Source organism: Taudactylus pleione, unplaced genomic scaffold (assembly GCF_031769625.1).
Source record: "Taudactylus pleione unplaced genomic scaffold, aTauple2 ptg000152l, whole genome shotgun sequence".
In the NCBI taxonomy this organism is placed as follows: domain Eukaryota; kingdom Metazoa; phylum Chordata; class Amphibia; order Anura; family Myobatrachidae; genus Taudactylus; species Taudactylus pleione.
In genome coordinates, this window is record NW_028284554.1 from 2,888,726 (window position 1) to 2,960,814 (window position 72,089).

Genomic DNA, 72,089 nt, shown 5'->3' on the forward strand with positions numbered 1-72,089 from the left:
GTGAGGATGTCATTTGGTGTGGTTCCCCTATTTGTCAGTGGTATTCCTGCTTCTGACAGTGGTGTTGTGTACTGTGGCATCCGCATTCATCGTGTCTGACTGTTACGTACTGATATGAACCTTTATTGACTCCATTATATCTGGACAATAAATACACATTGTTCAGCTGTGTACTAGTTCATATTCGCACTTAACACACAGTTACGAGGTGGGGCTTTGACAAATTTCACTAAATTACGTCAATTACTTTAAAAGCTATTGGCCCCAGTCACTTGCTGGGGCCAATAGCAAGTGAAACACCCTGTATTAGGTAGAAGAAATTCTCTACAAATATGCTACCTCCAGGATTGCCCCAGATCCACTATATGGCACTGGAGAGGCTTCGGTCAGTGGCGCAGGCAACATGTAGTAAGGAAACTCCAATACAAAGCCCAGGGATCAGTTGGTAAAGGAGGGAGAGAGAGATACCATTGGGTGCAACAGCTAAGCTCAATCACTGGGTGGCCTGACAGGCAGCATGGAGCAGGAGCCTTCAGGCAATGTAGGCTCAATGGGTCCGGTGCTGAGTGATGCAGCTGACACACAAGGTGAGGGGTTAGAGTGACATCTCCAGCTGGTCCTGAGACACCACTGTTGTGATCATCTAAATAAGACATCCACCCCTGAAACTCCAGCACCTAGACCAGTGGCAGTGAGCTTCAAGATGGTGGCGGGCATACAGAATTAAAGCCGCTGCCAGGGGGCAGCACTACTGGGGTCAGTAGCACACCTGGAGCATTGTTGCTGTACTCAACAGGTAACCCACAGGCTCAGCAGAGCCCAAATGCCCAGTCAGGGAAGGCTTGGTCACGGTAGTGGGCAGGGAGCCACAGGGTAGAAGATGCAGGTGTGGAGCTCTGAATAAAAACGTCCTCTATCTTAGGCTTGCAAATAACACCCACCCCAGGCTTTCTTTTTCATTAACTTAGATGTTAATACAGTTTGGTTGAAGATAAGGGTAAAAGACTCTACACTATCTTAAAAGCATGAGTTGGCTCAGTTGGTTTGTATCCAGGTACTATCCGGACAGGGTTGTGGAGGCCCTGACTAAAATCCTAGGTCTTAACTCCCTTTTTAATATTTTGTGCTAGTAGAAGCTATTGAGTGAAGACCATTTATAGTATGAGTCCTCTCAGATGGCTAGAATCCAGGTAATCTGTGGACTATGATAGTGATGTCAAATCCCTCATCTGGCTTCTTTTATAGTACCTTGTATGTTACAATACAGTATGTTGACTAAAGACGCAAAGGAAAGAAAATCATGTATAAATTGGCTCTGTTTCTTTGTAACCTCTTTCTCATTTGGTAGTGTTTGTGGAAATTCTGGTTTAAATTCCCTTGTGAACCTCCCTCTTAGAACATTTGGGGGTATATTTATTAAAGCTCTATTTTAATCAATTTTGATTGATTTAAAATCGCTGAAAATGTATAAACATTGATGTTGTGTTTCTGGGACTATATCACACATTTACTTTCTGACAATTTTTTATTCATTTTTTTTTAATGTGTGATTCATGTGTGATTCAGACCCAGAAACACAACATCAACGTTGATTGATTTTCAGCAATTTGAAGACATGAATGATAGACTAGCTGATGAATTAAAGCATGAACAGGTTATGTGTGTCAGTACCCAGGTGCAAAATGGGCACTGATAGTGGAGGCCTTGGAGTTCCCCTTCTGTTTTTCCCTTGCATGTTGCAGCAAGTTGGTTGAAGATACAGTGAAAAGACCTTCCATTTGCTTAAAGGATTAGTGATCTGCTGCACTGTGGGTGGTGATAGAGGAGGACATAATACAAGTCTCCTGTCTAACCTCCTTTTTCAGTACCTTGGATGTTTACAGCAGCTTAGTTAAATACATGGAGGAAAGCCACATCACATGCTTAAATCATGGGATGGTTCAATGGCAGTGGTGGAACTACTATTGATGCAGAAGGTGCACTGCACTGGGGTCCCTGGGGACAAAGGGGCCTTTCCGCTGCCCAGACCAGCATTGAGTTTTTAACTGGCCCCCCTCTCGATCATTTTAATCAATGTTGGATCGCTGACCCTGTACTGTGAACAGAGCGGGCCCCACGCCTGATGAACCCGCCCTTTATCTTAGGGAAACGAGACTGAACCTGTGTGTGTGCAGCCACATTAGTCTGTCATCTGAACTGGACTAATAGGGGAGTCCTGCCTATCAGCACCAATGATTACTGCTGGGTACTGGCTCTAATTAGCACAAACAGTCCCCCTCTTACAGAATAGAGCCCTCTGTGTTCCCGCCCACACAAAGGTACATCCACCCTTTCTCTGCACTCTTTCTTTGCTTGTATCCTGTCACCCATTGCCTCTACCTGTCACTCTGGATTTCTATTTCTAGTTCCCTGTCTAGCCTTCTTAAGGTGGGTACACACCTGACAGATATATCTGCAGATCAAGTGATCTGTAGCTATATCTGCAGATGATGGTCGTTCATACACACTGAACGGCCATCATCTGCTTGTGAGCTCGGGTGCCGGCGGCCGGTAGGCAGGACCTGGCAGCCGGTGGGCGGGGGTGTGTCCCGCCCCCCTCCTCACGGCTGCCGCAGTGTGTATACGGGCAGTCTGTCGACCTCCCGTACACACCTGCCGATGGACAGATATATCTGCAGACATATCTGTCCATCAGCTGTGCAGCACAGCCAATGCGATATGTCGGTGAACGACGACGTTCACCGACATATCGCGGGTTCACACTTGCCGACATGCAGCAGATATAATGGCCGATCAATTGATCGGCCAGTGTATCTGTCAATGTGTGCCCAGCATTAGTTTTATTGTTACACATTATAAAATAGCATTCTTATTGTATATATTTTTATGATACTAGGGTTCAAACTCATCTGTAGTTGCATGAACATGCCTTTAATGTACACTGCCTATACTTACCTGCCCAATTCCTGTCCCTCCTCTCTAAGTAAAAGGAGTAGCAAGTGTAAGTTGAATCCAAGTGTAAGTTGCGTAAGTTGCATCCAGATTTTGCACATGGACATAGGTGCATGCACTTTTTGGTACACATACTTGGTAAAAATGTTCTATTTTTGTAAGTTTTGTATTTCAAATATTCCAATTTTTTGTAGTGTTTTAGTTCTCATTAAGAAGAATTAGATTTTTTCTGGTTTGGAAATGTGCTTCATTATCTTGTTTTGGGAATACATAAATGACAATACTGTAATTGTTGTATGTAGTGTCTATGCAACTACAGTAATTATTCCAGAAGGACTTCTCCCTACTCCACAAATAACATAAATACTGAGAGTGATGATGAAGAGCCAGCACTTTGTGATCACTTACAGTTTGCTGATATTTTTCACAGAAAATGAAGGTAGTAAAAATTGTGTATACTGTTAATATTCTATACTATACTAATACTATACTATACTAAACTGTAAAAAGAATGTACAAGACTCTACATTTTGTTACATATTTAACTCCAGCTGTGTGCCTGATTCAAAGTTGGACGCAATGGCGATATTTTCTCCGATCGAGCATTGTTTGCCGGTGCACATGCGCATAAGTTGCAATGCATACGTGCGACGATTGCTCTGCGATTACGTATGCACATGGTATCCACTCGCATAAAATAGCCAGTGAGATTGCATTTGCAGCATGAGGTCTCTCAGTGTGCGAGGAGAACTGCAGTATCTGCGGCTGTTCAGACCTGCCGCAAGGGCAAGATGGCTGCTCTATGTGCGTTCGATGTTACTGATATTTACACAGGTATGCGACGTTGTATGCAGGTAAGAAGGCAGCAGTGGGAAATTATGTACCTAGATGGCGAGTGGTGTTGGGGGCATTATAGGTGCATGGAATCCCTCTCTAAGTCAAGCATATTAAAATATTAATTAAAAAAAAAGTGTTGCACTGCCATTTATAGCATTAGCAAGCACAATACACTAACTTCTATTTGCAAGGTAGTGTGACTGGTAGACTCTTCGAGACTAGGACATATACTGTATATATATTATGTTGGCAATATATACTGTATGCAGCATTTAAAGAACACAATGAAAGACAAACCTGAAATCCCTGCGGTTGCCATTCCCATGAGTTTGAACCATGACATTAAACTGTACATTTTAAAAGCTGTAATTACACACAGACCTGGCCAAATTGTGGCTCTCCAGCTGTTGTGAAACTACAAGACCCAGCATGCTTTACCAGCTGATGGCTGGGAGGACGTAGAGAGCCACAGGTTGGTCAGACCTGAATTATAGTATTTAAGTATTTATATTTTTAAGGTAACTTTAGATACAGCAATGTACTGCAATTCTCACATTTCATACCTCTTAACAGAGTACTTATGTCTTTATTTCATTATTATAATTAAAGTACAATTTAAAGTTATAATACAGGAAAACAGCAATTACTAAAAAGAGTCCTGAACACATCTATCTGAAGCTAAAACTGAATGGCTGATCATAGGGCATTGAGCAAAATATGTTTTCTCTGCCAAATGCACTTTATATTACGTTTGCATAAATGTTTTCAGAATTTGTAGTTGAGTGAATCTACTGTAGGCCTCTGCATTTGCTTATAGTATTTGCAGCATTTTCTCATGACAAAAGCATGTGACAGGGTACACTATTAGGGATATTAGTAAAATCCAGGTAGTAAATATTGTTTGAGAAGTTGGAGACTGAAGAAAAAACGCACACTTCTGTAGTATTTGTGCCCAATAAAGAGCAAACCACTTTAATTATTTTGAGATCCTCCATTTCTTTTTAACTTGCAGTGAGGTGTGAACCATATTAAGGCAAAGGGAAATTGACAATGGTATTTTTTTCTTGTTTCTGTCTATATTATATGTATTTTAGACATATATAAAAGAGTAACTTGATATGATTTATTTAGACAACTTTTAAAATGATATATCACTCACTTGAACTTACTTCTTCAATTAAACTAGTGCAACATCAGAATGGGTAGATAAGGAAAACAATGCAGCTACAATACTTGCTTTTTTTTTTGGATTTATTATTTTATTGTTTTAATTTCAAAAGTTACAAAGACAAAAGGAAAAAAGAAAGAAAGAAGAAAAAAACAAAGACAATGAATGCAGATAATTCCAGGTCTCATAATATCAAATATTTCAGTGTAGTTCATATAACTTATGCATAGGTACAGACACTTCTTAATATTACTCATTGAGTATTTTAATACATTAATGTATTGTCATATGTATTATCCTTTACATAACTCTTCAGATAATGTCCCTCCCTTTCTCTGCATATATCTGCCAGGTGTGCCACTTCCTTATAGATGTATTTACATTTTCATTGCCATTATGCATTGTTTCCATCCAATAACTATAATTTATCTTGCTTACTACCAGTGAGATTGGGGGGGAATTTTTTTGCTTCCAATATTGGGCTTTTGCAGATTTGGTAGCTATAAATATATGGGCAAGAATGTATCTATAGGATACCTGGATCTCTGATGGATATACTGTATATGCAGAAGGGCCATCTGAGGTGTTATGTTTACATCCAGTTCAAAGACTTGAAATATTAGGTTTTGTATTTCCAACTATAAAGGGCGAATTTTAGCACAGCTCCAGAAGATATGTCAAATATCTCCGGTTTCGGTTAGGCATCTCCAGCAAACATCGATCTGGGATGGCCAGATTCTATGTATCCTATCTGGAGTTAGATATGTACAATAAAACAAATGAGATATACATCTTGACATCTTATATATTGATTGAAATAATTGAGATTATTCCGTTTCATCTAGTGCTATTTTTAACTATCTTTCCCAATTCATTTGAGGTTTTGTTTTATCTATTGGTTTGATCTTTAATAATATTGAATACCAATATGAATACCTCCTTTTCGCATAGCTAATAAAAGATTTTAGTTAACATTTTATCGGGGATAGTTCTAAGGGCTCCTGTATAAGAAGGAAAAGAATACAACCAATGCCTGATCTGCATATTTTTATAGAATTCAGCCATAGGTATTGCAAACTTTGTCTGTATTTGAGTGAACGACATCAGGATATTATCCTGATATAGATCTTTCATTGTACGGATTCCCCTAGATACCCACATATCCAAATTTAGATCTGGGATATAATCTGTCAAAGCTTGTACTGATAAATAAATAAAAGGTACTATAGTTTGATCTTGATGGCTCCTTAATTTATCCCATGCTTCCAAAGTTGCTTTTGTTGCTTTTAATGTATTTTTTTGACAATTGTCTATATTTAGGTGGAATCCATATTAAGGACCGTATTCAATTAGGAGCGAAAAGTCTGTTATCGGTGATAGTTTATCGCCGATGACATCATTTTCGCCATTTTCACTTATCCCCATATTCAATTTCAAAGACTTTTTGCAGGTATGAAAAGTTTTTTTAAATAAATGGGGATATGTTTTCACCACTGAATAGGTGGTGAAAAAAAGTGCAGAGTTGGGGCTTTGGGGTGCAGACTTTAAAAAAGTACCCTACACCCCTTGGAATGTCCCTTAAAAGGTATCTGTGTAAAAATAAAAAAAAAAATAGCATAGGACACCCCAAAAAAAGTGGTTTTCGTTTTGGGGACAAAAAAAATTGAGGGCAAACTTAAAAACTAGCAAAATAGCCTCAGGGGGGTCCCCATGTATGCTGCAGGTGCTTTCTAGAATGCGGCTGGCTGCGGCAGGTGGATTTTTGAAGAATTTTTAAAAATCACTTTATGGACTTAAAAATATGATTGCACCCATTTTCATGTATCCCAAATTTGATGGGACTAGTTATTTTTTCCAAAAAATAAAGCTAAGTGCTATTCTTCACCACTTCTTTATAGCCGCATTAATGCACCTGTCATGGACGTTTAAAAAACCCAAATACCTATAGCAGGCCAAATCGGGGGTACCTATAGTGTTCCCCCATGTCAGACCATCTTTTGTGGGGTGACAGGCTGATTTCCCCAAAAGTGACAGGACTTTTCAATACTTACCTTTCCTCCGGGTTCCGTTTTTGCCGATTCCTAATTGAATATGGGGATAAGTGGGCACGTGCCCGATACTTTATCCCCTGAAAAAACGGCGATGATGGCGAAAAGTCCTACCTATGACGTCTTGTCTCGAATTGAATATGGCCCTATATCCTTTATAGAAAGCCTACCTATAATCACATCTTTTATCTGGACCCAAAGTTTAGAGGTGTCTCTTAAACACCAGTCACTTATCTGATTTATCAGTGTTGAGATTTGATATAATTCTAGATTAGGAAATTGAAGTCCTCAGTGTGATTTTGGTACGGTTAGAGATTTTTTATTTCCCCAAATATATCTATTCAATATAGAGTTAAACCTATATAGCCAACATTTTGTGAGGAGTCTTGGTATAGAACGGAATAGATATACAATTTTTGGGAGGAAGAACATTTTGACCGCTTCTATTATTCCGAACCATGATACCTCATAAATTATCCAATCCTTTATAGATTTATTAAATTGCCTTAGTAAATGGCCATGATTATAATCTAGGATATTCTCTTTTTTTGTTAGTAAGTATATTTTAATGCCTGATTTTCCAGTTAAATCTAAATTTTGCTTTAAGATTTGCCAGATCTAATGGGTTGATATTCATAGAGAGAGGTTCCATTTTATTTCTATTTAGTTTATAATAAGAGACGTGTGCGTACTGGTCTAATGCCTCAAAAACCATTAGTAGAGATACTTTGGATTGGTAAGAAATAATAAAACATTATCAGCAAATAATAGGGTCTTGTGTTGTATATTGTTTGTCATCAGACCTGTTACGAATTGTGACTGACGTATAGTCTCTGCAAGAGGCTCGATAGAACAAAAATAAGTGGTGACAGGGGACACACTTGTCTTGTCCCATTAGTAATTGGAAATTTAGATGAGATAAAACCATTACAATATATGTGGGCTTCAGGTGCTGAGTATAGGGCAGTAATTACATCTAAGAAGCTACTGACAATACCAACATTTTCAAGCACTCCTTTAATATACTCCCAATTTAGCCTATCAAAGGCTTTTGCTGTGTCTAAAGTTAGTACTACTAATGGTTCTTCTTTATGGGAAAATATTTCTAATATATTAATTGTTCTACATATATTGTCAGGGGCATGTCTGTTTTTAAGAAACCTTACCTGATCTGGACTGATCAGTTCAGGCAATACTGGGTTTAATCGATTTACTATCATCTTAGCGTATATTTTAATATCAGTGTTTAGTAGTGCAATAGGTCTATAGTTTTGAGGTCTTGTTGGATCTTTACCTGATTTTTAATATTGTCAAAAGGTGAGCCTCTAACATCTCTGATGGGAAACTTCCCAAAGTATTGTCATATTCAAACACCTTGTAGAAGTATTGGGGCCATCTCATCTTGAAAATGAATAATAAAATTATTAATAAACCCATCCGGTCTTGGTGCTTTATCTCATTTTAGAGTCCTAATGGTCTCTTTTACTTCTTGTACTGACCATTCATCATTAAGTATATCTAGTTGTTGTTCATTTAATTTTGGTAACTTTATTTTGGATAGAAACTTTACTATATCTTCCTTAACAGATTGGACAACCTCTGAGTCATTTCTTAAATTATACAGATGTTCAAAATATTCAGCGAATGCATTGGATATCCAGGGGATTTGCTAATATGGCTCCTAGTGTATTATAAAGAGCCTGGACTGAATTTCTCTCTCTTTCCCCTAAGTTTTCTTGCTAAGAGACATGAGGCTTTATTTCCCTCTAAATAATACCTCTGTTTAATTTTAGCAATATTATTATTAATATGTTTTAAAGTATATTTTTTCTAAATCTTCTCTTATTTTATTTAATCTTCTAGTTAGAGTACCATCCGTGGGGTTCATTTTATGTTGCTTTTCTAACTCTTCCAACTGACTAGTTCTTTCTGAAGTCTTGTTTCCTGTCTTTTAATTCTTGATACAATTTGTATTAGAGACCCTCTTAAAACTGCCTTAAATGCGCATCAAAAATTATTGGGATTTGTTTCACTAAGAGAACTATGTCTTAAAAAATCCATTAATGAGTCTCTAACTAACTGCTTGGTTTCTGTTGTATTAAGAAGAAAGCTCGGAAATCTCCAGGCTCTAGATATAGGAACCAAATAGCCAGTCTCCCACCAATCACTAGTGGAGAATGGTATGACCCGGTTATTGATAAAATCTCTGAATTCTTTATCTGTTGAAGGGTCATTTTATCTGTAAATGCTAGATCTATTCGTGAGTTCCATGTACATGTGAATAAAAAGTATAATCTCTTAGTGTTGGGTGCCCTGCCCTCCATATGTCATATATTTCATATTCACCCAAATGTTTGCCTACAGTATTTGAAAGATTAATAGTTGTGTTAGGAACTTTTCTATTTATAGCTCCTGATTTATCCATGTAGGGTTCTAGCACACCGTTAAAATCTCCCAAGACAAACAATGCTCCATTACTTACTTTCTGAATCTCTCTAAGGAACTTTTCCATTAACAAAATCTGAAAAGTATGTGAAGCATAATTGGAAGCCCGCATAATCTCTTTTCCATTTAATGTTCCAACCAAAATTATAATACAGTATCTACCTTTTTTATCAGAGATTTGTATTTTAAGCTCAAAGTTGGAATTCCGATTAAATAACAATGCTACTTCCGCTTTCTTATTATAACCATTAGCAAAATATGCTTAATGGGAAATTATAATCCAAAAGTCAAGGTGGGTATATCTTAGCAAAATGACTTTCTTGAATGGCAACAATATCTATTTTCTTAGAATGAAAATATCTTAATGCCTTATTGCACTTTTGTGGATAATTCAACCCTTTAACATTAATTGTCAAAAGGTTAATTCTCATATTCGACCTATTTGATTTTTGGCTGAGATAAGTACCTATTCAGAAAACATTTATTGATATTAGGACCTGGAAAAATAAAAAAGAATAGAAAAAGAGAAAAAAACAGTCTGAAGAAAATACAACACAAAAAAACAGGTATAGCCCTGCTTTGAGAGCTAATGTGGCTTCTATACCTTGAGGCAACCAATTAGTACTTATGGGGGTAGTGGGTACCTTTTCCATCACCTATATTCTCTTTCTTTCTTTTTTTTATATTAATATTATTCCTTACCACATCTATATATAAAAGATTAACTAATTTCATTATAGTGCTGTGCTATCTTAACTGTATTAACAGATTTACCAATAGTGCATTTCAGGGAAGAAAAAAAGGCATAAGAAAAGAAGTTGTCCTTAAAAAAATTGTTTTGGGTTATAATATACAATTTTCATAAAGTATTCCTACCCCTCCCCCCCATTTCCCCCCCCCCTCCCTTCCCTGCCCAACTCTCTCCCCACTCTTCCTCTCTTTTATAGTGTCTTTTTTCTCAAAGGTAAGACGGAGACAAACAAACACAAAAAAGGAAAAACCCTTCAAGAAAACAAAACACACACATTTTTAAGAGTACGCCTAGATAGTACCTCTATTATCTAAATGTGTTAACTACAGTAAGTGTAACTAGAATTCATAATAAACTTTATTGTGTCTAACATATACTCACTTCCAATCCCTATTACTGTACTATTATTATTTTACTGATAAATACTCCAACTCTAGATTTTAGAAAAGTGTTATTAGTGCAGAATATATTTTAGGGAGGAGAGAGAGGGAGCAGAAGAAAAAAAAAGAGGGAGGGGGATTATCTATCATCTGTTAAGTCATTTAACTAGTGTTACATTTTACTATAATACATTTTGTCCATTTGTTTAAATCTGTTTATTTCCAGGCCACTCGTGTCCACTCTTGCTGTATTGATTGTGGTTATTGACAGTTATTTTAGGGGGATATGTTATTTTCCAATAAACTAAAGCCATTAGTCCTTCTTCTTCTGTACTCAATATCTTTCTGGTTCCTTCATTCGTGATGATTAACTTTACTGGAAAGCCCCATCTATATGGAATGTTTGCTTGTCTCAATGATTTAGTAATTCAGGCAAATGTTTGTCTCTTTATTAATGTTTCTGAAAAGAGATCTCCAAATATTTGAATTGAACCTAAGATTGCTGATGCTTTGATTACATCTCGCGCTGCTCTCAGAATAATGGAGCTTCATAATTGTATCTCTTGAGGAACCCTCAGGGTCTTTCCTAGCTTTAGGTATTCGATGTATCCTATCTACTAATAATTGTGGCTTGGGGGGTGGCTGGTAAAAGCTTTTGGAATATATCAGTCACAAAATCATTAAGTTCGCCAGCTTGCACAGACTCTGATATTCCCAGAATTTTGACATTGTTCCTGAGCGCTCTATCCTCCAAATCAACTACCTTGTTTTGCAGCAATGACAGTTCAGTCTGTGTAGTTTGTAGTCAGTTCAATATGTGATTTGATCAACTCTTTCATCTTATTCTCTAAATGTTCAGTTCTTTTCCCCAAACCAAAAAATTCTCTTGTTAAGTCCTGAATTGTTAAGGCAACTTCAGCTGTTATATCTCATTTTAAATCTCCAAGGAGATTAAACCTCCACAGCGCAATATTGGCAGGGCCAACTTTGCCGCCTGGCTATCTCCATCATGGGAGTTCCAGGTGAGGGGGGGAGGCGTCCCTTCAGTGCAGCCTTGCATCTCCTGTTTCGTATGGCAACCACCAAGAAGCCCGTTACGTCAGACCCGACAACACCCGACATGGCACTGCCTCACTCTGTTCCCCAGGAAACGCAGAGACAGCGTGTCAAAGCTGGCCCGGCAGCTTCCGCCATGCAGCTGTCCCGCTCAACTCAGGGACTCTCCTCAGCTCTCCCTCATCCTGGCTTGTCCGCAGGCCACCCTCTCCTCCAACACCGGCACAGAAAAAAGCCGTAACACAGGCTAGCCCAGGCTCCAGCAGCAGCAACTCCAGCAGCAGGTGAGCAGCCAGCAAAGGTTGTGTCGGCAATGACACAGGAGTGCGACTTGTGACGCCGAGATGACACAAGCAGCAGTGTAGTTGGTGAAGTACACTGGAGATGCTGGGTAATGGCCTGTGCCACTGGGATGACACAAGCAGCAGGAGACACTTAGATGAGACCTGTGCCGCCGAGTTGACACAAGCAGTGGATGTCGCTGGAGTGCGACCTGTGCCGCCGAGGTGACACAAGTGGCAGTATGCTGGAGTGCGACTTGTGTTGCCGAGTTGACACAAACGGTGAATGTCGCTGGAGTGCATTTTGTCCCGCCGAGATGACACACAAGCGGCAGGATGTTGGAGTGCGATTTGTGCCTCCGGGATGACACAAGCTGTGGATGTCGCTGGAGTGCGACCTGTGCTGCCGAGATGACACAAGTGGCAGGATGCTGGAGACTAACAGGCTGATTTCAGGACACTCGACCAACACGATGCCGACACTGGAACCGGAAACACGTGGAACGCTATCACCGGCACCCGGGCAACGCTCCAGCAGGACAGAAAAAGGAGGAAACTCCAATCCCACTCCAGCAGGGATGATGTACCGCCTAAAGGTAGGACTTCATAAACCGACAGCATGGCATCCCTGTCTCCCAGCAATCGGCCTGAGAGAACCACCATCCAACGGAACGCAGCTGCAGTTTGTGATACAATTTCAGTCTCTTTTTTTTGTTTTGTTTTACTCAAGATTTAGTCAGTGCACCTCAGTTTTAATTTTAGTATAATTTTAGCCAGTGTTTTAGTCATCATTTTTGCAAACAGTTTCATGATACTGTAATGGATTTTACTGAAGAACTTTTCTCTAAAATTCCCTTTAAAGTCAGCATACCTCATATTTATTTTCTGTAAATAACTAGAACACATACTTGTTATTTAAAAATTAAGAATAACCCTACTTCAAAAATAGAAAGTAGTGTATGAAGTATCAGTGTTAATTTTGACAAGGATTTTAAATGTATTTTTAGTCTTATGCTGGCCATACACGGTAAGATTTTCTGTCCAACCATCCAACTAGTTGGTTGGTTGGAATGAAAATCTGGTAAGGTATGAAAGCAAATGACAAACAGCAATTTGCTCCCAAACGTAGGAAAATGGACAAAAACTGTTGTTTGAACAAATTGTTTAGAGCAAACATTTAACAAACTTGTCTGAACGACCATTTTAATCTATTTTATGGCATTTAGGAGCAAATTGCTGATCATCATTTACTCCCATACATTACCAGATTTTCATTCCAACCAACCAACTAGTTGGATGGTTGGACAGAAAATCTTACCGTGTATGGCCAGCATTAGTCTCTTATTTAAAATAGAACACAGATTTTGTCATAATTTTTATTATAAAAATGTTTATATTATCGTTATTGTTACAATTTATTCCTCAAAAAAAAAGTTGTAGATGATTACTTGCAGTTAAAATTTTCGTCAACGTAATGAACACTGGGGCTGATTCAGACCCGCTCACAAGCAGGTCGATGTTTGCCCGTTGCGCATGTTCTGCCTCCGGCATATGCATGCGCGAGACCTGGCCAGCAACGTGCGCTCCGTCGCTACGGGTTTCGCACAAAAACGGGGCGGCTGTCAATTGTGATTGACGGCTCACCCCGTTTTGGAGGCGGGCAGGGGGGTGGCTACACAAACGGAGGCGTTCCCGAAGGAAAGCCTGCCGTTTGTGGGAAGCACCACTGACATTACCAGGGATGTCAGTGGTGAGCTTCTTGCTCTATTTAGAGCAGGAAGCTCACTGGGGCTTGCGGGAATGAGACCCTACCACGAGGGTGTCGTCACAAGCCCTGATGGTCGCGACCATCGCGACCATCACCTGGCCGATCGCAAAAGCTGTGGGTGGTCATCCACACCTTAGCGAGCGGCCAGCAGGCTGGCTCCATTAAAGAAAAAAAACACCCTGATTCAGAGCGAGCGCTCTGAAAAAGCGCCCGGCTCTGAATCAGGACCACTGTCTACCAGGAAAGAAAAACAACTGTACGGTCTGTAACATGCGTAGGACACCGACTTCGATGCACTGTGCATGTCCAACACACAAGAAGAGCATGCGCAGTTCACTTTTCTTTATCGGAATTGTAAAACTGAAATGCAATGTTATTAATACATTTCAGAGAGCTTTTCAATTTATTATTCCCACTGAAATATACAGTACTTGATACATATGGCGATAAATTTACACAATGTTTGATGAAAAGCCTCTGGGATTTACCTCATTTTTTGATACATATAACCCTAAATGTTTTTATGGTATCCAATGTTTACAGATTATGCCCTTGAGATGATCTCTTGGTCCACTAGGTGTGCACCCACATCTATTGTAGGTATAGGTTGAATATCTGTTAAGACTGTTATAGGTGTATAGGGGAGTTCAGGCATACACAATGGATGCAGAGTCAAATATTAGTAAGGCATATAGTTTAATCTGTTGTTGGGACAGGGAATGATAACAGCTTGCTATTTCCTTCATATTCAAGTTTGTCATATTGCAAATAGGATTAATATATTTTTGGTTATCTAGGAAACTAATATTGGTATACATCTGTACTGATGACAAGGTTAGAGAGATGTGGAAGGACCTTAAAGATGAAGCTATTTTCTTAAGAAAGAAGCCTCCAACATAGCATTGCCAGAGTTACAGTAAGAGCTTAGGAAGGCTTATAAATGGCTATGAAATTGATATAGAACAGGGTTTGGGGTTTTTAGAATCAGGCAAGTTGCTTATCACTTACAGGCAGCATTACACCTGAATAGTGGGCATGGAGCTCTGCTGGGGGAGAAAACAATTAAAACAATTGAATGAATGAAAAATAATTTAAACTAGAAATTTATGAAAGAAAAATGTTGAAATCACAGACAAAATAGTGTAACCAGAGAATGGAACTTAGCAAAGTGAAATAGGTAAGAATGAGGATGTTTGTGGGTTAGAACAAGCAAAAAAGATGGGCTTAAAATGAAATAAAGTCAAAATAGATTTATTATATATTATTTAAATTAAATATTTCCAAATGAGACAAATAGCTGTGCCATATGCAAGGCTTCAAGGCAATAATAAGTATTGACTGCATTCTCCAGTAGCATTTAAATGTATACTACGTTAGTATCTTTTACCCTCTATTGGAACCACAGTTTCCATTTGCAAGCTGCTAAATGAATATGTCACATGATTCTCGTGTTTAGTTTGGTGCTCTTTGGCACCTGGCATTTGAAGTCAATACTAAATAGTACTTTAAGTGCTATTCCCATAATAAAATATGAATAAATGCATTACAGCTTTTAAGATGTGACAGCAAAAAATATACCTGAGCACCAGCTAGGTGGTACAGAAAGCATGAACTGTTAGGGTCCTGAGGACCGAGGGGGAGTTGTATTACCGGGAGACTAACGGGTGGTAAATGTCTGGCCTTGCTTCATCCATTACCGCGCTAAAGCAGGTCGAGACACTGTCGGCAGGTAATATCACCCGGATTGCCAGAGAGGGAGAGTGGTAATTCAACTCTCCGCCGAAATGCATTCTCCCTCTTTTGGCTTCTGTGAGTCTGCTCATGCGCTGTTCAGAAACTCTCAGCAGGACCTGCAGCTAATTGAAAAAACAAAACGTTATTGTTTTTTGTATGCACAATCCCTGGCTGTTAGGGACAGTGCTGTGTTGAGCGACAACAGTCAGTGGCATTGACCATTCCGACAACAGCAGCTATCTATTTCGACAGCTGCTGTTGTCGGAATGGTCAATGCCACTGACTGTTCATACATTGCCTCCCCACTTCAGTGCCCTATCTAGGGATAGCATTCTGATTATTTCTGTATATTACTACATTGTTACAAGTCCAGTCCAGGACTTGTCTCCTGCCAGTATTCCTCCTGCTCCTGACCATATTTCTAGGTTGCCGGTTGCTAGGAGATCCAGATGTCAGAGGACTTCACATGTTTCCTCCTAGTGCTGCCTGATTGGCAGCTGATCCTATTTGAACCTCCTGGACTGTCGCCGCCCTGTCAGCTATAGAGTTTTCATGTGGAACTTTTGGTTATTCTACTTGCTTTCTGTGCATCCAGACTTCCAACTATATCAGTACATGCTGCGTGTACTCTGCTAACCGGCATCCAAGTGACCCAAGTACCCCGGCGTCAGCCGCATCACTGTCTACTAGGCCCTCCAGGCCATAAAGCAATCCTGCTTCTACACCACATTTCAAGCATCACTGTCTACTAGGCCCTCCAGGCCATCCAGCAATCCTGCTTCTATACCACGTTTCAAGCATCACTGTCTATTAGGCCCTCCAGGCCATACAGCAATCCTGCTTCTACACTACGCTTCAAGCATCACTGTCAACTAGACCCTCTTGGCCATTCAGCAACTTTAGTTTTGGCTGTAAATCTATATTCTATTGACTGTCCTATTGTAACAGCTCCTTACTGCACCATTGACATGTTGTGTTTGCACTGGCCCTCCAGGTCCACCATATCACTTATTAAATAAACTGCCATGATTTTAATATCCTGTTTGTGACTGTTCTTCGATGTGCCTCGTATCTCCAATATCTCCATCTTGGTCCTAGCAATTGCTAGAGGATAGTAACATACGTGCACAGTTGCTGATTTTACCTCTAAGGCCCCTTCATACATATACTGTACCCATGAGTTTGAAAAACACTACCATAGAACAACAGGGTCAGATCAGTGTCAGATGCAATAATATAATATAGTCATCGAAACACTACCTGCACATAGCAAACTGTCTAAATACAGTAATCTGCACTATACTGCCTTTTGACATGGGAGTGATGGTTGATTAGCAATTAACACATAACTAGATCACCGCTATATCTACTCTCCAAGCAGATAATTTATATTAAAAATAATAAGTCAATTATTTCTAAAATTGACCATAAAAAATGATTAAAAGCTAAAGAAGCCATTGCTTAGATTGATACACTGAATAGCATGCTAGAATAGAATAGAAGCTTTTTGGTAGTTGAACGTGTAAATAGCTGTACTTTCTAAGAGTTTTAACAGCAGTTCTAAAGCAGCAAATAAGTTGTCAGCATCATAATATTGCACAATAATTTGCAGTGTAAGATAAATGAACATTAATAAGCATCAATTGTTAATGCACATTCAACGTATATATGGTATACAGTATATGTATAGGTACAACCAAGTATATGATATATATGTATACGTACAACCAAGTAACTCATGCACATGATAAATACTCTACTACAATGGAATTATAATTCAAATACTATCCAATTTGGTGGATATTAAAAGCTGGAGATGCCCATCACATTGGACATCAAAGAGACCACACCCCCTCAGACCACCATGGTCACGTAGATTGTAGATTCTAATATGAGACTTTGACATAATTAACATTAGTTTTATTGTTAACAGTGGTGAAAAGTGCAGGGCCCTTTCCAAAAATGTTCTACTTTGCAGTAATCCCTAGATAATGTCTTCCAAGAGCCATCACCACAATTACATATGAAATATGAGCAAGTTAGGAGAAGCTTCTATTGAAAGTCTCTTCCTAGCTGTGTCAGACAAAATGTTGGACAGCTGGGAGATCTAGCACATATTTACATGACTGTAAATATGATTGAACTTTAACTCTTATTTTTCAAGTGTTTATATTGGAATCTACTGACTTAAATTTTATTTTTTTATCTTTCTCCCACCAGGAAATGTTTATGAAGAACTCAACTATATCAGAATTTGTGATTATAGGATTTAAAAATCTCCACAGTTTTAAAACCTTGCTCTTCCTTCTATTACTCGCTATATACATTTTGACATTGGTAGGAAATCTGCTTATAATTGTATTGGTTTGCATATGTCACCAAGTTCAGTCACCTATGTATTTTTTCCTTATTCATTTATCTGTATCTGATATTTTGCTTACTACATATTCTGTCCCAAATATGTTGCGTGTTGTTTTGGAAGAAGGAAGCACCATGTCTGTCACTGGCTGCCTTACACAATTCTACCTCTTATGTGCTTCAACAATTGTGGAATGTTTCCTTCTCATGGTCATGTCTTATGATCGATATTTGGCCATTTGCAACCCATTACGTTATAACTCTATTATGAACCCTAGATTTTGCACCATCCTTGTATTCCTCTCTTGGCTGCTAGGCACAATGTTGCCATTAATGGCAGTTATTCCAGTATTTCAATTACAGTTTTGTGAATCCAATGTTATTGACCACTTCTACTATGACTTTGCTCCCATTATGGAGCTTTCATGTTCGGACACCTCACTTGTGGAAAGAGAAGTCTTCATGAGCTCCTTCCCAACTATTGTCTTTCCTTTCATTTTTATTATTCTCTCATATTGCTATATAGCACATACCATCATGGGGATACCATCAATCACCGGTAGAAAGAAAGCATTCTCCACCTGTAGCTCCCACTTGTCTGTTGTATCTACATATTATGGAACACTGATAGCTAAATACATTGTTCCATTTAGAGGACATTCAAATATTTTAAATAAGTCGGTATCTCTTCTATATACAGTATTTACTCCATTTTTTAACCCCATAATATACAGTCTAAGAAATAAAGACATGAAAAATGCCATAAAAACTTTTTCCTTTTTTAAAGGAAGGAGTAAAGTGTGTGAGTTTTCTTTGTTGTATACTTTGTAGAAATGTAAAATTTGATCATACGCAAAACATATTCCCAGTGGTATTTATACTCCTATGACATCAAATGGATGAGATACATAATTAAAATGTTATTCATAAAACAATAAAAATGTAAATATACTTCAACAATACATAGATATATAAATGTTTTTACAATAACCAAAACCCACATAAAAAATAATTATGGAACTTTATTAATTTTGATTTCTGAATTAAATTCTAGATACTATGGGTTCAATCCAATTAGGTGCAAGTTGGCTTGTGCAAGCCATTTTCAGGGCAAACTGGCACAATTCCAAATTCAGTTTTTTTTTCAGAGGTAGCTCATGTTTTTTTATGCGCACCTCCCTGAGGGTGTTAGATGGTAGTGAAAGTCTTCAGATAAAAATGTCAGGACACTATGAAAAATCCCTTAGACGGTCCCCCTAATGACTAATTAGGCATTTATAAGTTTTCAATTAGCTTAATTAGCCTAATAATTACATGTGTTTTTGGGTTGTTTAAAAAATATGGGCTCAAATTACCCCAAATTAATTGTTTTGCTAGTTTAGGCACCCCATAGTAGTTTTTTTAGCTAGTTTAGGCATTAATCACACTTTTTTTTAATTTAAAAATATTTGCTTGTTTTTAAAAAAAAATAATTTAAAATTACCTCAAATTAACACAATAATCACCTTTTTTTCTACTTTTTTGCATCTTTTGTTAAATTTATTTTAGATTAAACAAAAAAGTTAGCTTTTTATAATTTTTTTATTTTTATATTTTTTAAAATACAAATCAGCATTTTGACACCATTTAAAAACCTCCAGTACTTTCCTTATGCCCACTAACAGCCTTCTTTATGGCCCTGCTAATTAAATTATCATGGATGAACTCCCTACTTTTTCAAGCACTTCTCCCAAGTTGCATGCTATACGGAATTTGCACACCCTCACTTCGAGTAGTGCGAGTTGGCATTTGTAATTGGATTGCAGGAGCGAGCATTTGTGTGAAGTTTGTGAGGTTTATGACAGTTTCATGAGACACACTCAGACTCACAAACTCGCACCTAATGGGATTTCCCCCTTATGCGTTTATACAGTACTATACTGTAAGATTAGGGTTACACAAAGAAAACAGCATGTCAGTGAATGCTGCTAAGCATACTTTTTAAACTGATCTTTTGCATATACATTTTGACACAATATTTATCATCTATATGTAATTTCTTTATCTTGCTATAATATAGTTTTGATTGCTTTATAACAAGATTAGTTTTTTCTTACTTTTATACAGTATATTAACTATTGATGGAATTTGTAAATGCTTGTTTTTAATATTTTTTGGCAATTTGGTTATTGCAGTCTCTACTGTATGTTGCGAAATATATAGCTAACATTGGTTTGTTGCATCTTTATTTCTTCATAAAAATTCCTTGAAAATGATCACCATATTTATAATATCAAATGTTTCAAACAAACAGATACATATAGATCAATGGGAATAATTTAGTTTTTTATATTTACTATTAGAAATACATATGATTCCTTTCTTTTTGGATATAAAGCAATAGGACTAGCAGTGGAAGCAACCAAGTTTGGTCCCAAAACCTTTTCTGCCCAATAGCAATATCTCTATCCTGCACTGGCTCAGATCTGCATTTTTCTGTTTTCTCTTTGTGACCCAACATGGGCTGTTTTAGAGTTACAGAAAATGTTCTAAAAGGGAAGCTCCCTATAAGGTAGGCAACAGGATTGTAACTAGCAAAATTAGAAAGAGAACTCACATGGTGTGGATAAGGTTGGTAAACCTCAGTGTTAGTAACAAAGAAATCTACAGGGATGTTTAAAGGGGATGCAGTCAGGAAGCCAACGGTCGAAATGCCGACTGCCGACTTCCCGACTGGCTAATCCTGGCAAGGTACTAATGACAGGCGTCGAAATCCTTATGCCTGTCATTAGACCTACATCGGGAGCCCGACGCCAGGCATACGGGACGAAGGTAAGCCAGGTGCAGACAGCCACGGGGGGGGGGGGGTTAGGTTTTTACGGCTCCCGGGGGACTTACGGTTAGGCACCCCCCCTGGGAGGGTTAGGGTTAGACTAGGGAAAGGGGGGGTTAGGGTTAGGCACCTGCGGGGGGAGGTTATGGTTACGCACCCCCCCAGGAGTCTTAGGGTTAGACTGCAGGGAAGAGGTGGTTAGGTTTAGGCACTTAGAGTGGGGTTAGGGTTAGGCACTTGCGGGGGAGGTTAGGGTTAGGTACCCCTAAGGGAGGGTTAGAGTTAGGGGGGAGTAAGGTTAGCGATACTTACCTTAATTAACGATCGGGATCTTCACCCCTGATGGGCTTCCGCTGTCGGGATTACATACTGATTACGTTTAAAGAACACTCACATTAATCATTGCCCCACTAGAAAAGACTGTAAGCTATCATTAGCAGATTGTCTAAAACCATCCTCCTCTGTAATTTTGTAATGTTGCTGAATATTCCTCACCTTTGAACAGCCCTAAAGAACCTATGTGACATGAAAAAAAAGACAATAAAAATTAGACACCAATCCAGTTGATGCATGCTACAGTAGATAGAGATTGTACTTTGAAAGTTAATGTGTACCACACATGTAAAATACACATAGAGCTAACCTCTAGTTGCCAGCATTTTTAATCTCCATTCAAGCAAGGAGAACATTTTACTGAGGAGACGTCGCATTTCAGATAAATCTAAACTACAGTCATTAAAGAAAAAACAGTGACCCCCAACTGGCAACAGCATGCATTATTATATAAAAATCATTGCATTATGGACTACAAAGGGCCTAAGGTCCGCAAGTATGTTAAAATAGTTCTCTAGAGTCTATTTGATTGTTTTAAATAGGAAAAATTGTGAAAACATCTACTGTAAGAGTAGCATGATTAACTTTTTTTAAACTTGTTTAATTAATCAAAAGGATGTTAACATATTTGGTAACATTGGACCTGATTCAGACCCGATCACTAAGGCGTAAGCGCTCGCAGCTGCGGCGAGCGAGAAAATGAAAAAGCGAGTGATCGCTCGCAATGCACAGCGCAAGCGGGTAAACACCGACCACAATGAAAACACACCTACCGGACCAAGTAACAGAACGAGCGACGACTACACTCGTAGTAGTCTGACGGATGCAGCCGTCACCCTACGTGGCCATCGTGATTACCTGGCAGAGTCATGTTTTCTCATCTGCCCTTTCGATGTACCCTTTAATTGCTTCTGATGCGATTGCAATCAGCGTAAATTTGCACCTGTTGTTTGTTTTTGTTTTTTTTACTTCTGATTTATATAGGCTGGAGTTAGCAAATTGGACTTCCCCCAACTTTATTTGTCAAATTATATATTGTCGCTCTCTATATATATTAGGGATGTGCGCCGGACCATTTTTGCCGGATTTGGATTTGGTTCTAATTCGTCGTCCGGCTTTGGATTTGGATTTGGTTTTGCCAAACTGCGGTGATTGGCTTTGGCTTTGAATTTGCATTTGCATTTTTTGCCAAAATTCGCAAAAAAATCTAAAATGACATAAATTGGGCTTTTTTTTCTTCCTAGAGTGTTATTTACCTCAATAACATTAATTTACAGTCATTTACAGTCAATTTAGACCACCTCACAGGTTAAATTATTGTTTTCACCATTATTGGCCAAGGGTTGCAGTGAGCTGACTGATTACCAAGCGTCAGAGCAGCGGCGCAGTGGCACAGACACCACAGTTTAAAGAACATCTATGAAACTATGCCACACAGCAGTGGCAGAAATGAAAGGTAGTGGAAGATGGAATTGTCCTTGGGCCCACCCACCCAGTCAGTGGGGTATAGCCAGCAGAGTCACAGTACTTGTATACAGAGTGGGCTACATCCCAAGGAGACATAGTGCTTGTATACACACAGTGGGCTTATGCCCAGTCACGGAGCTTGTATAATACACACAGTGGGCCTATGCCCTGTCACGGAGCTTGTATAATACACACAGTGGGCTATGCCCCTTCACGGAGCTTGTATGCACTCACTGGGCTTATGCCCTGTCATGGAGCTTGTAGAATAGACACAGTGGGTTATGCCCTTTCACGGAGCTTGTATGCACTCACTGGGCTTATGCCCTTTCACGGAGCTTGTATAATACACACAGTGGGCTAAGTCCAGTCACGGAGCCTGTATAAGACACACAGTGGGCTGAGTCCAGTCACGGAGCTTGTATAATATTATAAATACACACAGTGGGCTTATGCCCTGTCACTTGTTTAATTAATCAAAAGGATGTTAACATATTTGGTAACATTGGACCTGATTCAGACCCGATCACTAAGGCGTAAGCGCTCGCAGCTGCGGCGAGCGAGAAAATGAAAAAGCCAGTGATCGCTCGCAATGCACAGCGCAAGCGGGTAAACACCGACCACAATGAAAACACACCTACCGGACCAAGTAACAGAACGAGCGACGACTACACTCGTAGTAGTCTGACGGATGCAGCCGTCACCCTACGTGGCCATCGTGATTACTTGGCAGAGTCATGTTTTCTCATCTGCCCTTTCGATGTACCCTTTAATTGCTTCTGATGCGATTGCAATCAGCGTAAATTTGCACCTGTTGTTTGTTTTTGTTTTTTTTACTTCTGATTTATATAGGCTGGAGTTATCAAATTGGAGTTAGCTAAGTCCAGTCACGGAGCCTGTATAAGACACACAGTGGGCTGAGTCCAGTCACGGAGCTTGTATAATATTATAAATACACACAGTGGGCTTATGCCCTGTCACGGAGCTTGTATAATACACTCAGTGGGCTTATGCCGTCACGGAGCTTGTATAATACACTCAGTGGGCTTATGCCCTGTCATGGAGCTTGTATAATACACTCAGTGGGTTTATGCCCCTTCACAGAGCTTGTATAATACTAAGTGGGCTTATGCCCTGTCACGGAGCTTGTATAATACTCAGTGGGCTTATGCCCTTTCACGGAGCTTGTATAATACACTCAGTGGGCTTATGCCCTTTCACAGAGCTTGTATAATACACTCAGTGGGCTTATGCCCTGTCATGGAGCTTGTATAATACTCAGTGGGCTTATGCCCTTTCCTGGAGCTTGTATAATACACTCAGTGGGCTTATGCCCTGTCACGGAGCTTGTATAATACACTCAGTGGGCTTATGCCCTGTCACGGAGCTTGTATAATACACTCAGTGGGCTTATGCCCTGTCACGGAGCTTGTATAATATAAATAATACACTCAGTGGGCTAAGTCCAGTCACGGAGCTTGTATAATACACAGTGCACACAGTTGGCTAAGTCCAGTCACGGAGCTTGTATAATATACACACAGTGGGCTAAGCCCAGTCACGGAGCACACAGTGGCAAGAAGTAGAACTACTCTCTCTAACTAATCTAACTCTAGTCTCGCTTTTCCCCTCTCTATCACTACCTAACTAAGCGTGACTGTTCCGTCTGGATACAGTCACGCGAAATGGCGCCGACAGCCGGGCCCCGCGCCTTTTATGGAGGCCGAACGTCACCTGGCTCTTGCGAGAATCCGACACCGGACGGGTGAAGTTCGGCCTCGAGGTGGAATCCGAGTCAGGCGGGAACACCCGAACTTGCGTTCGGGTGGACTCGGATTCCACCTGTTCGGAGCGGTTCGGATTCTGAGGAATCTGAACCGCTCATCATTAATATATATATATATAGAGAGAGAGAGAGAGAGAGAGATCCAGTCAAATATATATAAATATAGATGTGGAACTATCTAATATCCACACATATATTTATATATATATATACATATATATATATATATTTTGTTTTCTAAATATATATATATCCCTATATATATCTATACATATAAAAAATATATTTTTTTTAAATATATATATATATTTATATATATTAAAAAATATATATATATGTACACATTAAAAATTACATGTCTACGCAAACATTGAATCAGATAATTCAACTTTAGTAAGATGTTACTTCTAGAATATTTCACCTTTTAATAAAACCACCACACTTTTTTGGGGGAAAAAATATTTTTTTTAATTTTTAAATCAACAAATAAATTAAAGCACATTTTGGATGCGTCGAGGCCTCCAAAATCTCTTGGACACATGTGGTTAATGTGGCCACCTCCCTCCTTAGAAGCTCCCGAAGTGGCTCCTCTTGTTCAACTGAAACGTAAAGGAAAAGAAAAATTAATTAATAAGTATTTGTTATTAAAGCAAAACTGTTTGACATAAAAACCACCCACCATAGCAATGAATAATTAGTGTGTATTCCTTCGCCAGATAGTACTGCACAGTGTTTCACATTGGCTACTGAGGTTAATGCTGCTTTCACATTGCATTCTTTTCTGGTTCCTACATTAGATATACATTGCATAATTGCATCTGTGACATATGTACCTTCATGGCCTTGGTCCGGCATTTCTTGGGCTGAAGCAGCCCAATTCGAGCTTCCCGTGGAGTGGGTAGGGGAGGCATCTTCATGGGTGTGTGGGGAGGAGTGGGTGGGGGAGGCAGGTTCAGGGATGGGTGGGGGAGGCAGGTTCAGGGGTGGGTGAGGAGGAGTGGGTGGGGAGGCAGGTTCAGGGATGGGCGAAGAGGAGTGGGTGGGGGAGGCAGGTTCAGGGGTGGGTGGGGAGGAATGTTGGGGGTAGGCATCTTCAGGGGTGGGTGGTGCTTCGGCTTGCCTAACCGTGTGTCTTCTTTGACGTACTCCTGAGAATTAAAAAATATAATTTGTAAAAATTTTTAAATTTTGCAATGTCCAAAAAACATCATATCCAGATCTCCCTGATTTAGCAGAGCAAAGGCATGAGCAATTTAAAAAATAAATAAATAAATAAATAAATAAAATGGATTACATAAAGACACCTGTGTCCCCCGTGTGACAATAATCCAGAGACTGCATAAAATGTAGCCTGACACTCAAATTGTCAGCCATCTTCTACATTTAAACACATATGTCAGAAACCATGTTGATCTTCAAATAATCCCACACACACACACAAACTCACACACCTAATGACTACAACAGTTGTGCTTATTTTTCAAACACAGTATTGAAATTAGGGTTTAAAACTTGTTGGCAGCCATTTTCTAAAAAAAAAAAAAAAAATGTCTGGAGACCTTAAAATGAAGCTATCAAACAGGCCATCAAAAAAAGAAAATATACCATAAACACACACACACACGCAGAAAGGCATACACAACACAAAGCATACAGTACGCAATGCATATAAAGTGCATAACTTACTTTGGCTGTTATCCGCCTGCAATTGATCGAGGAGGGCCGGGGTCAGCCTCCGGAGATCCGACCATCTCCTCTCCAGCTGCACAACTGTGCCGCGGAAGCCCATGCAATGGAGCCTCCTCCTCACCTCTGCGTACGTGCGCACTTTCAGGCGATTGGGCACATGTGGGCCCATGGGCCCCAGGCGCCGATCCATTGTGTCGGTCAGGATGCGCAGCTCCCGTCTACTAAAACTAGAGGATCTCATGATGGCAATGACAAATATTACAGTGTGTAAACTTTATATGAAGAACTAGGGTGCAGTCTGATTAGTTGGCCAATCCAAAATGGTGGATAAACACAGGACATTTGTAAGATTTAATACATCTATAACAACACAACACCTATCATACATCATGTGACTCACCTCAGTACAGCTAGAATATGCCTGTGCGGCCAGAAGGACACTCCCAACACTACGCAGCTCCTTGTGAAAGTGTATTGAATTGTGTTGTGTGTTGGTCGCTTGTGCATTACGTAGTGCACTGCGTGGGAGTGGCGCACAGTCGCAGGTGCGTACGCAGATTATATATATATCTATCAGGTCCATAGTCATATGGAAAAGTATATAGAGTATATTGGTTTTCTAAATTGTGTACTGAAAAATTTACAGTGGTAATATGTGTCCCCTTTTTCTAATTATTCCCTCCCTTCCCTCTGCTCCAATGCCCTTTTCCTTTATCCCCAAATAAAGACTTGTTTCCTCTTTTAAAGAGTCCAGTTCCTTGGGGTTTTATCTTGCTTGTGGATTCGCCTCAGAGAAGCTGCCACTGAGAGCTTGCAAAGCCAGCACCATCACAATACAACACAAACAAATCAGGCATTAAGTTTCACTGTCTATCTTGCACAGCTAACTGCTAATCATTCTTTATGGTTTTATGCGCAATAATATTTTGTTACTATACATCATCAATCTTTGTTGTAAACTGTATTGTTAGCACAAAATACTGATACACAGCTCAACCAATTTATTGGCCCATCACAGGTTTGTGTAAGGGAGGAGTTAATCTAGGCAAGAAAAAAACAAAACAAATTCCCCCAGCACAGTGTAATTGGCCAGTAAAAGACACTTGCATCATACATATTTATAAAATGCAGGGGACTCAGTTACACACATTTGCAATTATTTGGTAAGCTACCTCCGTTACATGCACCTGTGATGGGCCAATAAATTGGCTGAGCAACTTCCATTCTGGGTATGCTGATCCTTGTAGTGCCATGTCGGAAGATCCTGGGTGCCTCCAGGTGAGTAGACTCTCAATTTAGAAATTCATGAATATATGACCCAAAGTGGTGCTATTATGTAATTTAGGAACCTTCAGAACAGAGACGCCATGACATGGCTGGTGCGGGCCTAGGGGTGACACCAAGGTGCAATGCTCCCCCTCAGTAACAGGAGTCGGGTGCTGCACTGTAACATTAAGTGCAGCACTCGACTCTTGTCACAGGGAGCCACCACTCTACACCTCCGGCATCCCCCATCACCCCAGTGATAACCACGGGCCGAGGTTCGGGCCGCAGGGCCAAGCCCTTCTGCCCATGAGGTCATGCCCCCTTTTCAGCGGGCACAGAGATGGCCATAGCCAAATTAGTGCCCTAGGCAAGATTTTGGGTGGTGCCCCCCCAAAGGATCCTGAAAAAGTGTGTGGTCTCATAGTACTGTGGCCCCTTCCCCATTGTGCTGCGCTCCCAGCACCCCTCACCCAGCACAGATCACAGCACAGCACACATCACCCAGCACAGCATCCTTCTACCAGCACAGATCACAGCACAGTACCCCTCACCCATCACCCCCCTCCCAGCACAGCACCCACGCTAACCACTAGCCGTTGTCCAGGTGCCTCAGCCCTGCAAACCGCTGCTGCCCGCCATTGTGCTGCTGCTACCAGGCCACATTGGAGCTGTCAACTGAGCTCCGGTCATGGACGCTGCACAGTGACAGTAGCAGCTGCCAGAGTCTCTGCCCAGCCAGCAGCAGGTGCCCCGGCCGTGCATGTCTCAAACTGTTGCCGGCTCTTGGCGGGTTTGGGTGCCCCTAGGCATTCCAAATGCCCTAGGCATTTGCTTAGTTTGTCTATGCCTAGGGACGGCTCTGAGCGGGCATACCTCCCCGCACTGGGTGTCACCATGGGGAAGAAAGCCACTGGGCTGGTGGCTTACCAAGTGTTTGTGTATGCAACTGGTATCTCTACATTTTATTACTATATAGGATGCAAGTCTCATTGCAGTGTGGGAATTTGTTTTCTTGTCTAGCACAAAATTGTACCTACAGTAGTTTGCCATGGTTTACATATGGTAAGCGCATTTGTGCATAGCGGGATGTAGTCATTAGGTCAACATTTACAATATTGATATTTATAATGTTGACACAACAATGTTGATAGGTATGATGTCGACATTGTTAAAATGTTGTCAGGCAATGTGTTGACATTCTCTGAATGTCTTGAAAAAAGAAGAAAAAGTGCAAATGTGCTAAACAATACGGAGCAGCTCAATAATGCAATAGATTTGAATGTTTGTAAATGAGCGCTAATAATTTTAGTAGCACATAAAAATAAAAAAAATAAAGAACAAAGAAAAATTGTATATGTCAACTTTTATACACATTTATGTTTATAGCTCTTTTTTTAATATATTGGTGGAGATCGGGTATATTATGCTGGTGCAGGTGGTGATTATATCACAATATAAGTCCAGTACTAACTGACCCTACCACTGTCTTCAGGTGATAGCGGAAAGTCAGTCCAATCTGCTTGGTCCTGGCTGGTGTGTTCTTCACTCTGATTTCTCCCATCAGCGCTGTTTTACTCTGCAGCCGCTGTGACTGGCCCGGCTGGCCAAGAGCAATAACGTCACTGCTGCAAGCCGCGGGCAGGTGGTGTGATGAGCGGACAGTACCGCTGGATATGTTCTTCTTACTGCCGGAAGTAAGAAGAACATAGCGATATGTTGAAATTCTAACATGATGACATTTCTTCAGTATCTACATTATGGCCATGTCGACATGTCAACAGATCCTACCACAGCTGCATGACTACAATGAGGTATATGCAATAATGTTGCATTTAGTTGCAAATTTCCATTACAGTACACTATAGAAATCAGTCATCAATTTGATGCTTTATTCAATGGATATGACAAATTTAAAAGCAAAATATTAATTTACCGCTTTCCTGTAATAATTCTACTACACATAGTAAAAAAATATGTCTATATCAGGTGTCGAAGCCGGATTAGTGGCTGAGACGGAGACGGAATCAGCGTAATTGCGAATGGCAGCTAGACTCCATATTAAAAATAAGAATCTGCAAGACGCCATTTTGCGACCAGCGCCATTTTAAGTTACAACTCACGAGCTAAGTACAGATGGCAATGTTTTTGATAATCTTTTTAGAAGCCATGACAAGCCCATTCTGGGGACAACCTTGCATAGAGAAATACCAAAACAACTAGAAAAACAGCTTCATGAGAAAAGGAATTAGAAAAGACAATACACCAGGAACTGTGAGTGTTTTTGCATATACATGGAGAGACCCCACATGTGGACAGGTGTAGCTATGGCAATTGTAATATGGCCCAGACACTTGAATTTGACTGAATGAACAATGGTAAGAAATCTGCCCTTTTTCAGACAGGCTGGCACCAACACAGCTGGGGGTCTCCACCTTGTTTGAGAAGTGAAGCTCACTGCCCATAGCACATTTGCATTGCAGTTTGAAACTGTTAGTAAGGAATGAGATATGTATATATATATATATATATATATATATATATATATATGTTAAATCCATCATAAATAGAATCTCATGCATAAACTCCGCACATTACGCACAGTAGCGAATGCACAATATCCTGCATGCGAACGCTGTTTATTAGCTGCATGCGTGCACATCTGCCCCAAATCAGATAAACCTAACTAGCGTCTTTTCCCATATCCCTAATACTTACATAAGGCACACTTACACAAAAGGTTCCATAGCTATAAAGTAAAAGATCCAAGTTTTATTCATTTATTACAAATGCTGTGAAATAAAGACTATTTTGGTATCTAAGGTTTAATATGTGATAAGTAAGCAGTGTTTGATATTATACTGATCCGCACTTTATCTACAGCTTTCTGTTATCATCGGTGTGAAGATCAGAACATGCGTTCGCAACTTATGGACCGTAAAGACATAAAGAACCAAAATGTACTTTGTAAAACCAACAGTCTAGATTTGCATGAGGTGGGAAAACGAAGGCAACCAGCTGTTGGAGGCTGGACTGTGGCCATTTGAATCAACCTGTTAAGTGCCCTGTAGCAAACACACCGTGAAGGAGAGCCAATGGAATCGCAACAAGACCTCTCTTTTGTTCAGCTTATTTCTGGGGGGGTATAAATATATGTGCTCTGACCCTGGGTTTCTAGTCTATTCTGCTGATTGCTGATTGACGGAGGTCTCTTGCTGATGCAGGAATCTGGACCCAGAGCGCTTGCATATGTATGACTGTATCTTGGGTCTGTATAATTCTTTGCGCTAAATTGTACTTAGATCACAGCATGTAACTGACTGTACTTTACTTGAATAATACTTTGGCTGTGAAAACACATGTTCAAGGTCTAAAGTCTTTATTCTACTGTATGACTGCGTACGCAAATAGCGTTTTAGAGGTTTATAGGCAGGGTTTAGAAGGTATAGGTAGGTGCGTATAGAGGTTGAAATCCAGTATCCTTACAGGATCGCAATTTTGGTTTATATTGGGGGGTCCTCACAAGAGCCCATGTACTTTTCAATACAGGGCTCGGAGCACGTAAGAGGAGAGCATGCTGTTTATGTATCAAACCAATACATCAATGCATAAAAAATTCAACAGTGTTTTTCTTGTTATGTTGCAATTTTGAAAATAATCACAGTTCAAGCTCAATGCTGAAGATTCCGTTGATGTGTGCTATTATAAAGCCAAACTTTTTACTTTATTATGTCAGAGAAAACAGCCACGTCCGGCTGTTAAAAAACGATTATTACATCCAAAGTGCCTCTTCCATAGAATCATTAAAAATATATATCAATTATATCAATCCTGATAAAAACACAAAAGATATCTGACCACCAATGATTTAATTTAGTATATCCGTAGATAGTGCTGTGTGTTTCTGAGTCAATTCATACATTATTAATAAAAAATATTTTTTATATTTTATTGCACTTTGAATATTTTTTATTTGGCACATATTGTCAAATATCTTTATATTTATATTTGATACATTTCTTAGCACGGTTAAAATTTCTTTCTGTTCTTTGTAACTGTATTTTCACTGCAGAGCGCCTGTCTTGTACTTAATAAATGACCTGCAGACATTGGGGGTGAATCAGAGGTGGAGGCAGGTAAAGCATTTTTACCTCTGTCATGAGTCCAAAACGCACTGTGCATGGGTCCTGATGTTTACCAGAGATCAAAATTGCATAGAGATCCATGTAATGTTGTTGGGCATTTCTGGGGCAGTAACTTGGGGGGAAGTGACTAACAGTCGAGGGCATGTCACTTGGACATTCTGCGCCTGCCGTAATGATGGTGCACTGATCAGGGTCGTATTTATAATGGGTGCAAGGTGTGCAGTGCTCATGGGGACCAACACCACACACCCATATGACGCCAAAGTCCCAGATCAGCGCCGGAGGCAGCGCTGTAAAAAACGTCTGGAAAATGGCCACTGCTGCAATTTTTTTGGCATTTTGCACATGCGCAGTATGGAATACACCGGGAAAATGGCTTCAGCACCATTTTCCCACTGACCTGCGCATGTGCTGTAGACTCTGGGCACAGACTAGTGCCCAGAGCGGCACTGAGCTCAGTGCGCTGCCGGACACCGGAGAGAGGAAGGGGTCCCGGATGGAGACTGCACATGGGCCCCCTCCTCTCTTGAAACACCCCTGGCACCGATAGTGTGTCTTTGTACGCACAATTGGATGTACATCGGGTGTGACATAAACATAAAGACACAGTAGCAGCTGTGACAAAAGTTGCAGCTGTTACTGCAACTGCGTCCACCTCTGAACCACCCTCATTAGATCACAAATGCGTTATTTTAATAAATTCTTGATCAACTTTTATGCATCTGATAAATACAATATACAAAGCAGATGAAAGAGTATACCAATTTTAATTGGCAGACATCCACAAAAACACAACACAATAGGAAAATTAATAGAAATGTACAGCTGGATGAGACTGGCACTTCCCTTTCTCTGTTTTGTACTTCTTGCTATAATGTCTTAGGGGGAGTTGTACTAAACCTTGAAGAGTGATAAAGTACTAACCAATCAGCTCCAAACTGTCATTTCTTTAAACACAGCTTATAAAATGACAGAGCTGATTGGCTGGTACTTTATCACTCTCCACTTTTTCTCTCTCCAAGGCCCTGATTCAGAGCCGCTCGTAAGTGGCCGCTCGTTCGTTCTGACCGATGTTCGCACATCTGCGCATGCGTACGGATTTTAATACGCATGCGCGAACCAGTCAGTGCGGCCGGAAATTGTTTGTTCACTATATAGCGAATGCCTGCTATTTTGAGTGACAGAAGGAGGCGTATGTGGGTGGTAACAGGGGAAGGTGCTTGAAAACGGGGGTGTGGAATTCGAACTCAGGTGTGCTTAAAGGTCAAAACGGGCATTTTAAGGGAGTGCATAATTAATACAGCAGCGTCATTGACCACATCACTTGTTTTTTTTTTACTCAGAACTGCTCGCAAAATAGCGGTTGAAAAAACCAGCCACAAGAATAGCGAGCAGTTCTTACGCTGTTCGATGTACTCGATTAAACTAATAAATAGAAGACATGACGTATGGTGCGAGCGGCAAGGGGGCGTATTTTTCAAAATTACAACCGCAAGTTTTGCTCGCTCGTTCAGACTTAGAGGCGTGAACAGACCGCAATTAGCGAACGGTTCATTTGAATAGCCACCCCTTGTTTTAGAACGAACGACCACAAATAGCGAGTGGCTCTGAATGAGGGCCCAAGGCATTAAGGGGTCTACTTACTAAGCAATATTAGAAGACAGAGTGAAAAGTGATAAGGTGCCAGCCAATCAGCTCCCAACTGTCATTTTTCAAACACAGCCTGTGAGATGACAGTTGGGAGCTGATTGTCTGGCACCTTATCACTTTCTTATCACTTTTCACTTTGTCTCCTAACACTGCTTAGTAAATAGACCCCTAAATACTTTAGCTGTTAGCAAGAGCTGTCATGTGCACTGAAGAAATAAATGGGATAATCATGAGTATGGATGAGCATTTGTACCTGCCAAGAGCATGGCTAACGTCACACAGGCATGCACAAATGTTTAGTAAAAAATGTTTATTTTATAAAATAAATATAATGACTGTAGATCACTGTTACTGCAATCTAGTTTTATTTTCTTCATTATTTATATGTTGTCCATTTAGATGTCTGTTTTAGTATATGTATAGGTGATTGGTTCATTTTAATTAATGTTATATTTGATGGGTTTATGATATCATTAGTTCCTGTAAGTGTATCACCAATGGGAATTGTCACCATCTTTATCTCCTCAACACGATGTTAGTTCTTTGAAACTGCTGGAAAGATTTTGGACTGTCCTCTCATTAAAATAATTGATTTTTATTACACTATTGAGTTTTTTTTTTCTTTACAGGGTATTCCATTCACTGCACACTTTGGATAAATAGGAGGAGAATCAAGAAAGCTAAAGAAGACAATAGCATCACATGGACTATATGGACTTCATGGTGTCTGAACTAATGATTACATTTCATTGTTTATTATTAGTGTCAGAACAGGTCAATCTGTATATAGAATCCCAATGATGAATTGTAATTGAGTGACATTTTTTGGATACACCTTCCCCGCAGCTCTTGTGTGCACCATTTGATATTTGAACCATTTTTTGTGCCAAGATTAAAAGGCCCTTTGTAAATACGATGTACATATCATCATTTCTTAATTTATATGCTTCCAAAATGCTGGAAATACAATTTTTTTGTAAAGTAAGCCATTATAGTTCATTGATGAAACAGAAAAAGTGCTGACCAAAAATGCTGCTTTATGTGAATGGTGGCGAAATCAATCCAGTGTAGTTCTATTTTAGAAGCATTCCTACATCAATTTCAACTTTCATTTTTTTCCTAAAATACTGCTAGTTTTACTTCATCTACAGTATTTTAAACTAATCATGAGTAAGGGAACAATAGGACAGTTTTTTATTTTTTACATGTGTTACTTTTATGTTTGAAATATTTTATTACATTGCTGGAATCGTGTTCCTGTTGAAATGCAACTACAAGAAGTAAGATAAGTTGAATTACACACATATTATTTAGTTTGGGATATCATCACCGCTGACAAGCAGGAGACTCAAATTATTTTTGTCAGACGGGAAGGGCTGTGCTCCTAGCTGTAAAGTGGAGAAAACCTCCCTTAATATACCTTCTTCAGCACTGTCATTATTGTATTCATAAATAAAGGCTGATGTCAGCAGTTAACAGAAACCCCACTTATCTAAAATGGGTTGGGTATGGGAGACCAGTAGTCGGGATGCCGGGCGTCAAAAGACCAACAGCAGCATCACGATGCTCAGAATCCTGTAAGTATGCTAACCTCCCTCCCTCTAAAATAGAACCCTAGCCCTCCCCATTAGTACCTAACCCTAACCTCCCTGGTGGTGCCTAAACCTAACCCCCCCTGTCCGTAGCCTAACTCTAACCTCCCCTCTCCTGCAGCCTAACCCTAATGCCCACCAGCATTCCGTGCAGCAAATTAACTACATCCTATCTAAAATAACAACACTAGTTTTATGAATGGCAGGGATAAGAGTCAGCTTTTTTCAATTAGAGATGAGCGGTACAGTTATGGCTCATATCTAGCTGCCAAGTTCGTATCTCAGAATGAGGCAAAACATAATTTTTTATGGATATCTGTGCTGAGATGTCCATGAAAATAAAGTTTTTCCTCATTCTGAGATCTGAACCTGGTGGGAAGATTCAAGCCAAAACTGTACCGCTCATCTCTAATTTTAATAATGATAAAATTATAGAAGTATGGTGGCAAAAAAAGGACATCTGTACCCACAAACCAAACAGGTCTAGATGAGGGGCAACAGCCAGCCCATCACCAACAACTGAAGGTATGGTATGCAATGACACAAAAAGCCCACTTGAGCAGATGGCACCACTGTACTCATCATGGTAGAATCAGTCATCAGATGGGCTATAACGTTTACAACATAACAACCCTTATTGCCGCAACCTCCTCATATTGTTGAAGACAGAGGAAAAAAACCAAGACCCTGGCTGGGATGTACTAAGGAAAAAATGTGGTAAAAACCCTGTTTTTGCTGCATTTTCATATGTATTAAGCCCGGCCGCCCAATTTTCGATGTGGAGGGTAACGCCAGGGTTTTTCTGGCGTTACTCTACAGTAACTTACCACATTCCACTCCCAACTGCTTTGCTGTGCCTCGCCACCCCGCAGTTGCCCAGCACCTCTCACTGCCGGTCCCCATCACTGCCCCCTCCTGCGTGCTCCTTCTGGGTCCCCCGCCTCCTTCTCCTCTTCTTCTTCCTGGTGCAGGGAGGAGGAGCCCGGGACTTCCTGCAGAGGTCACCAGCAGGAAACTCCCTGGGCTTGGAGGGGGAGGAGACCCGCAGAGACCCTCTCACTCGGTGGCAGCTTCACAAAGTTGCGAAAATATGCACATGTCAGCAAAGATCACCTGAGCATAAAGATGCCCACTGCTGCCTTCTTACCTGCGTGTGACGACACATACCTACGTAAACATTGGTAACATCGAAGCACATCTGCGGCCATCTTACCCTTGCGGCAGGTCTGACCTGCTGCAGCCTTGGGAGCTCTTCTGACACACAGACCTGTGTATGTACTCGCAGTGGCTAATTTATGCACGCCCATGTAACGGCGTTTAAACGGACAGGCACACCTGCGTTTTTGTAACCACTTCCCATTACCACCCCCAAATGCTGGCAGTCTGGCACTCACTTAGCGATGGATTCCTCTGTGTGTGCATAATCGTAATGCGATCGCAGCGCAAGCACAGTGCGGTGCATGTGCAATGGCAAACAATCTCTTGATCCGTCCATCTCTGAATCAGGCCCAGTGTTACAATAACTGACAGTAAGGAATATATTTACTAAAGTAAGAGTTTTTAGAAGTGGAGATGTTGCCCATAGCAACCAATCAAAATCTACTTAACATTTGACTACCACCTTCTAGAAGATAATAGCTAGAATCTAATTGGTTGCTATTTGCAACATCTCCACTTCTAAAAATTCTCACATTAGTAAATTTACCCCTTAGGGGTAAAATTACTAAGAATCGAGTCTGATCAAGTTTTTCTTTTTTTCAACTCGATTTGCTTCGCCGTACCTCGAGTGAATTGAAACTCACAAATTTACTAAGAAGTGAGTTTAGCTGAGAGTGAGTTTTCCGATGGTGAAGCAGATAGATATATCTCTCCCGAGTAGCAAGTTTTGAAGGCGATTACTCACCTGAGATTGCAGTGTTTTCTCTCTGCAAAACTCTCCCAAGCAAGCAGCCTGCACATATCAGTAAGATACGTGAAGAATATGATGGATCTAAACTAGAATCCTCAGTGGTTAGTCACAGGGTCAGAGCTCTCTATATGTATCAGAACCCCTGTGTAAAGCGCTCTTCAATTAGTCATCTGAGGAGAAATAACACAAGACTACCACCAGGTCTGTGTTCTGTATTCTCTGACTATATTTTTGTGAGGCACACAGTTTTATAACAATGATTTCATAGTGTAACATATGTGATTATTCAAAGTATAAACACTAATTAATTTGAGGCAGCTCATTACTTAGAGCCCATCAATTATACAAACATACCTCGTTATGTCTTATCTATATGCGAAGGAGTAAAGCATACTTTAAGGAGTATGCCCATTTTGTTATCTCTGGTACATTTCAATCTCTTGAGTCTATGAAGATCACTAAAGCCTGTATCTAGCTATATATTTCTTATGTGTTCAAAAAACATATATCTATGTGTATTTTTATGTATAAAGACATATATTTTATATATATATTTTAATATTCATACGAATTGGACACCTTTTGAATTTAAATGAGAATATTATTCTAACATTAGATTGATTAGTATGATACATTCAAGACAGATTATATATTGTATAGAATTATTTATTTATTTTTCTTATTCATTTGTCTATATATTTTAATTATTGCAAGTAAAGGCAATATGTACTAAATAGAACATTATGTAATGATTTAAGGGTTTAAATAACAATAAATGCTGACTAATTGATAATCACAGCATTTAAGTTAAACACCTGTTACTATTGGACTCATTAATTAATTAATTAGTAACTCTATATCTGACAAGTCTGGCATGGTGAGACACATTGCCTCTGAGGAAATGGACATTTGGAGCCAAGAAACGAGTTAGGACAGGACTCTCATCATCGGACCAATCTGATTGCCAAATCCACTTTCCTTGCAACCCGCACATCACGGTCTCCTTTGCCACCTAGAACCACGGTTTTGCATAGGTGTAGGAGACCGGCAGATGCGGCAGGACATTCCAGACACCACGTCTATTCCTGCCACTCAGAACAGCTGCCCGACTGCCGCTACACACAGAGCACCTGCACGGCCGGTGCACGTGCTGTGGGAGACCGCTCCACAGTGCTGGGCATCAGCACACACGGCGTGGGAGACCCTTTATACCAGGTGGCTTGCTGTTCCACACAGGACCATTGCCGTGACTTTTTTCACCTTGGCAGACAGCATACAGCTGATGCTTATGGGCTAAGCTGTTCACCATTCTCATGGTCATCCCTATATGAGACACAGCTTCCCATTGAATTACTAACATTTATTCTGAATTGTTATCACATCTTTGAGTACTCATCATCGCTAAAGTTACGCAAGAGGTATACCTTTTTATTCACACTATTTTTTGTTTCCCGGCCGGGATGAACTGTGACTATTAAGCACATGTCTTATTAGATTGATCAACAATAATCAGATTCATTTATCATTATTATTTACTATAATTCATGCATGAATATTATTTTATCAACTGTTGATTAATTGGTCCATTACCAGTGTCAATGTACTATATTATGTCCATATATTTTTAGATCATTTTTTAATTTATGTGTTTATTTTAATCTATCAAGATATTAAATCATCTAATTTTCAACCTATTCAGGTTCATTTTTGCTATACAAAGTAGCGCTCCCTGTTCCCTTGTTTTCTCTGCCTAGCACATGGATTAGCCTATCCATAGGTGAGCTGCTGTTTGTATATATGCATTTAGTATTTGGTGCGCCCCTCATTGTGTTGTCTTTGTCTTGTTTTCCATTTTTGGCTATTGTGGGGCAGCATCAATCCTACCTTCATTTATTTATTTTATAATTTTTGATTAGTGTTTTGGTAAAACTATAAACTTAAAATTGTATTGATTATATTATGGCTACACTAAAATGCCTCTCTGAGCGTTTAGAATGTAGGCAGAATTATTTAAATAATGATCCATATACTAGCACGATGCAGGTAGAATCAATAGAACCAGATATGCATCAACTGTTTAATAAAGTAGAAGATTTGTCCATGTTAGAAACAAGACACTGGTGGGACCAAATTACTTTTTATTTAAGTAAATATTTGGATAAAGATATGATTCCAAGGGGCCTTACAATTTTTAAAACTTGTTCTTTTAAAAATGATCCCACCTTTACAACTGAATGGAACCTTACATTAGACCATTGTTCTAAAGCCCTTATGCGTTTACTTATCAAACATAGAGAAGAAAAAGTAAATTTATTACAAAAAGAGATTGAAGATACAATCTCTTGCATCCTTTTCTAAACACAAAGATTTTGAAATTAGAGATGCAAGACTCAACACTAAATTAGAGGATTTTGAAAAATCACTTATTCAAATCAAGGATAAAAAACTATATAGAGACAAAGTAGATTATGAAAAAGATCAAGTTCGCACCTTTAATAGGAATTTTAAAACTCATACCCATTATAAGACTACTTGTCAGAAATTGGAAGAATCACCTAAACAGTTTAGAAAATTTAGGATGAATTCCAATCTTCAGGACCAGCAATCCACAAGAAATAAGAGATACACTCATTCCAATAGATATCAGACTTCCTACAATGAGAGGTCTAAGAATACCAGTCATTATGAACATAATGAGTTAAAACATCAGTACACTCATCCCAATAGATTTGAATTACTAAGAGATAGAGTTAGCACAACTGTTAGACCTCATTTCACCAGATCTGACAGACATAAACAAGATACACATAGCCGTACATTAGAATCCCCCTCATCTTTTTTAGGAAAAAGACGTTCATCTCCCCTCAAATCGACCACTCCAAAACCACATCTCAGATATGGTTACACTCCAAAAAGAGGAATAGACAAGGACACAGAGGGAGAAGAGGAGGTATTAACAAAACATACAAAAAAACGTGAGGTGGAACTAACCAACATTAAAACCAATATTTTTAATCTTTCTACTAAAGTGCTCACTTAAGCAGAAAAGACCCTTCTAACAAAAGGTCTTAAATTTGCTCCCACATCTAAACCTAATCTTTTTTCATTATTTGTTGATCTCAGTAAATATATTAGAACACTTAGTAGGAAACGGTATTTTTGCATGAAAAAATTAAATCATGAAGGAATAGAAGGTTGTCCCATTGTGTTAGATAAAAATGAAATGGAAGCTCTAAATGTCTTAGAATCATTATATAGAGAAGGCAATACAACCGATTCAGGTGCCTTAAGTACTCCGATTTTTGACATCACCAAACCAAGTTCCTCCAAATTTAAAAGATCGTCTGAATTCTATCCACTTCAACACAGGGGGCCTGTCATTGAAAGCTTTTATTCTACTACAATGAAGGATTTCAATGAATTATGTACAAACATTAATCGCCCATTTCGTGACAATTTGTCTAAGAATGAAAGACTTGCTCTCAATCAATTGATGGAAGATGAAACCATCATTATTAAACAAGCAGACAAGGGGGGAGGTTTGGTGATTCAGAATCGAGAAGACTATTTATTGGAAGCTTTTAGACAATTGGACAACCCTATGTTCTACCGTAAACTATCAACAGATCCTACAAACAAATTCAAAGATGAACTTTTTACTCTTCTTGATATGGCACTGGATTCTGGTACTGTCAATAAGGATACTTACAAATTTCTACGAATAGCCTACCCCATTATTCTGATTTATTACCATTTACCTAAGGTGCACAAATCACTTACATCCCCCCAGGACGTCCAATCATTTCTGGAATAGGTTCACTTACTGCTAATATTTCTTCTTTTGTAGATTCACATTTACAATTATATGTCAGTTCACTTCCTTCTTATATCAGAGACACGACTCAGTTTTTACAGATTATAGATTCCATTACCTGGAAAGATTCATATATTTTATTGACTTGTGATGTTGAATCTTTATATACGAACATTCCCCATGAATTCGGCTTGTTAGCCGTCAACCATTATCTCATCTCTGGTATAGGAATTGATACTAATCTAAGGAATTTTTTACTTCCTTCGATTCATTTTATTTTAGAACACAATTATTTTTCTTTCAATGCACAATTCTTTCTTCAGACACATGGCATGGCGATGGGGACCAGGTTCGCCCCGAGTTATGCCAATCTGTACATGGGCTCCTTTGAGGAACGCCAAGTGTGGATGGGTGATTTCTGGGCGAACCTGGTCCTCTGTAGCCAATACATTGATGAAATTTTCATTATTTGGGATGGGGATATATCCACACTCGATCGTTTTGTTCGTCACCTTAATCGTAATACATTTGGATTAAAATTCACCCACAATTTTGATTTTCACATGATTAATTATTTAGATATTACTGTCAATGTTGTTGATGGGAAGTTAGAATCAACAACATATATCAAAGAAGTAGACTGTCAAAATTATCTGCATTATAATAGCAGTCATTATAAACCATGGAGGGATAATATCTCCAAAGGACAATTCCTCTGACTCAAGAGGAACTGTTTGACAGATAATTCATTTTTATTGCAGAGTCAGGATATGTACCAAGCTTTTCTAAATAAAGGCTACCACAAAGATCTAATAGATCAAGCACTAAATTAGGTCAAAATGGTTCAAAGAGTCTCTCTGTTATCCAATAAGTCATCAAGAAAACAAAATAAGACTACAAATGTTGAGACTGAGACTACGACTTTAGATATATGCGATCCATCTGAACGATCTTTTTAGTTTATTACTCAATTTAATTCAGCTGCTAGTGAAATAAAGAAAATTGTTACTAAGAATATGTCAATATTACAACATGATAGATATCTGGGTCCACTTTTTCCTCATCACAGCCGAGTACTATTTAGAAAAGCTAAAACTGTAAAACAAAAACTGGCTCCTAGTTTCTTTCCCATCCACACACACACAGATCCTATCCCTAAAGTTATCGATTGGTTACCACCTAAACCTAAAGGTTTTTTTAGGTGTGGACGTTCCAATTGTTTAACATGTAAACATGTGCACAAAAGTAGTACATCTATTACATCCTTTAGTACTAATGAGACATTTGAGATTATTAGTTTTCTCAATTGTAGATCACAATTTGTCATCTATGTTATTCAGTGTCATTGTGGGATCCAATATGTTGGAAGAACTATTCGCAGTTTTCATTTAAGATTCTTAGAACACAGACGCAATATCATCAAAGGTTATAAACAACATAGCCTGTCTCAACATATTCATCATTGTTAGAATAGCAAAATTGACAACATTTTTGCTACAGTTATAGAAAAGATTAACTGTACGCCAAGAGGGGGGGACAGATACAGCCTTTTGTGCAAACGTGAAGCATATTGGATCTTCAAACTTGAGACTTTAACCCCTAAAGGTCTCAATGACATGGTTGAACTTAACCATTGTTAATATATATCCCAATGCCCATTCTTCTCAGACCACAGGTCCCTGTGGGTGAGATAAATAAGGCATTTAATAACTCTGTGGTTAATTATGGGGGCGTCATGTTACAACAGTGAGATGTTATCCTTGGTTTGTGCAGTACCAGATCCAGGACTAGCCAGTGGATCAGATCCAGATCCCAGACTAGTCAGTGGATCACCATACAGTGTGGTGCACCACTGACCCATCTGGGACCTTTGAGTGTAAACATATCTCACTGTCTGGATGGGTCACTGCTGCACCGCATGTTTTTTCATCTATGTTTTTTCATCCTTATCCTTGCTTTTTTCATTTTTTCATTCTTGCTTTATTTATCTTTGGTTTTTTCACTCTTCCACTTGTCTATTTATGTATCATATCACACGACAACAAGTCGTTTTAATCACATCAATTATATCCATTATATAATTCTACTTTCATCTTTTATGAATTTGTTTGGGTCTAACATAATTGGAAATTCACTATATTATTAATTCACCATAGTAAGTTATAGTGATTGATCATTCAATCACTTGAGCTTTATATAGATGTTTAGTAATTATTATTAATTTTTAATTTTTAATATTTCTAAGCCACTTTATTTGCAGTTCCCATTCAAGTTTTGAATGGGTCATATATATATGAACATGATTTTATTCATAATTTTTTTCATATTACTATTGGGTCCATTAATTTAATTTATTTTTATAAATTTTTAATTTTCATGAATTTTTCATTTTTTTTAGTATCCTTCTGATTGACTGGTGTATATATATATATATATATATATATATATGAATTGATTCTATATGGGTTACTATCATTTAATTAATTTATATGTGTATTCATTAATTCATTATTTCTTATGTGTTCAAAAAACATATATCTATGTGTATTTTTATGTTTAAATGCATATATTTTATATATATATTTTAATATTCATATGAATTGGACACTTTTTGAATTTAAATGAGAATATTATTCTAACATTAGATTGATTAGTATGATACATTCAAGACAGATTATATATTGTATAGAATTATTTATTTATTTTTCTTATTCATTTGTCTATGTATTATTGTAAGTAAAGGCAATATGTACTAAATAGAACATTATGTAATGATTTAAGGGTTTAAATAACAATAAATGCTCACAGCATTTAAGTTAAACACCTGTTACTATTGGACTCATTAATTAATTAATTAGTAACTCTATATCTGACAAGTCTGGCATGGTGAGACACATTGCCTCTGAGGAAACAGCCAGTATTTGGAGCCAAGAAACGCGTTAGAACAGGACTCTCATCATCGGACCAATCTGATTGCCAGATCCACTTTCCTTGCAACCCGCACATCACGGTCTCCTTTGCCACCTAGAACCATGGTTTTGCATAGGTGTAGGAGACCGGCAGATGCGGCAGGACATTCCAGACACCACGTCTATTCCTGCCGTTGAGAACAGCTGCCCGACTGCCGCTACACACAGAGCACCTGCACGGCCGGTGCACGTGCTGTGGGAGACCGCTCCACAGTGCTGGGCATCAGCACACACGGCACACACGTCGTGGGAGACCCTTTATACCAGGTGGCTTGCTGTTCCACACAGGACCATTGCTGTGACTTTTTTCACCTTGGCAGACAGCATACATCTGATGCTTATGGGCTAAGCTGTTCACCATTCTCATGGTCATCCCTATATGAGACACAGCTTCCCATTGAATTACTAACATTTGTTCTGAATTGTTATCACATCTTTGAGTACTCATCATCGCTAAAGTTACGCAAGAGGTATACCTTTTTATTCACACTATTTTTTGTTTCCCGGCCGGGATGAACTGTGACTATTAAGCACATGTCTTATTAGATTGATCACCAATAATCAGATTCATTTATCATTATTATTTACTATAATTCATGCATGAATATTATTCTATCAACTGTTGATTAATTGGTCCATTACCAGTGTCAATGTACTATATTATGTCCATATATTTTTAGATAATTTTTAAATTTATGTGTTTATTTTAATCTATCAAGATATTAAATCATCTAATTTTCAACCTATTCAGGTTCATTATTGCTATACAAAGTAGCGCTCCCTGTTCCCTTGATTTCAGAATATATATGCTTATGAATAACTTTAAAGGCATACACAATCTTGTTACAAAATGGAGTCTCATGTGGGTAGCCTAAGATCAGTTTTCTTAGCTGCTTGTGTAGTACCTGTAAAAAAAGGGTTAAATGTAACAAAAAAATTATGTAGGATCCCACTCAAATGACATAACCAGCCCCGGACTGCTCAGCCAGTCCTGGTTCCGAAAAATTATGGGGGGAAAAAATGTGTAGGGTTCCCTAATAGTTTAGGAACCAGCACCTGGCTGCAGAGCCAGTCCTGTTTTTAAATATAGAGGGGGAATGCATAGGGGTCCCCCTATATTTAAAACCAGCACCAGACCCAAACTGACCTGGGTGTAATGCCACAGCCAGGAGACCCTATCACCGGGTCTCCACAGCCAAAGCATTAACACCCCAAGCTGGTCTCCCCTGAGTTCCCTTGTAAATTACAATAATTTTGATCTATTTCCCCCATTATTACCCCAGTACCCACAGCCCAGGGGTGCGGGGAAGAGGCCCAGGCTTCAGACTAAGCCTGAGGTTTTGGGAGAGGGAGGACCCCTTCTTGAAGGGTCCCCACCTCCCCTGAGATCCCCAGCTTGGGGTATGAATGCTTTGGCTGGGGAGATAGGGTCTCCTGATTGTGGCATTACACCCCAGTCGGTTTGGGACTGGTGCTGGTTTTATATATAAGGGGACACCTACACATTTTTCCCCCTATATTTAAATCCAGGGATGGCCCTGCAGCCAGGTGCTAGTTGCTAAATTACGGGGGAACCCTACTCATTTTTTTCCCCATAATTTTAGGAACCAGGACTGGATGAGCAGCCCAGGGTTGGTTATGCTCTTGGGGGAAACCCTATGTCACTTTTTAAAAAGAACATTAACCCTTCATTTACTATTTACAGGCAGAAACATACATGGATCACACTGATCTGTGTATGTTTCTGCCAATCTCGCAGCTCACAGGCAGGTGAATTGATTTCACAAATTTGCACAGGAGTATTGTCCATTCTCATGAGAGTTTAGAAACTCTCATCTTGGCAAATTCCCGAATCCTATCTTCACTAGGGAAAAGTTACTCGAGTTTGGCCGATGGTGAAGTGAAGAGAGTTTGCTGACTCTCCAGAATTTTCCCATAGCAAAGGAGATTTCTCTCCCAAGTTTGTCATTAGTAAATTTGCGAGTGGAAAAATATGCCCAAACTCTCCAGAGATTGCTAACTCGACCAAACTGGAATATTAGTAAATTTACCCCACAGAGTGAATGATGTGCTTGTTGGCATCCATGCTGGCAACTTTGGAAGATGGGAAGTATTGGTCAGACATATTCAGTTAACATATTATTTAAAGTTGAATGCACATTATCCATATAGTACATGTGCTCCTGCATTGGGTGCATGGAAATAAATGTGTACATTTGCCTGTATGCTTAGTTGTGCACATTTTGTGGTGCTGCCTCTTCCTATATGTATGCTTGGTTTGATACTCGCTACCATCATCACCATCATGCACACTTAGGGGGTAGTCAATTAGTTGCGAGTACAGCAAAAATCCTATACCTTTGCTATTCAATTAAGTGCAGGTTTTTAAAATTTTGGAGTGTGGAAGGTTTTTTTTTGCAGCCCCAGAGCTCAACCAATTTTTCCTACAATCCATATTAGGAAAAATGGTTGAGAATTGCTCTGGGACCCCAATGGCACCCCTTCCCCCCCAAATGACTAATTAAGAAATTGGAAGTTTCTAATTAGCTTTATTAGTCAGTAATTACTCACCTTCCCAAAGCGCTTTCTTCTTCATCCAGACTGTCGGGATCTGGTCTTCTTCATGAGGTAAGTATGGTGAGTGTGTGTAAGTATATGTCAGTGTGTGTGAGTGTCTGTGTGATTCCCATGTGTGTGTGAGCCCCCTGGAGGCAGCAGCAGGAAGAACTACATCTCCCAGCAGCCACCTCCCTTCCCAGCAGCCCCCTTGACTCCCAGAAGCCTCCTCCCAAGTACAAAGATGGATGGGATATGACTAGGAGCCATGGAGACCACCAGACTGGTAAGTAATGGCCGCTAACTGTAGAGCAGCTGCTGATTGGCTCCGACTCCTGATTTGCTGACCAACCCATGTGGGAACTGTCAGGAGCTTCAGACCAAGCCTGGGGTTTCGGGAGAGGGGGACTCCTTTTTGGGAGGGTCCCCACCCACTCAGGGTCCCCTGAGATCCCCGGCTTGGGCTGACAAGCTTGGAGTGCGAATGCTTTGGCCATGGAGACCCAGAGATAGGGTCTCCTGGCTGTGGCATTACACCCCGGTTGGTTTGGGTCTGGTGCTTGGTAAAAATATAGGGGGACCCCTAAGGCATTTTTCCCCCCTATATTTGAAACCAGAAAAGGCCCTGGGGAACCCTACACATTTTGTTCCCCATAATTTTACGAACCTGGACTGGCTCTGCAGTCTGAGGCTGGTTATGCTTTTAGGGGGGACCCTACGACATTTTTTTTTTACATTTTACACACTTTTTACAGCTACAACACACAGGCAGCCTTCACATATCTCACTGACATGTGGAGGCTGCTTGCTCGGGAGAGTTTTGCAGAGAGAAAACACTGCAATCTCGGGTGAGTAATCTCCTTCACAACTTGCTACTCGGGGGAGATATCTCGATTTGCTTCACCATCGGCCATCTCACTCTCAGCTAAACTCACTTCTTTGTAAATTTGTGAGTTTCAGGAGCCTCAAATCACCCGAGTTTCGGCTAGGCTAATTGAGTTGAAAAAAGAAAAAACCCAATCAGACTCGATTCTTAGTAAATTTACCCCTAGGAGCCATATTCAATTAGGTGTTAAAAGCAGTTTTCTGCATAAAAATTTCACCGGTGATGTAATTTTGCCAGGCAAAAACGTATCCCCATATTCAATTCCAAAGACTTTTCGCCGGCGCGGAAATTCAATGCTTTGGAGATTCGCCTATGAAAGCTGTCGAAAAAAAGTAGAATTGGAGTTTTGGGGTGCAAACTTTTGGGAACCACCCTACACCCTTGGGACAGCCCCCCCCCCAAAGGTAAACTGTGTCAAAAAAAGTTTTAAAAAAACTTAACACCCCAAAAAAGTCCTTTCAATTTGGGTGCAAAAAGAAACAAACTTGGGGGATAAACTTAAAAAGTAGCGAAATAGACTCCAGGGGGGTCACCAAGTATGCCTCAGGTGTTTTTAAGATTGCAGGTGCTTGCAGCAGGTGGATTTTTTACATTATTTGAAACTTCACATTAGCAACTTCAAAATATGCTAGCACCCATTTTCAAGTACCCCAAATTTGCTGGGACTACATATTTTGCTGAAAAAATATTGCTTAATTCCATTCTTCACTACTTATGTTAATTATCCAGTGAGTGGAGAGAAATTACCCTGTTGAAACGGTATGATGATGGTAATAATACAGACCCTCCTCCTGCACAACTGGCCCGAAGCAGATGTATGGATTGTCCCAAAGTCCAATTGAAGTCTCAATGTGTTTCTATGTGGAAAGTCCCACACCTAACTCAGGAGCATATGAGCATAAGGAAAGTTTCACTGCGCTTTCATGATCTTTAATTTTACACAAAATTCGCAATGTCTCTGTGATCGCAAGGTCCTCAGTAGACCATTGTGATCCATGGGCGTTCCTGGGTGGAGTCGAGGAGGTGGCTGAAAGTGTTCATAAAAGAAGGCCGGACCATGGGCTAGTTATGGGAAGTTGCAGGGGTGCCCAGTCTCAGAGGCCGGTTTTAGAGAGAAAGTTGACCTGGAATCTGTACAGCTCAGGATTTACTTGAAGAGACGATTTGCAATCGATATCATGTCGATTTACTTGAAGAGACGATTTGCAATCGATATCATGTCGATGGTTGTGTGTTCTCAATTGCCAGAGGATCTGCACACAACGCAGATAGGGGAAGTGAGTGTAGCAACATTTGCTCTCTCCGTCACACACTATTTTAGGTGGGGAGTCTGTTAGCAGCATTAGCATATTTTCGTACATAAATTGCAAGTGCGAGCACAGCTGTGGATGCAATAACTCTGAATTAGGTCCTAAGTCCTTATCTGCTAAAGCACACATATATGTAACTAAACCATGTACATTTTTATACAGTGAAAATCTCAACTGTTCAAGAAAAATCAGGGTTGTTGCAATGTATGTAAACATCCAAGCTCCCTTCAAAAACAACATTTCAAGTATTTTCTAAAAACAAATCATTCATATCGCATTGGAGGTTTATAAAATGATCCAACAATTTTTGCTAGCTTCTGGGTCTTTGCCCCCTTCATGTCTGAAGCTCTGGTGGTTCTGTTTTCTAAACCGGGAATGGTCCCCTTTGCCCAAAATCTTATAGCTGTGGGCCTGATTCAGCAGTGGACATATAGTAAGAGAAAGCAAGTAACTGTGTACAAACCATGTTGCAATGCAGGGGGTGCAAATACATACATTTTTGGCATGTTGGGTGAATAATGGCTGCTTTTGCATGTAGCCCACAAATACTGCACAGCTTTATTATTATACTGCAATTTAGATTTCAGTTTGGAAACACCCCTCCCAAATCTAAATCTCTCTGCACATTCTAAATCTGCCCCACCTGCAGTGCAGCATGATTTTACCCTGGGGCACAGTTACTTGCTATATCTTACTCTATTCCCAAAGCTGAATCAGGCCCTGTGTCTCTACCTCTTGCCATACTGTAGCTCCCAACATTGTTGATTGAAGAGTCGGGACCCCCACGTGTACGCAAAAAGGGAGCATAGCCTTGTGCATTTCCAGCACTCTGGGGGCCAGCCCAGTACTCACGAAGATGCTGGGCTGCCCCCAGGGATCTCCCTGCTCAGTGAACAGCATGTGCATGGCATCTATTCACCTACTGAGACTGCATTCCCCCAACTTCCCCCCACCACGGGACCCTGCTATCCATAGGTGGGATGACAAGACAGTGCGTAATAACCAAGACAGTCCGGCCAAAAACAGCACTGTTGAGAGGTATGCTCTTGCCATGAATATTAAGATTCTGGTCAAAGTTCTGAATATTAGGCTTATTATGTTGATTTATTCAGGTTGTCCAACCAGCTTAAGGCCCCCACACACAGTGCGATTTGCAAACGATCCGATGACATTTGCAATCTCCCTTGAAATCTCCCTGGCAGCTCCAGTGAACGAATTGTTCATCCAATCTATAGTGCACAATCTACTGATGTGCATATTCTTTAGATCGTGTGTGATATAACAGATGCATAACTCGAATCAGAGAGATCTGTGCTACAAGCATCTGTATGTCAATGACACAGATGCATAGCACGGATCAGGGAGATCTGTGCTACATGCATCTGTACCATTGACACAGAAGCACGGTTGGGATAAGTGAGACCCATCTGTGCTGCTGCAGTTATAAAACCAAAACTGTATAAAAAAGAAAAAAAAATGGTGTGCCCCCCCCCCCCCAAAAGAGCAACCAGCCCCGGGCTTTTAGTGACCCAGTGCTGGTTATGCAAAATACAAGGGACATAGGGGTCCCCTGTATTTTAGAACAACCAGCACCAGGCTATTCAGAACCAGCCGTGGTTACCAAAATACTGGGGTAATATGGTAACTTAGGTTACTTTCGTGGTTCTCACCATTGACTTCATTTGTAAGACCCTTTCATTGGATGAGAGGCGGAAAGCTCGCCTCTTTCACCCAATGAGCGCTCAGCAGCAGGGTTTCCATAGTGAAATTCCGCCACTAAGCTGTCATTCGGTAAGTACCATCTGTAGAGGACAGTACTGTGTCCAGGGGCTTGCGTATTTGCATTTTTTTGTTTTTCCAAGCCCGGGTATTGCCTACTTTGGACCGAAGAGGACCTGATCCACGCATAAGAGGTGAGTATGGATATTTTTTTCACAGGTACCCTATGGATTTTCTACATGAAGAAGAGGACCGATGGGCTAAAGTAATTCATAAGTGAGTATGTGAGATAGTGTGTGTGTACACATGTATGTCTTAATAAAATTTTACTGTCAACGGTGTGTGTCCTTTATTAGGGGGGGTCACCAGCTCCCCAGGGATCACCGACTTGGGCTGACTAGCAGTCAAGGGTAATGCTTCAGTTGGGGGACCGGGTGAAAGGGCTCCCCTGGATGCGGCATCCCCCCCCCCATCCCTGCTTGGAAAAGTTTAGTGCTGGTTCTGGATAATACAGGGGAACCCTACGCATTTTACCCCTGTATTTCCAGAACCAGTACCGGATCAGAGCCTGGTGCTGGTTGTGCTTAAATACAGGGGAACCCCTACATCATTGTCCCCAGTATTTTGCACAAACAGCACTGGGTCAAAGCCCTCTTTTGGGCGGGGTTCATGTTGTTTTTTTAATTTTTTTATTTTATACCCAGGCTGTCTTTTTTTTTTTTTTTTAAACACAGCAACACAAATGGATCTCACTGATCATGTCTGTGCTTCTGTGTCAATGAACAGGCCCGTCAAGGGCCGCGTCGGGCCCTGGTAAAAAAAGGGGGCGTGACCTAATCACAGGGGTGTGGCCACATCCCCTTAGGTTAAAAAAAAGTTTTGCAGCACCACGCAGCGTGCTGGCGAGGGGGCCGCAGTGAGCCCCCTCAGCCCAGCGCATAATCAGTGGGGGGGTGCAATCAGCTTAATCGCTCCCCACACAGGCATAGGAGACTGCTGTGACTGCTTCTTAGCAGCCGGAGCAGTCTCCCAGTGCAGCCCAGCACACAGCAGCGTGTGCTGGGCCGCTGTGATGTAAGAAGGAAGGGGAGTGGTGCTGGACCCGGGCCCCCGCCGGGTCCCTCCAGCAGGCCCGGACCATTTGTACCAGCCCCCTCCCCTTCTTGGCGCCCCTGTCAATTACACACAGATACATGTAGCACGGATCTCCCTCATCCGTGCTACATGCTGTCGGCCATCACATTGTTCATCCTGCACACACACAGAACGATGTGTGCCAAATTATGAAAGATAGGTCAGTATCTTCCTGCAGATTCAAATGATCAGCAACGATGATCAACGATGGTGGGGGTACGCATCGGCATCGTTATCAAGCCCACAACGGCACTTTTAAACGATTGGCCGTTCCAATCGATCGAAAACGGCCAAATCGTGTAAAAAAAAATCACACCGTGTGTGGAGGCCTTTAGATAGGGGTTATGAACATTAAATCTACTACCATTAGTATACACATCTGCATGTGAGATAGTCTGCTTAGGAGAGGGCGGTGATGGTGTCCTTGGATACTTCTAGTTTATTTCCTATCCTATTTCTATCGGTTATGTTTTTCAGTTATGATGATGTGGCATGATATATGCAATTTAATGCACTCTGTACTGCAATATTTTATTGATTTTTATATGCTATTTTAGACTTACAATACCGTCTTGTGAGTAGGTGCTCCCTTTTCTGTCTTGCATTTAGGGGTTTCTGCTTGTTTTGTTTTATATGTTTTGATTTTGTAATGTTATTCAGTCTTGCAAACAGTCATTAGGAGATGAATAGCCCTGTTGGCATCTGAATGATTTTACCATTGAGAAATTGTAATACATCTGGTTAATTTTTTTACTGTTGTTGTTTTTCTTCTTAAATCTGAATAAAATTATTTAAAAACTGGAATAAAGCTCAGTTGGTAGGGATGAGGAATATTTCCAAATCCACTTATTTCTGGTGTTAAGTCTATATTTTCTAGATCTACTGAGGACTTTAGGTTGAAGTTCTGTAAGATGCTGGTGAAAAAGAGGAAGAGCTCCATCCGACCGAGGCCCTCACCAGCACATAACCGTTTGCCTGCAAAAAAAAATAGAACACATTTTACACTTTATAGCTTTTGTAGTAGTTTTACTAACAAAATAATTACTATAGCTATAATTAATAAATGTGAATTAACTCAACAAGCTGAGTTGCAGGGCCTGATTCAGCACTAACCGCGGGTTCCTGATTATTGGGAATCTGAGTATGCGCAGGATCCATTCTGCAAGTGTGCAGAAGGGGTCCTGTGTAGTTACACGCAGACCCTTAAATGCTCTGTCTGATTGACAGGCAGAAGCATTTAAGGGACATGCAGGGACAATAGTTCAGTGGTCCCGGAAACCGGGAGTGGCCAGCCCAGGATCTGTGTTGATCAACGCAGCTTCCTGTGCTCGCAAGCCAGCCAGCCTGAGTAAGCGGAGGCTTACTAAGGTGGCCGGAGGCCCGGCGGCTTCCACTGTCGACCACCAATGGTTGCGATGGTGATCCTAGCACTGTGACCTCCGTCGTAGTGCTGGGATTGCAAATGCAGCATGGGTGTCATACACCTCCTGCTGCAATGGATAACAGCAAGGATCGCAATTTCAAAGCTGCCTGCATGCAGCTCTGAAATTTTGATCCTTGCTGAATCAGGCCTACAGTTTTGTAGCTATTTTGTAAATTCAATTACAAAATTCTGTATATTAATGAAATTTTATTTGTTAAATAGTACTCTATTTAACATAGAGGGGTCTATCATTACCACTCAATTTCTACAAAAGCAGGCGAAAATGAACATCTTCACCTGCTTTTGTAGAAATTAAGTGTCCGGGCCATCCATCAAAAAGGTTATGCAGGAGATATCACAGATATCTCCTGCTTACCTTTCACTGCCAATGTGGCCTGCTGTCCCCACACACTAGTATACGGACAGAACATCATCAAGCTCCGAAAATACAATATTTTCAGAGCTTGACTGTGGAAGCATTCACCATCTTCAGATGGTGTTAGCTCCCACTCGCAGCGCACACCCCACTCCTTCCCTATGGGAAGGAGTCCCGGCTTGTGAAGGGGGATACTTTTGGATCCCTCCATCCCTGTCCAGCTCCTTCCGTTCAGGGAGACAGCTTTTTTGTGGATCAGCTGTCTGTGTCAGAGCAATGATTAATTGTTCCGGCGCTCACGGCGAGTTAGAATGTTATAGGGGTACGCTCGGACCCCGATAATTAACATAATGAATAGACCCTCATAATCTACTAAATTGTGTGTCCTGGAGCAGCAAAAAAAAAAAACTAGAAATGTTAAAATCTAACATTAAAGCATCAATCCCACATAGATAACAAGTAAACTATGTTTTATATAATCATAATTTTTCTTGGGTGTCCTCCCACAAATCATTATGCCCTCTTATTATTATCATTTATTTATATGGCTCTATAAGTGTTCCGCAGCATCTTACAAAGTACATAAACAAATAGGTTGGCCAGTGACTTACAGTACAATACAATACAGGATGAGGACAATAATATACATTGCTACATTAGCGACCATGACACCTAGATAAGCAATAGAGCATAAGCAACCAAGTCTTAGGTGCCCTAGTGGGGAGTAAGAAGTAGATAAAAGTAAAGTAAAGGGACGCACAAGAGGATAGAGGGCCCTGCTCGTAAGAGTTTACATTCAAAAGGGGAGGGGCAGACAAATAGGTGTGACACAGATGGGGTAGACAGGGAGGAAGAAACATATGGCAGCAAGTTACGATGAGAGCTGGAAGGCTGTGATGAAGTAGTGGGTCTTGAGAGCCAGTTTGAAGGATTGTAGAGAGGTGGAGAGTCTTATATGAAGAGGGAGAGAATTCTAAAGGTGGGAAGCAGCGCGGTCAAAATCTTGGAGGCAGGAGTGGGAGGATGTAATCAGTTGGCATGAGAGGCGGCGTGCATTTGTTAAACAAAGAGGGTGGACAGGAGAGTGAAGAGAGATGAGATCAGATATGTAAATGGAAGAGAAATGGGTGAGGACTTTGTACGTGAGTGTGAGAACCTTGAATTGGTTTCTGAAAGGGAAGGTGAGCCAGTGGAGGGCTTGTAGGAGTGCGGAGGCAGATATAGAGCATTTGGAGAGGAAGATGAGCCAAGCAGCAGCATTGAGGACAGACTGGAGAGGAGAGAGTTGGGTGTTAGGGTGGCCAGAAAGGAGGAGGTTACAGTATTCCAATCTGGAGATGACCAGTGAGTGTATGAGGGTTTTAGTGGCATCCTGGGTGAGAAAGGGTCTAATCTTGGAAATACTTTTAAGATAGAAGCATCAGGACTGGGAGAGATTCTGGATATATGATTTGAAGGAGAGGGAGGAGTCCAGGATAACTCCAAGACAGCACACTTTGGGGTTAGAGGAGATAGTTGTGCCATCAATTGATAAATAAATGGTGGGAAGTGCGGTTATGTTGGAGGGTGGGAAAATGATCACCTTAGTCTCAGACATATTAAGTTTAAGAAATCACTGGGACATCCAGGAAGAAATAGCATAGACAGTTGGAGATACGAGTGAGGAAAGAAGGGTGAGGTTAGAGAAGGAAAGATAGATCTGAGTATCATCAGCATAGAGATGATAATGTAGGTCAAAAGAGCTGCTGAGTTCACCTAGAGAGGACATATAGAGGGAGAAAATATGAGATATGGTAAGAACTTACCCTTGTTATCTCTATTTCTACGAAGTCCATAGGGTTCCACAGGATACCTTGGGGTATAGGTGTGACGTCAGTCGCAGGGCACCAAAGAGTTAAGCTTTCAGCCTCCCAGGATGCACTAGGTCCCCCTCCTATACCCCGCCCCCAGGCCAAGGCACCTCAGTTAGTTACCAAGCCATAGGCCGGAGGAGGAGAAGGAAGAGAGAGAACAAAGATCTGGACACATACAAGAATCACATTCTCACCAGAGGGAGACGGAAAACCGGTGACCAGAGCAAAGCCCATCTGCAGCACAGGTGCGACAGGGCGGGAGTCCTGTGGAACCCTATGGACTTCGTAGAAATAGAGATAACAAGGGTAAGTTCTTACCATATCTCATATTTTCTACTTCAGGGTCCATAGGGTATCCACAGGATACCTTGGGGATGTCCCAAAGCAGTATCCTTTAAGGGTGGGGACGCTCCTGTGCAGAAAGGAGAATCCGCCGCCCGAAGGAAGCATCCTGAGAGGCGAAGGTGTCAAACCTGTAATACCTCACGAAGGTATGGACAGAAGACCACGTAGCAGCCTTGCAGATCTGAACTGCCGAGGCACCACGTCAAGCTGCCCACGAAGGACCCACAGACCTAGTGGAATGAGCCTTCAGAGAAGGAGGGACCGGTAGGCCTTCATGAAGATAAGCTTCAGAAATAGCCATACGGATCCAGGCTGCCAAAGTTTGCTTTGAAGCAGGACAACCCTTTTTACAGAAGCCATAGAGGACAACAAAGCGTCCGACTTCCTAAACAAAGAAGTGCGGTCCACATAAGTCCTTAAGGCCCGCACAACATCCAAAGAGGCCTCACCCACGGAAAGACCCGGTGAGTTAAAGGCCGGAACAACTATTTCCTCGTTAACCTGAAACTGGGAAACAACTTTGGGGAGAAACTCGGGCCGAGTGCGGAGCACTGCCCTGTTCCCATGAAAAAAAACCAAGAAAGGGGGTCTACAAGAAAGAGCCCCTAACTCAGAAACACGTCTGGCTGAAGCAACGGCCAGAAGGAAAACAGTCTTAGCTGTTAGCCATTTAATATCCACTGAGCCCAGTGGTTCAAACGGCGGTCCTTGGAGAGTCCTCAGGACCACAGCCAAATCCCAAGGCGCCACAGGTGGAACAAAGGGCGGCTGAATACGGAGAACACCTTGCATAAAGGTGCGCACATCCGGGATTGTAGCAATCCTACGGTGAAACCAGACAGATAGGGCCGAAACCTGTACCTTCAAAGAAGCAAGGCGAAGCCCATGATCTAGTCCCGCTTGCAGGAAGGCGAGAATCCGAGACAGACGAAACTCCCGCGGTGCATAACCTCTCGGTCGACACCACTGGAAGAACGTATGCCACACGCGATGGTATATCCTCGCGGAAGACGGTTTCCGAGCTCGTAACATGGTACACAGCATAGAGCTGGCAAACCCCCAGGACCTCAGCATGGCCGTCTCAACAGCCACGCCGCCAAAGACAGCCGAGTCAGGTCCGGGTGAAGACAAGGACCCTGAGACAGAAGGTCCGGTCGTAGCGGCAACCGCAGAGGACTGTCCACGGACAGACCCTGAAGGTCTGAGAACCAGTGCCGTCTGGGCCACGCGGGAGCTATCAACAGGAGCGTCCCTCCTTCCTGTTTGAATTTCCGGATTACCCGTGGAAGAAGGGAGACCGGAGGGAACAGGTATGCGAACCTGAACGTCCACCGGACGGACAGAGCATCCACCAGAGACGCCCCTTCGTCTCTTGTGCGAGACCCGTACACCGGCAACTTGTTGTTGTGCCGGGACGCCATGAGGTCGATTTCTGGAAGACCCCACCTGTCCACCAGTAGTTGAAAAACGTCCGGGTGCAGGGACCATTCCCCTGGATGAACGTCCTGGCGACTTAGAAAGTCCGCCTCCCAATTTAGCACTCCCGGGATGAAGACCGCTGATATGGCCGGAAGATTGCGCTCCGCCCAAACCAGGATCCGAGAGACCTCTACGAGAGCCGCCCGACTGCGAGTTCCTCCTTGCCTGTTTATGTAGGCCACGGTGGTAGCATTGTCCGACTGGACCTGCACCGGGTGACCCTGGAGAAACCGCTGTGCCTGCAGGAGAGCATTGAAGACCGCACGGAGTTCCAAGATATTTATTGGAAGCTCCGCTTCTGTCGGTGTCCACCTGCCCTGGAACAAGTGTGGACCCGAAACTGCTCCCCAGCCTCGAAGACTGGCGTCCGTTGTCAACAGGACCCAATTTGGAACCCAGAACGGACGTCCCTTGTTGAGGTGGGTCATCTTTAACCACCACGCAAGGGACAGGCGAACCTCCGGGGTGAGCACAATCGTCTGGAACTTCAGAGACTGAGGCAGCCCGTTCCACTTGGACAGGATCAGGTGCTGCAGAGGTCTAGAGTGAAACTGGGCGTATTCCACCATGTCGAACACCGACACCATGGAGCCCAGTAACCTCATCGCCGAGTGTAAGGACACCCGGCGGCTGTGCAGACAACTGCGCACCCTTGACTGTAAAGCAGAGATCTTGTCCTCCGTCACGAAGATCCTTTGCTGTCCCGAGTCCAATAAGGCTCCAAGATGCAGAATCCTCCGAGACGGGATTAGAGTGGACTTCTGCCAGTTAATTAGCCAGCCGTGCCGTTGCAGCAGTGCAATGGTCAGGTCCAAGTGGTGTAACAGGAGCTCTGGAGATCCTGCCACCAATAACAGGTCGTCCAAGTACGGCAACATGCGGACTCCTTGCAGCCGCAGAGAAGCCGCCATGACCGCCATAGCGTCCTGTATGTCCAATGACACCATGTAGTCCCCAGGTTCCAGCGCCAGAATGATGGACCGTAGGGTCTCCATCCGAAACTTCGGGACCCGCAAAGACTTGTTGAGTGCTTTGAGGTTGAGAATCGGACGATATGACCCATTGGGTTTCTGTACCAAAAATAGATTTGAATAGAAACCCTGGCCCCTCTGGGAGAATGGAACAGGCACTATAACTCCAGCCTGGAGCATAGTGTGCAATACCTTCCGCAGCTCCGTAGCCTTGTTCCGGTCTGATGGTAGACCCGTGGTGAAGAATCGAGCCGGGGGTCTGTGCCGGAAGGAGAGGGCGTACCCGTGAGAGACCACCTCCAGAACCCAAGTGTCTGTCGTAGTGAACGACCAACACCGGGAGAACTGCAGCAGGCGGCCTCCCACCCTGGGATCCCCCAAGGGGAGACCCGGACCGTCAGGCCGCAGGCTTGTCATCTGGCTTGGGGGCCGGACGTCTGGTACTCCATGCCTGTTTCCGGGGCTTGCCCGATTTCTTAGGGCCAGCCTGTCGAGGAAACGACTGTGGTTTGGGCCTGCCCTGGGCCCTAGATGACCGAAAGGACGATGGTCCAGAACCAGAAGGAGCAGCGGCCGACGGGAGACAAGCAGATTTGGCTGCCGCCAGCGTGGCCACAATCTTATCCAGATCCGGACCGAAGAGAACTTCTCCGGTAAACGGCAACGCTTCCAGACCTTTCTTGGATCTGCGTCCGCCTTCCAGGATCGCAGCCACAAGGTGCGACGAGCAGCTACCGCTGCTGAAGAAATTCTAGACACCAGAGTACTAATGTCTAGAGCCGCCTCGTTGATGTAGGTGGCCGAATCACGGAGATTGCCAATCAACTCCGCTTGTTCGGCCGGACAGTCGGATTCAAAAGAAGCCTCTAATGAATCCGCCCAGCGCTCCATCGCTCTGGCAACCCAGCAAATGGCCATAGCCGGCCGTGCTGCCCCCCCTGCAAGGGAATAAGCGGACTTCAGGCAGATTTCTACCTTGCGGTCCGTAGCATCCTTAAGGGAGGACATGGATGGCATCGGCAATGTGGCACTACGGACAAGACGGGTCACGTGAGAATCCACCTGTGGAGGGGATTCACACTTAGCAAAATAATTATCCGCGAACGGATAAGCCACCGCCAGGCGTCTCTGCGGCTGGTATCTTTTGCCAGGTTGTTTCCACGCCTCCTCTAAATGGTCCACCAACTGACCCGAAAGAGGAAAGACTGTGGCATCGCCCTTCACATCTTTGAAAAAGGCATACTTAGATTTAGCCGCTGGGGGAACTTCGTCCTCAATCACCAAGGCTGTGCGGACCGCCCGAATAAGTCCAGGAATATATACTTTGGACTTAGCATCAGCGTCCTTAGTATGGAAAGGTTCCTGATCGTAAGGATCCAGAATCTCCCCATCATCAGACGTCCCTTCGTCATCCTCATAAGGAGCGGACAGAGACGCCACCGGCCTTTTATGAGGCCGCATCACAGACTCCCCTTGCAATACATCCGACAAGTGCTGTAAAGAACTCGTCAGGGAGTTAACCCACGCTGGCTCCTGAGAACCCGGGAGCGGGGAAATAGGGAGACTGTGGGGTACCACCAATTGTCGTGGGAACCCCTGCAAGGGTGACGACACCACAGACTGCTGGGACAAACCCATCGGAGTAAACGCGGGCTGCGGAGCTAACTGGCCCACTAAAGCTGTTAACGCCTGAGCGAAACAAGCCCAGGGCGGCTCCTGTACCGGTGCTGTAACCGTAATAGGCCGCGCCATGGACAACACTGCCGGCAAAGGCCCTCCGCGCTACCCTCCCCCTCCGCTAACGGTACTTTGCACGTGGTACACTGTAGCCGGAGGGGAAAATCACTTTCAGACATGATGGCACCACGTATGTGACCTCTCTCACCAATTAAGTATTAAATAGGCGAGAGACCACCCTGCAGCACCGCACCGCAAGGGCTTTAGCAGAAAGAACAGGGACAGTAATAAAGCTGACAGTTTAGTGAAGAATAGTTACAGGCAGCGCTAGCACAGTCACATACAATGCAGAGAAATAACAATTCCTGCACTAACAGCGCTGATCACTCAACTACACAGACACAGGGCCTGGTAGGACACAGCGCTGCATACACAGACCTGAGCCACAGCGGAGGAGAGGTATGCGGGGGGACCCAGACCACGATGCTTCCTTCCAGCGCTTCCAGCAGCGTTCACCATGCGTTGCAGAGAAGATGGCCGCCGAGGAGCAGAGAGAAGCTGGCCTGGGGGAGGAGCGCTGACACAGGACCAGTCAGCACAGTGCAGAGAGGGCTGTGTGCAGCGGGGGAGGCGCCGGCTGTGAGACAGGGAAGGCGCGCTCCCCTGGCATGCATTTAACCCCTGGGACGCCGCAGCGCTACCGCTCTGCTGCGGTCCGCTGTCCCAGGGGGTAGTGGAAGCGCAGGTTGGTCGCCTGGCTCCACGCTGCAGCCAGTCCCCAGGGAGCCCCCTGCCTGGGGACTTAGGACCATGTGATCAGCGGGGACCCACCGCGGGACCCCGCTGCTTACCTCTGTCCCCCTTGAATCCGGCCATGGTCCGGAGCATCTGGGGTCACCGCTAGCTGTGACCCCAGACGCCCACCAGCATCCCCGGATCAGTACCGGCGTTCTGGTACCGGCGGGGTGTAGGGAAGACAGCATGGACGTCAGGACTGACTGTCCATGCTGTTCATCCAGTTGTGCAGCCACAGCTGCATGAAGAATAAGCTTCAGGGGCTCTTCTAGCCCCCACTCCAACAGGTGCACCCGACTCCGGCCGGGCACCAAACTAAACTGAGGTGCCTTGGCCTGGGGGCGGGGTATAGGAGGGGGACCTAGTGCATCCTGGGAGGCTGAAAGCTTAACTCTTTGGTGCCCTGCGACTGACGTCACACCTATACCCCAAGGTATCCTGTGGATACCCTATGGACCCTGAAGTAGAAATGGGGATCTCCAAGAACAGAACCATGGGGAACACCTACTATAAGCGGCTGTGGGGAGGAAGAGGAGCCATGAGCGGAGACAGAGAAGGATCAGTCAGAGAGGTAGGAGGATAGCCAGGAGATGGCATTGTCATGTAGACCAAGGGAGTGAAGGATTTGCAGCAGGAGAGGGTAGTCCACAGTGTTGAAAGCAGCAGAGAGGTCAAGGAGAATTAGCAGAGAGAATTGGCCCTTGGATTTAGCAGCAAGGAGGTCATTGCTGACTTTCGTGAGAGCAGTTTCAGTGGAGTGGAGAGAAGCCAGACTGAAAAGGGTCAAGGAGGGAGTGGGAGGAAAGAAAGGTGGCAAGGTGGTTGTAAACAACACGCTCAAGGAGCTAGGAGGCAAAAGGGAGGAGAGAGATGGGATGGTAGCTAGAGAGAGTGTTAGGATCAAGGGTAGGTTTTTTAAGAATGGGAAGACAAGGGCATGTTTGAATGCAGAAGAGACAGTGCCAGATGAGAGGGAGAGATTGAGGAGGTGAGGTCACAGAGGGAGATTGGAAGGGGGGGGGGACCGGATGAGGGCCATGACTTACTATCCAGATAGTCTGTAAAATGGATGGAGAGGGGTGATCTGGGAAAGGAGGAGGTGGAGAGCTGGGGGACTGGTGGTTATGATGTCCTGACGTACGGAATCAAATTTAGATTTAAAGTAGGTAGCAAAGTCAAGGGCAGAGAGCGAGGAGGAGGTGGGCAGAGGAGGGAGTTGAAGGTGATGAAGAGACGCTGAGGATTTGAGGACTGGGAGGAGATGAGGTTCATGAAATATGACTGTTTAGAGAAAGAAAGGGCAGCACTGTAGGATGAGAGCATAAATTTGAAATGGAGAAGATCTGCTTTAGAGCGTGATCTCCTCCACTGTCGATCGGCAGTTCATGAACACTTTTGCAGGTATCTGGTGCATTTGGAATGGCAGGGTTGAGGTGTGGATCTGCGAGGGTAGTGATCGCAGGTGCAACAGGGTCCAGAGCAGAAGTAAGGGAGGCATTGTATAGGGAAGTGTCTTGTTTAGGGCAGGAGAGAGAGAGGATAGGGGAGAGAAGTGAGTCAAGAAATGGTGTCAATAGCCTCAATGCTACGCTTAGTGATGGTGGCTTTAGGAGGTAGAGGAGGGGAAGGAGAGAGAGAAAGGTTAAAATAGAGAAGGTGAAAGTCAGAGAGGGAGAATGTGGAATTGGAGTAATCAGAATATCACAACAGTGAGTGAAGATCAGGTCAAGTGAATGCCCACTCAAATGGGAGGGTGTGGAGGTCCATTGGGAGAGACCAAATGAAGATGAGAGTGTAAGGAGTTTGGAGGCAGATAATTCTGTGTGGATATAAATTGGAAATCTATATGGAGGGCAGACAAGAATGTCCACTAGTCACTCATCTAGATTCATTTGCAATTTGAAGGCACAGGAGAGAAGGAGGGAGAGAATTTACATTGCATACAGAGCTCAGAGGGACATTTCAAAGCCTCTCTGCATTATTTGCCACATGACTGTAGTTGCCTAGGTAGTCACATATCACTGTGGATATTCTGAAGCATTATAAATTATTAGAAGCATGCAGAAAAACGTCAATGAAAATGTATCATTACCAAGATTCTTTTTAGTCTGCCACAAGATTTGTGTTAGAAAAAAACACTCTACATTTATTCATGGGATATTGCTATATGTTATTTTAGAAGTAACATCAAAATATTTTACATTCAAGATTGTTAAAAGTAAAGTAAAAGCTTATTACATACACAAAATAATAGCAGGTACCTGAGGAAAAGGACATGAAAGAGTCATTTCTGTTAAATTTTCCCTTACTATCCAGGAAATGTACTGGGTTGAATTGAGTTGGAGATTTAAACTGACTTGCTTCTCATAGGACAGAACTGAGCATTGTGTAGACTGTGGTGCCCTGTAAATGATACAATATATTATTACGGATGTGCGCCGACCACTGTATTTTGGTTTTGGATCGGTATCTCCTTGTGTTTTGGATCTGGATTTGGTTTTGCTAAAACCGCCCCATGTGTGTTTTAGTTTTGGATCTGCGTTTTTGCTGAAAAAATAATCATAAACACAGCTAAAATTACAAAATTTGGGTGTTTTTGTTCCTACAGACCAAAAATAACATTTATTTCTAGTCAATTTTACCACCTCACAGCTCACAATATTGATTTTTTTTTTCATCTAGTTTAGGGCCAAAAGGTTGCATCCAGCTAGCTGGCTGACTAAGTTAAGTGACAGCAGTGGGCGGCGCTAACATGTGGCAGTTCAGCTTCGAACATGGCACAGAGTGGCATTGCAGTGGTAGACAGGATGGCAGTTTAATAAACTATATGACCCCTAGGAATTTTAAAAACCAAGAATGTTTTCCTCAATCAGGTCAGAAGCCCAATGGAGTTGGAATATGTTTATGGACTTAAGACAGGGAAAGGACGGAAGGATTGATTTGTTTTTAATTTATTTATTATATTTGGTTTGATTGTTAAAAAAAAAAGAGGGAAGATCAATCTAGGATCAAGTTCTTCAGTTCCTAAAAGACATATTTGATCTGGAGGTTTTTTAATTTTTATACATCTAATAGAAATGAGGTGGCCTTGCTTGTGGAGGTGCTGCTAGAACATACTGTAAACAGATGATTACTTTGTACTTAGGAGGTGTTAGGAAAAATGGGACCAAGACTTGCTGTTTACATCAGAGGAAAGTAGCCTGTAGTTCTCTGGCTGAACCAAAACTCCCAGCATCTGTGATGTTTGCTCAGGGCTGGTGACAGAAACTTTGGGGCCAGGTACATTGATATCAGTGGGACCCTCCCTCCCACAACCCCCGCCCACGACCCCTGGATTTACCAATACATGAATCACCAAATATGAGAATTATCTGTGCACTCACACACATTGTTATTATATATATATATATATATATAATAACAATGTGGACCTGCACTTCTGATGCTGTTTCAGCTGCTTGGTTGCCTTCAGTGATGAATGGGTAATAGAAGGAAAGGACTGCAGCACTCCAAGTCTGGCTTGTCATGTGATGATTGTATTGATGTAACAAACCGCTTTGTTATATCAATACACTCATCACATATATACATACATATATATATATATATATATATATACACACACACACACACACACACACACACAGTACCAGTCAAAAGTTTGGACACACCTTCTCAAGTTTGATTAGGGGAATGACCTGACTCAAGCTGGCTTTGTCTGAACTTACTTCACATGTGGCTAGTTCAAAGGTTTGAGAACCTTGCACAACATGGAAATTATTCACCACTGCGCTTGACTAAGGTACATTCCCAATCCTTTCCTTATGTCATAGGCCATTGTGTAGCCTTGGATGGCCTTTTGCTGCTCCTCCATCCACTAAAGTATATAGAGGGTAGAATTCCACCTAGTAACTACCTCTTGCTTCAGCTGATGGCAGGGCAAATTCAACAGTACTTGCTGTTGCTGCAATATTTGAAACGTAGTTGCTGAAAATCAAAAATTTCCCAAAATTTTTGGGGCCACCGGGTGCATCACCTGCAGGCCCCTGTCATTTATTAAGAAATGTTGCACCACCAAATTAATTGTGTGAGCAAAACATGGGACGTGTTCAAATTCGCCCAAATGTAATGCTCATACAATATTGGTGGCATTGTCAGAAATCACAAATCCCGAGGAGAGTCCAAGCAGGGTAAGCCATTTTGCAATGAGTTTTTCTAAGAGGTTCTCAGCAGTATGCCTTAGTGAAACCAGTGATACACAGATCAGCCTGCATCTAAATGAGCTGGCATTTGTTAGATGCTGGTGCTGTTGCTGTTTGCACGGTTGGAGGAAATACACCTACCCAGTAGACTGTCACAGTCATGGAATCTTTAGTTTTCCATGTCCCACTTGTCCACATATCTGTGGTTAAATGGACAGTGGGCACAACAGCATTTCAGAGGACACTAATAAGGTTTTTTTAATGTCCTTGTACAGGCTGTTCTAGTGAAGTGGAGTCTAGAAGGGAGTTGGTAGCGGGGACACAGGACCTCAATTAACTGTCTAAAACCCACTGCATTAATGGCAGATACTGGACACACATCTAAAACCAGCATAGCTGTTATGGCGTCAGTAATCCGCTGTGCAGCTGGGTGACTGCTGTCATACTTGTTCCCCCATGCAAATGATTGTTTGACAGTCAATTGTTTTATTAAACTACTAAAAGTAGTTTTCTTCCTGGTCCCCTTCTAGGATGAAGATCCATTCACAGCAGAAGCAGCAGCAACAGGCGTAGCACTCAAGGATTCTTCTGAGGAATCATGGATAGGAGAGGAGTCAGTCATTCTTATGAAATTGGATGCAGGACTACTTCTGATCATGATTGAGGATGTTGATGAAGATGCAGGTGTTGGTGGTGGAGATTGCAGACACTTGGATCTAAAAGAGAGAAGGTAGCAGCTAGGTGACACTGGACTGATTGTAAAATTTTTAGACAAAGTTTCTGAATTTAAAAACACTTGAATTTGATGAATGCGCTGCAAGTGACGTAACAGGGAGGAGGTTCCTAGATGGTTAAGGTCCTTACCTCTACTCACTCTTGCTTGGCAAACGTTACAGATGGTTTGACAACTGTTGTACAGATTTGGGTGGAAATAATTCCACACATGAGAAGCGCATTTGTTTGTCTTTTGCCCTGGCATGACAATAATGGGCTTTTTCATACCATGAGCAACAACTGTTGCCTGATTTACACAAACAACATCCTCGGCATCAACATCCTCATCATCCTTGTAAGTGCCAACTACAGAAATATCCTCCTCATCCTCTTAGTGCAATTCCACAGAAGCATTCTTGATTTCTACGTCAGCATGTTGACTGCTCATCCCCACATTTGCAGAGGACACACAAATGGTGGAAGGAGGATCCTCCTCAAGTACAGTATTAGAAAGGTCAGGCTCACACATGGCAACCGCGGACACATTTGGACTCTCCTCTGGGATCTGTGACTTTACTGAGCACACAGTTGGTTCATGTAGCTTAGCAATTTAAATTTTTTTGACAATTTTACAGGGAGAAGGGCTTACATCATCATAAGATGCAGAACCACCAGTTATAAATAAAGGCCAAGGCCTTATCCTTTCCTTGCCACTTGTTTGTCTGCAGCTAACTTAGCTTCTAATTTTTTTTTTCTTTACACTGTAAAACATTGTTTTTTTATTTTGACTTAAGCCCTTGGGCATCGGCCTTCGTAGAGGACGTTGACGGCATTGCATCGTCATCATAACTGCTGGCAGCAGCTAGAAGACTGATATGTGGTTCCTGCTCTTCTTTCATTTGATCGTCCTCCATATCAACAAACTTACACTGCGGTCTGACCGGCAGGGTCACCGAACAATTATTATTTTTCACACTGGGGAAGAGCACTCCTGAATGAGGCAGCAGCCCATTGATGAATAACACAGACAGCACCCCTTTTTGATGTACAACAAAGCACCCTTGCCAAGTGTAGACAGACCACCTGCAGAGTCACAAATACGTGGATGATAAACTGTGGCAGTGTCACCAGACAATAATAGCGCAGCTAAGTCGCTAACGCACAAAAAAAATATTTTTAATTTTTTTTCATTTTTTTTGTGGATTGATATTGATATTATTAATTTAATTTCACTTTTATTTTTATTTTTTTCACACTGGGGAAGAGCACCCCTGATTGAGGCAGCAGTCCCTTGATGAAAAACACAGACAGCACCCCTTTTAGATGGACAACAATGCACCCCTGCCGAGTGCGGACAAACCACCTGCGGACGATAAACTGCGGTCTGGCCGGCAGAGTCACAAAACATTAATAGCACAGCTAAGTTGCTAACGCACAAAAATAAAGTACTTTTATTTATTTTTACACTTGGGAAGAGCACCCCTGATTGGCAGAGCAGCCCCTCTGTACAACAAGGCACCCCTTTATGGACTGCAGCCCTAGCCCCTTGATAGACAGGACAACAACAGCAGCCCTCATGTATAATAACACAGCAGCAGCCCCTTGACTGACAGGACAAGTGACACAGCAGCTGCAGCACCCACTGGAGCCCCTATATATACTGCAGCCCCAGCCCCTTCATGGACAACACTGCAGCAGCCTTCAGCCCCAGACTACAACAGGAGAAGTTGGTCAACACATCCAGGAATGATGATGTTCGTCCATGCAAGATGACGTTTTGCCTCTTTCTGAGTTCCGTTTTTTTGGAGGGAAAAATCCGAACTCCACGTGCAAACTCGAACCTATCCGAGCCTGCACATCCCTAATATTATATATATATATATATATATATATATATAGGGCAAAGGTCCGGCACTCTAACTGCTGCCCTGGTGCCAGTGTTAAACAAGTATATGTATCATAGTTTTTGGTGCTTGCAAAGCCATCATACACCACACTGCACTCCAGGACTTGGTATGAAAGAATTTATTACTACAACGCTTCGGAGTGACTAGCTCCCTGTCCTCACCTGAGGACGCGGCGCTAGTCACCCTGAATGTTGTAATAATAAATTATTTCATACCAACTCCCGGAGTGCAGTGTGGTGTAGGATGGCTTTGCAAGCACCAACACCTGTGAGATATATACACATACATATATATATATATATATATATATATATACACATACACACACATATATATGTACGGGAGATTATAGCGCCGGAGAGTAATGAGAACACTTACTTCAAAATTGGAACAGCCCGTACTACTAAAAAGGTATCCAAGTGTATAATAAGTTAATGTTTAAAACAAAGCATTCCCCATTGGCGTGGGTGTCAGCTCATCAGTAATAGGATAACAATGGTGATTTGTTGATAATAAAATTGTGTGAATAATGAAACTGGTATAAAAGCACTCAATGTGCTAATATGTGCAATATTGCAAAAAATACAAACAATAATAGAGATATACAATTCCAGAACCTGGGTATGTGTGCAAAATACAATATAAAGTGCGGACAGTGCATATACTTGCAAATTAAAGTGCAGTTCAGTAACAGTATCAATACAAGAATAAATAACTTAATACATAAACTGTGAGAATATAATTATAACACAGAAACACCCTAGGCATATAGGGCAATTTACATACAATAAATAATATAAAATATGTCACCAAGAGATGTTTAAAAACGGCATAAAAAATGGAATAGAAAAATGGAGTAATAAAAAAGGAATGGCTTATCTGAGTGTATAGAAAAGGTAAGTTCATGGAAGGTGGAAACAGAAGTCCCCAAAGTGTTTCATAAAATAAATAGACTTCTTCAAGGGATGTATAACTCATGTGGGGTACCTGGTATAAATAATACCCACTTAATAGGACAAACTGGGAGGTGTTCAAGATTGGATGTGACCTTACTTCCGGTTTTCATTAAATGTATATATGTTTTATTGTAAGAAAGATATGTTTTATATCAATCAAGTGCTATGGTTACTGAAAGTGAGAAATCGCAATATTTGCTGAAGATATATCCGTGTATTCAGTCTTATTTTTGTGGGAATTCCTGTGAGTCATCACGCAATGTCCCTGGGAGTCACGTCATCTCCGCCCGTCTAGCTACTTCCGGTACATTACTTCCGCCCTTCGGGCACGACTTGTTGAAGTCTTCTCTGCTTAGTTGAGATACACTCATGTGTTGCTTCCGCCCGAAGGTCACGGTCAGGTGATTGATGTCGGCCATCTTAGTACTCTCGATCAGGTACCTAGCGGTGGCCATCTTGGTGCTTTCAGTCGTGGTTGGCGGTGGCCATCTTGGTGTTCTCGGTTGGATGGTTGGCGTCAGCCATAATGATGCTGTTGATCAGATAACACTCAGTGGCCATCATGGTGCTCTCAGGTTGCTAGCGATGGCCATCTTGGTACTCTCAATTGCATACATCTTTGTACTCCCTGGAGCCGCCATCTTGGTACACCTGGGTTCGAAAAATTTCATAGGTAGCTCTCCATATAGCAATTTGATGGTATATAAAGTGATGAGCACATATCTTGACATATAGGATTATGGCCATCTATATATTTCTCACGGATAGTTATCCTATATGATAAATAAGAGATGGTATTAATGCTTAAATCCACATAAGTAATGAGTTGCAGGTTCTCATATTCATAAATCTGTCATGTAAATGTCATTCTAATGTAGTTATAACATAACATTAAATTAATCAATCCATATAATATTGAATTTAAAAAGATTATTATAATGTGCAATCACAGTAAAAATCGTTTGAACTGAATAAAAACAGCTAAAATGAATTTCTAAATGAATCCAAATGTACTACTAAAAAGGAGGAAGTTATGTCTTAACTATAGTCATTTTCTGATGGTAACAATATATTAGTCATTCTTATGACCAGGGGAGGAGTCAATGGCTTAAAAAAAGTTGTCCATCTTTGGTGTGTAATATCCTCTCAGCGGCAGGTGCTGGTTCTTACGATAACCAGTCTTTAAATACTGCTCAATTGATCCAAGATGTTTTCTGCTACTGGGTAGCTGCAACCTGATGGAACAGGAAAAGTGAATCTCATGACATACTACAGTTCCTGGTCTTCCCTAGTGGTCTCCCACCTAAGTACTAGCCCGGCCCATCATTGCTTACCTTCCAAGATCTGACGAGGTTGGGCGCTTATGGAGAGGTATGATTGTAGAAAAATACGAGATTCACAAATTACCGTCCATCCATGCATAAATCAGGCCCATTCATTACGGATCGCTATTGCTATGGAGATAGGAATCCATTGCAGATTGAGTGACAGGCTGTGAACTTTTAGGGGTGGTGATGAGTCAGTAGTTGGAGAAACAGAGGCGTGCCTGTCCATTTGAACGCCGTTGCATGGGCGTGCATAAATTAGCAACTGTGACATCATATGCAACTTGAGTACTCTATGCTGGCTTTGCGACAGCATTGCGATAGTCATTAGCATATTTTTGCAGCAGAACTGCATGCGTAATCGCAGCCACAATTGCAATAGCAATCCGTAATGAATCAGGCCCATTATTCCTTATTTTCAGGTAATTTCAAGCTATGCTCAATATACTCTAGAGCAGCAGTCGCCAACCCACCACTTGCAAGCGACAGGTGGCTTGCGGCTGCAATCCAGGTAGCTCATCTTGGCAGTGCAGCTGTAGCGCGCCTTACAGCGAGTGGGGTAGCGCGACTGGAGCAAGCTGCACATAGCACGTCATATGCGGCCTGCGGCAGTGCATTACAGTCACTGCCAGCAGGCTCGCAGCGTCTGTAACAGCTAAAAGTTAAGATCAGCGCTGACAGTTTGTTTTCATAGCAGCGCTGACTGTGTGCTGTGTGTATTAGAGCAGCACTGACTGTTTTAGAGCAGCGCTGACAGTGTCCACTGTCCCACCAGCCATAACACATTTGCTCTTAATATGTACAGATTGGGCACCCCACTTGCATAATAAATAATGCTCCCCACTTCTGCCTGCACAAATAATACATCCGCACCCTGATCCTCACTGACCACGAGCATCACAGTAGAGATCCGGCACTTTGAAGGGGTTGTTGGACCTGTCCATCCACTGTGTTCTGCCTGAACAAATAATCTTCTCTTTCAAAAATAAAATGTGGCTCTTCAAGACGTCTCATTTTGCTCAAGTAGCTCCCACCCCAATCAAGGTTAGAGACCACTGCTCTAGAGTACTAGACAAAGCACCCAAATTCTCCACTTAATAGGATGAAAATATCATTAGCATACAGTATCTTCTGTTGAAAATTAAGTAATTGGAAATATTTAAAACTTTATGTACTTTAGAGCTTGAGTTTAAATTTGCTGTGTATCAATTCAATGTAAGTAGATGTTTATTAGAGTTGTCACATCTTTGGCCATTAACTACAGTAGAACTTGGCATTCAGAAACAAATGGTTTTGCTTCGTAGCTTCTGTATATTTAATGACTCTAAAGGGTAGATTTACTAAAGTGCAGGTTTATAGAAGTGGAGATGTTGCCCATAGAAAAAATTAAATTCTATTTATCTAGCACCTTCTAGAAGATAATAGCTAGAATCTAATTGGTTGCTATGGGCAACACCTACTCTTCTATAAAGCCACACTCCTAGAATTTAGTGGTCTATTATTCGGGTTGGGTATGAAATACCGGTGGCTGAAGAGCTGGTTCAAATCCTGACCCCGGAAGCTCAACTGTACAGAATCCCGATGCTGACTGGTAAGTAGGCTAACCCTGCCCTCTCTCCCTCTAACCCTCCATTGGTCAGGTCCGAAACTAGGATTTTTGTCACCCGGGGCAAGACAGTAATTTGGCGCACCCCCTGGTAATTACCCCATAGTAATGCCCCCTGCAGCAGTGCCCTTATGGTAATGCCCCCTGAGGTAATGCCCCTGTAGTAGTGCTCATATAGTAATGCCCCCATAGTAATGCCCTTGTAGTAGTGCCTATGTAGTAATGCCCCTGTAGTAGTGCCCATTATATATATTCAGGGTGTGCAGTCCAGGACCCTTTCTTATACACTCCATTTAGTTTGCTTCTTTTACACCAGAAGGTTGAGACACCTTCTACCTGGACTAGCACCCCTTCCTTATTGGTTTAAAGCATGGAGTCTGGTATTGTAAATGCACACTAGTAATAGGCACAATTTTAGTTAAGTCCTACAAATTATACACTGTAGTGCAACTCTGGGTTAATTTTTGGGGAGTGGGTCCCCTGGATTGCTTTGGTTGGTCAGCTTCAGGGCATCACATTATAACACTTTTTGTTTTTTGCACATTTTAAACACTTTTACCATTTGTAATTATTATATTTGTATTTTCACTTCTATATCCTATACATGCAGCAGCAGCAGCTGCTCTTATCTTTCTTACTTTACACTTCACTTTTCTCATAGGAGCGATGCCCTGGGGTGGCTTGGCTGAGCTGGATTGGGGGTGTCCTGCTCTCTGGATTTGAACCCTAGTATGTTAGGGACATACCCTACAGAGGTTACCTGAATATGGTAGGTAGGCCCTTAACCTTGGCCATGATTATGCTAAACACCTCTATTTATTGCAAAATTTTATTGCATAATGTATTTATATATAATCAGTAATTTGAAGTTGTGTACCTGTGATCTGTCTGTTTCTGTGCCTGCAATAATAGTCTCAACAGGTAGCACCTCCCATTATATATATTCAGTGTGTGCAGTCCAGGACCCTTTCTTATACACACCATATAGTAATGCCCTCATAGTAATGCCCCTGTAGTAGTGCCCATATGGTAATGCCCCTGTAGTAGTGCCTATATGGTAATGGGCCCACAGTAATGCCCCTGTATTGCCACTTACACAAGAAAAAAACAATACTTACCTTAAACTCTGATCCTGCATCCGCCGCTGTCCGGTGCGCCCGGCTGCACCTCAGTACATGGGGAGAGCCAGAAGATGGAGTTCAGGAGAGAACTCCAGCCTCCGGCTACCACGGCACTGCAGGGAAGGAGCCGGGCGCCCACTGGTAATAAAATCTCAGCGGGTGTCCGGCTTGGAGCCTCCCTGCTGCGGGGCTGGAGGACACTGGTGGCATGTGTACTGGCGGGTTGCGGTTCCACACAATTGTATATAAAAATCTTCTAGAAATTTTAAAATAATTATGTTCTAATATAAAATATATGAGTTCACCAATAAAATCACTAAATCCCATCTCTAAATCAGAATTCTGCCTACACGCAAGATCCGATGCCGAGAAAATTACATTTTGCCTCTTTCTGGGATCTGAGCTTGGCGGGAAGACCCGAACTGGGACTCGGATACCCTAAGTTCAAGTGTGTTTGGTTTCTGAGAAAACCAAACCATACATCTCTAGTTAACATTGAGTTAACGTACATCTCTGAATCAATCCCATAG

The 72,089-nt window shown here is 41.8% G+C and overlaps 1 protein-coding gene and 1 pseudogene across 1 annotated transcript; one reads left to right on the forward strand and one right to left on the reverse strand.

Annotated features, from left to right (window-relative positions):
* The first annotated feature begins 17,643 nt into the window (after positions 1-17,643).
* LOC148522186 (olfactory receptor 11A1-like) lies at positions 17,644-39,461 on the forward strand. Its single transcript, XM_088474279.1, has 2 exons — positions 17,644-18,580; positions 38,788-39,461. Exons 1-2 carry the CDS (start codon positions 17,644-17,646, stop codon positions 39,459-39,461), a joined length of 1,611 nt encoding a protein of 536 aa, XP_088330405.1.
* A 29,312-nt stretch (positions 39,462-68,773) lies between these two features.
* On the reverse strand, positions 68,774-68,892 carry LOC148522187 (5S ribosomal RNA; annotated as a pseudogene).
* Positions 68,893-72,089: the final 3,197 nt, after the last annotated feature.

Bases quoted from the DNA above. Each gene is read 5' to 3' on its own strand.
- LOC148522186 (XM_088474279.1), top strand. From the start codon at position 17,644: ATGTTTATGAAGAACTCAACTATATCAGAATTTGTGATTATAGGATTT. The intron at 18,581-38,787 runs GTGAGTTTTCTT...CTAAACACAAAG, and splicing joins TAAAGGAAGGAGTAAAGTGT to ATTTTGAAATTAGAGATGCA.